The sequence below is a fragment of the Spermophilus citellus genome (assembly GCF_964194105.1).
Source record: "Spermophilus citellus genome assembly, chromosome: 10".
Classification (NCBI taxonomy): domain Eukaryota; kingdom Metazoa; phylum Chordata; class Mammalia; order Rodentia; family Sciuridae; genus Spermophilus; species Spermophilus citellus.
The window spans coordinates 30240201-30312289 of NC_138197.1; positions in this window are offsets into that span (position 1 = coordinate 30240201).

Below are 72089 nucleotides of genomic sequence, written 5' to 3' on the forward strand. Positions count from 1 at the left end.
ACTGTAGCAAAATACTAGCTAGCTTCATGGCTTTGTATTCTGTGGAAACCTCAGGTATGCTTCCTTGACAGGTTAAGGCTAGCTTTCTGCTTTATGCACTTGGACTTGCTGGGAGGTCCCCATTCATGGAAATAAATTACATCTCACTGACATAATCTCAGATGACTGAGATGCCTGAAGTTCAGCCACTAGCATTCATTCCTTTGTATCACCCGTGGCCCCTTCTGAGTGGTTCTTTCTAAAAATGCTATTGCCCATTGGCAGGCAAAAATTTAAATGTGTGTGTAGGAAAGGGGAATGTTTAAGTAGGAAATTGACAGTGGAAAAAAAATCTTTATGGCTGTCAATCACATAGCCCTCTTTGTGTTGGTTGCTAACATAAGAGAAGCACAAGGTAGCCCCTCAGTGGTCCTTATTCTCCTCACCCGATGACTTTCAAACACAGTCATCTACCAGATCACTATGTGATGGAGAGCTGAGGGTAAGACACAGCCAAGAGAGCCAGCTGGCTGTTCACTTGGCCAGACCTCTCTCTCCTTACCTAGAGCAGCTCTGGGCCCTGAAACCCCACAAATAATCTTTTGCCTCTCGGTGTTTGGCCAGTTGGCCAGGCCAGTTCTATTCGATCCTTTGTGCACAGGTCATCTGAGGAGAAAGGAGACTCAGGACAGGTAGTTTTCACTGGGAGGAAAGGAAGGATTAGACAGAGTGTGAAACAAGAGCCTTTCTGGAAGGTCAGGCATTGATGGAGATCTGAATGTCTTGCAATAACTGAAGGTCACCTGACAATTGGCAGAGGGTGAGAGTGGGAGGCTACCAGCAGAGTGAAAGAGGAGAAAGACAAGAAAATAAGACAATATGTGGTGCTTTGCCATTTTGCCATGAGTATTAACACACATAATAGGTTACAAACTTAGACAATGTTCATTCATATATTCTCATGGCACTTTTTCCTCCCTGTCATGATATTCCTGAGTCTCATTCCTTGGTATTAGAGAGGGATTTGGTTTCATTCTTAGCCTCTCAAGATAATATGAAGTGTTTCAATATAATGATTTCTTATTAGGCTGACAGCTACCCTTAGCAAAGAAATAGACAATACATTCCGGAGAAAAGTGAATGAAGCTTGCCTAGAGAAAGGGGAAGGGAAGGGAAGACTGGGCTCAGAGAAGGACCCTGCATCCCAAACAGGAAGACACTGAGGGCATCCAGGATCTGGGATGACCATTCTCTCTAACAATGTACCTTCAGGATCACTGCACAGATCTGGATGTGACATCAAAGAGACAAGTAAATGCACAGGACTCCATGAGCTTGGTTCTAAAATTTGACTCACTGAGGAAGGATCATTCTGGCAAAGATCATTGTAGTCAAGAAGCCTTGCAGAACATTCTGCCTTATAATTTTCTAGGTTTGTGATTAAACTTCTTGTTACCCCAGACTATGAACACCATGATAGATAAAAAGGAGGGCATATTTAATTATTTTGTTCCCAGTGCTTAGCTAAATATCTTGAACATGGTAGATGTGTTTCTTATCAAACATTTGTTTTTAGCTCCCCACATTTCCCAGCCTCCTTCTGGTTAGGTGGTGCAACATGAACAGTCTGGTCAGTGGGCTGGGGAGCAGAAGTGATGTGTGTCACATTTATATAGAAACATGGAAAGCTAGTATAAGACCTTCCAGCTAGCTCTGCTCTTGCAACCAAGAAGGCCATGCGCTCCAGATGGTGACACTGTGAGATGGTGAATCCCCCTCAAACAACGTGGAGAATTGCCACCCACTAGCCCATGCTGGAGATGTAGCCTAAGCAATAAATAAGCTTTTGTTGTTTGAAACTTTTAAAATTTTAGAGTGATATTTGTTACTGCAGTATAACTTCGCTTATTCTGACTGCTAGAGTATTTATTAAATTTTGTTTTCAAATGAAGAATGAAAGAATGAAGGAATGAAGTGGCTAAGCTAAATGATAATAGAGCTACTACTAATGGCATTTCCTACTTGAATTAACCTCTTCATTTCCCACAGCTTTTTTGTTTTCCTATCAAGTTCATAGTTATTTAGTCTGTACCTACTGACAATTAAAACCATTTTGTCTTTACTAAATGTACTGTGAGGTTTTCAGGGAATGGTAAACTACTGGGCACAATGAAGTATAAAAAAACTGTATTGAGCATGTGCCTTGTTTCAGGCATTGTGAAATTGGGACTATGCAACTGGATAAAATACACCCCTTGCCCTTAGATGACAATCCTTCTAGAAAGGAGGTAGATCAGCAGGCAATTACATTATAATAAGTACCATGATAGCTGTCAAGACCAGATAGCTGACATCACCAACAGCAGAGAGAAGCTATCACAATACTTATTATAATGTAATTATCTGCTGATCCACTTGCCCTATTTCAGTCTGAGAACTCAAGTCGAGGGGAATCATATATGACAAAACAATGAGTTAAGAGAGAGCAGGACTTGTTTGAGAAACTGAGAATGGCGTAGTAGAATTAGAAAACATTTCTGCTTCTCCTGTAGAGGAGAGGATATTTTCTTGTAGTAAAAGATGATTCTGGAAGAGTGAGCAGAGGCCAGATCATGAAGCCCTGTGTGCCTCACTAAGGAGTTTGACCTGCATCAGGGAGATGAGGGTTGAAAAGTCCCCACTAGTCAGAGACATATAATAACATTTGACATCTGGTGTAGGTGATAGAAGACTAGTAAACCCTGATTAAGAGTATGATAGGGTCTGGGGTTGGAGCTCAGTTGGTAGAGCATTTGCTTAGCATATGTGAGGCACTGGGTTCAAGCCTCAGCACCACATAAAAATAAATAAATAAAATAAAGTTATTGTGTCTGTTTACAACTAAAAAACTTTGTTTAAAAAAGAGTGTGATAGGATTTCCACCTCCAAATACACAAAGTGGCAGTAGTGTGGGGGATGGGATGAGAAGAGAGCCTGGTCAAGCAGGCTGTCACATGGCCCAGGCAGGTGATGAAGGACTACTCTCTTGGCCCAGAAACTGGGTTCAGAGCCCATCTACTCCTATCATCGAGTCTTCCTGGAGCCTATCTCTGATCACACTTAGCATTATCAGAATCAGAACCGTATCTGTTTCCTGTTGCCTGATTCTCACATTTTGAGGGGCATCTTAGCACTTCTCTGTGAGGCTGACAGAGGTCTTCAGTGGGCCCTTGGATGGGCCCAAAATCTCTAGGCTGTCTGTGTTCCTATTTTTCAAACTCCTTTTCCAGTTCTATCCTCTACGTTCAAGATAAAACATACAGCTATCTTAACAGCAAGATTTCACCAATGATATAATAGTGAATTTTCCAAATGTATTTTATGAGAGTTTTTAAACCTCTAGTGAAACTGGTACTATATATGTTTATATGACATTTTCTTGTTTGTTTTATATCAGGGTACAATCTATGACAAATCGGGGAGCTTTCTCTCTTGTTTCTATTTTTGCTTCATAGTGAATACAAAAATAAATTCCAAATGGATTAAATAATTATGACATTACGTTCCTCAGATAGACTCATTGAACTGGGTTTTTCTTTTGACCTGCTCCATTTCCAAATTAGAGCCATGAGAGAACTTGCTGGTTCTGATGTATCTGGGGGGTGGGGGTGGTGCATTTAGCAGGGGTAGAAAGAAAAGCTATTGAAATAGAAGATAATGCCCTGGACTTTTGCAGACCTTCCAAGTATATTTCATCTCAAATAACATCCGAGGCCACAACAACAACAAAAAAGAAAATCTCTCTCTGTAGATGCTTGTTCAGTATGGTCCAGGGATACTGGGGATAGCCTTAGCCTATTTCACAAATTTCCATTCAGAAAATAAGCCACAGGGGAGACCCCTGTTCTCCATCTCTCTGCCCAGCCCTGGGGCTAGGTCTCAAAAATGTTTCCCTTCTCCTTTCCCAAAGATGGCAACTGTGACTGGTTCCAGAGTTGAATTTGGCAAATTCCCTCCTTCCCAGCATCACGCCCTGGCAGCCCACTCTGTTCTTCAGCCATTGCCATGGAGAGACATAGATCAGGCCCTTTGTATAGGCAAGGCTCAGAGCCAAGGCATTTATGCCCCCTGGGGCTGCCTTCTGCCATCCCTCCTGTTCTGCACAGCAACAACACTGCTCGGCGCCTGCTGCCCCTAATTTGACATTGGGGGCTCCACTCGTTGCTTTTCATGGGGGGTTGAGGCTGTAGCAGGTCTTGTCCAGGGGGATGCTGATGCTGGAAGGTTGGCGAGATGCAGGAGGTGGAGTATTATCTGCAGTCTCTCTGCAGGTCAGTAGCTCAGCCAATAGCAGCTCCGTGAAAGAACTAGCAGAGAGCCAGGAGAGGGGGTTGGCAGAGAGCAAGGGGACAGCTTACAGTAAGCAAGCGCAGACCTCGGTGAGCCTTTTACACTTGACAGTGCTCTTGCATACTTCTCCCAGAATCATGTCATGGTAACAGCCCAGGGAGGTAGGCAAGTGAGGTAGGCATCATTAATCTCACCAAATAGATGATGAAATTGAGTTTCCAAAAAAACCCTAGCTAAATAAGAGATCCAGCTGGGGGCAGCATCCTGATCTTTCAACTCAAATTTTTGTGCTCCATTTTGTACAAGTTCTGACCTACTCTTTCAATTCTTTCCCTAAGCATCTTCTTTTTTCTTTAAATTTTTCCCTCACTTAAATGAAGGTCTAAGACCGTCCCCCTCTCTTCCTCTCCTTTTTCTGTAAATACTTGCTCCCTGATCCATCAGAAACCCATTCATACTACAATGTGCATGGTTTAGCAGTGCTATCTTGCTCAGAAGGATTTGCATTATAGTTGGAAGACAGAAAGAAAGATGTAACACTCGTAACAGAACTTGAAGCATTAGAAAATTTGCTTTTGAGGGAATGGGGCCTTCTGACTCCTCCCACACAATAATCAGGTTGACTGTTTCTCTGCCAGGCCTAAGGATAACTCAGAGGTAGTTACAATGACATAGAACAGAGGGAGTGGCTACCTTCTATCTTCATCAGGGATCAAACAAGTGGCAGAACCACTCGAGTAGAAAAAGTTCCACTGCTGCACAATCAATCCTGCTGTTATCTTACAAGAGACTGTGGATTCTTCCTGGGGTACTTCTGGTGGGCCTGAATACAGAAGTGCATTCAGGGAACATTCTGCTCTATTCCCACCCCCTTATCTCAAAAGCCAGGTTTCAGTCTAAGAGACTTGGAATACTACTCAGCCATAAAGAAGATGAAATTATGGCATTTTCCAGTAAATGGATGGAACTGGAGACAGTCATGCTAATTGAAATAAGCCAATCCCCAAAACACAAAGGCTGAATGTTCTGTAAGATATATGGGTACTAACACACAATGGGGAGGGGAGAATAGAAGTTCATTGAATTAGACAAAGAGGAATGAAGGGAAGGGAGAGGGATGGGAATAGGAAAGACAGTGGAATGAATCAGACATAACCTTCCTATGTTCATATATGAATACAGACCAGTGGAGCTCCACATCATGTACAACCACAAGAATGGGATCCTATTTAGGATACGTTATAATCCATACATGTATAATATGTCAAAATACATGTATATGTGTATGTCATGTATGTCTAAAAGGAACAAATAAAAAGTTTAAAAAAATTAAAAAGACTCTTGTGGACCTGACAAGTGTGGCTCATTACTGGAGCGGAACTCAGCTCTGCACAGGTGTCCATTTTTTCCTTCAGCTCAGTCCCTCATGTGCCAGTCAGTCCCTCATCCCCTGCCCAGTCACCCATTATCAGAGGTTGAGGAGTCTGAGCCAGTGGAATTCTGGAGAGCTTGCTGGCTTTGGAAGTGCTTCCCTACCCTGGGTGATGATGGTGAGGGACCTACTGGAAGGACTTGGTTGCTTGAAAAACAACTGCATCCTGCTTGTTTAAAGGAATCCTCTATTTCTGTGCCATGGTTTTTCAAATCAGCACTTCATCCAAAGGTACCAAATATGCAAAGAAAGAATGAATAGTCATTGGCCTTCCAGAGCAGTCAGTCTGTGGGTGAGGGGCTCCCTGTAGTTCCTACCAGGCTGTGGGCTGTCCCGACTAGACTGTACCCTGGACTTCAGAAGAAGGGGAGGGAGCAGCAAGATACCAAATATATTCTGGGTAGCAACTTGCAAATGCTTTCATGTTTTCCAAAGGCAGGGCTGCTGTGGAGGGCTTGCATTTTATGACATGAGGCTATTTATTATGGGCTTGTGTTATGGGTCAATAATTTCCTGCTCCAAAATAACAGAGTGGGCTTGACCCAGGCATCTAGAACTAAAGCCAGAAAAGAGAATCAGCAGCCAGCAGAGGGGTTGGGATAGATATTTCAGGGTCCTTGAGGGTCATTTCAAATTGCCAATGTTTACTCTTCTGAAAAAAAGCAGAAAATCGTCTTCTTCTATCACCCTAACATCAAATCTGCACAGGTGAGTGTGGATAGAGTAATAGCATCTAGAGCTGAACCGAGCTGTCCTGACTTACATACCACAATGGTGGCATTTCCTGGTTCCTGCCAAGAATTCCACTATTTTGGTGAAACTCGCCTGGGGCTGGTTTAGATGGTTTGACACTAATATGGCATATGGGTGTAAGAATATTTTTTCTTGTTTATTCATTAACAAAAATAACGTATACGGTTAAAATAGAAGAGCATAATAGAATCATAAGTCAGGAAGCCTAGGTTCAGGTGTGGGCTTTGCCAAAAGCCTACCCTGTGGCCTTGAGTACATCACCAAGGGACCAGGTTCCATGGCCTGGGGTCAGGAGGTCAGAAATGACCTGAAAAGAGCTGCCCTCTGACAGTCTGAGGGTCTCTGTGCTATAGGTTGAGGGAAGAGGCTTGGGGGCAGGAAAAGCAGCCACTGGGGCTCCCTACTTGCTTTGATGCTCAAGTCCCGGGCTTGGAGGAGACAACCGGAGAGCTGTAAATAGCCCCGTGGGTCTCGAGGGATCAGCGGGGACTCCTCCGCAGGATCTCTAAATCGAGCAACTGTGGGAGGCACAGACTTGGGCCCTGCTGGCAGGATGAGGGGTGACGGCTGGGAAAGGCCCTGTGTCAATGCTTGGGAGGACCTTAATCTCCTGCATTTGTCTACTGCCTTCTTATCACCTCTCTCCTTTGATCTTTTCATCACCATCCCTAGAGGGCAGGAGGCTGGCCAGTCTATCATTCTGCTGGGAAATGATGCAGGGGAAACCTTATGGACAGGAGGAGATGGGGTGATGGCCCACTGCCCTGTCCAGGACGTCTCCCCTCCTTTTTCTTACACAACTGCGCACACATGACATGCTGGGAGAGACTGATAAAATATAAAGAGAGGGATCTCACAGTTGTTCCTCTTGAAATTTTTATTGGTTCTCAGATGGGACTATCTGGATGGGTATTGAGGCTAATATTCAATATTCGCCTTCCTCTTTTACAACCCAGTTGGGAAGGAAAGGTCGACTTGGCCAAAGCCTTGGGAACAATTGCAGAGATGACAGACTCTTCTGCTTCCCTAGTTCTGGGCAGTAAGAAAAATGCCAAGTGGGGTTTTCGTCACCTGTCGGACTTTCAGAATGTGCCCCCTCTTCCTCACTGGGGGACTTGCAACTTGGCAACTCCTGGATGTCATTCTATAAAAGGTGATAAATGTATCCTGAAAGTGTCATCGGAAAAAAATCATGTTTATGATAACCCCTTTCCCAGTAAGTACTGAATGCTGCCATGGTTACTTTTCTAATCTCTTGGGGGATTGGCAGACACCCAAGGAGTCGCAATCTAGCAGCAATCATCTTCTAGGGAGGGTTCTTCCACTTCCTAATGTTTACTCTGTCCTTCCTCAGTCTTGCTCATCCTCATAAAACCTCCCAACAAGCATCCAAGACAGCCAAGACCAAAAATCTCAGGAAAACCTATACTTTGCTCATCCAAGGGATCCTGTCAATCCAATAATTTGGGAGCAATTAATCTCAACCAAATAAGCAGTGAGAGCTGGATTAGACCTGTCAGAAGGCTCCAATCTCTCTTGCAAGGCTTTTTTTTCTGTGACAGGTAGCAAGTTTAGGGGCTGGGGGCCCTAAAGAAGGGGTAGGCCTGCCATCAGCTCTTCTTTTCTCCTCTCACTTGCATGGCATGCAGACAGCCATCAGATTAAAGGTACAAAGATTAAGAAGAACCATGTTGACGCCATTAGTCATTAGCCTGTCCAGAGACATGGATCCATGTCTAGGTAGCCTTGGGTGGGGTGAAAGATAAGCACAGAAAATGAAAGGGATGGGATTGCCCAAGTTCTCAGTGACTCTAGAGAAGCCACACAGCAAAAAAACGTCCCTTCTGAGTCATTGGTCTCCCTGTTAGATCTGAGCCCCCTCCACCAAAGTTATTTCTCAGTTAAAACACCATTAAATTCTTTGTTCTCATGGGCTTCCCAACCAGGTAGGGGTTGTAGATGGAGTGATACAGCCAAATTTCCTAGAGCCTTGTGATAGTGAGCCCTACATATCCCTTACTGGAAGTCAGACACCTGGTTGTGCTGTTTTTAGAACCTATATCCAGATAAACACATCAAACCAGGTGTTAACAGAGGGTGCAGGAACTCAGAGATGAAGAAACATAAATGTCAGACTTCTGGAACAAGGACCAGGAGTTTCTATATTTTATATTTCTCTAAGAGAGCATCAACTCAGGAAAAATTCTTAGAAGAGTGGATCTTTGGTCTTGATTTAAATGATGAGCAAGACAATACGTGATCAGTGCAAGGTGGTTGTAGTTTCCAACAGAGGGGAGATGTGAAGGAGAAGTGTTATGGTTTGGATGTTGAGGTGTCTTTCTCACACGTGAGACAATGCAAAAAGGTTCAGAGGAGAAATGACTGGGCTAAACCCTTAACCTAATCAGATAATTAATCCCTGATGGGACTAACTGGAGGCAGGTGGGGTGTGGCTGGAGGAAGTGGTTCATGGAGGCAGGACTATGGGGTCTATATTTTGTATCTGAAGAGTGGAGTCTCTCTCTCTGCTTCCTGTTCATCATGTGAGCTGATTTCCTTCCACCATGATGTTCTGCCTCACCTGGAGCCCCAAGGAATGGAGCCAGTCTTCTATGGACTAAGATCTCTGAAACCAAGAGCCCTACAATAAACTTTTATTTATAAACTAAAATTGTTCTGGTCAGATCTTTTCATCATTGCAGAAAAAAAAAAACCTAACTAAAACAAGAAGTCAGTGATAGAACAGAGAGAAGCTAGCAAGGAGGGGAAAGTGAGGACCATATGGGAGAGGGTTGTTCTCAGGGTTGCTGGCCCACAGTGGGTTCTCTGAACAGAGATACGGGAGATATGTTCTGTGACAAGAGAAAGTGCATCAGGGAATCTCTGTTGGAAAGTAGGGTCCTGAGAGAATGGATAAGACTCTAACTCTGGGTGGCTGTGCAAAGTCGAATTCATCCCACCAGCTGCAAAGTCTACAGCCCTCCACAGATCACACCTGTGGTCTTAATTGGACTGTCCAGTTGGATTTCATTTGTTCCCACCTCAGTGAAATAGAGGGAACATTTCCCATCTCAAAACTCCTCCTAAACATGAAGATTGTTCTCTTCTTCAAGTGAATCTAAGCAGAAATCTCAAAGCATCCTTATCCAAAATCAGGTACCGTCTACCCTCAACATCATCTTCTAGTTCTTCACACAAGGATGGGGGTTGACCAGCTGGCTTCATATCAGCAATGAATGCTGATCACTGAGAGGTGAGGAACCTCCTGCTGGCTACCTCCACACCTGACAGCTGGGCAGAGCCCAGTAGCACAGTCAGGCCCTCCTCCCACATATGGCCTCCTGGAGAGACCCCATCTTTCCATTCTGGTCCCCTAGACTGCTGATTGCATCCCTTGAGGCTCTGAGATCTGCTAGGACATTTGGGTTTTTGTCTTTAATTATAAACTCAAAGATATGTTGTGAGGTGGGCTATTAGGGGACTGCTCTATACGAATTTGAATAATCTTACTCAGATCTCTATAAACACTTTACAAGGACATTTCTAATTTGCCTCTTGGAAAGTGTACTTCTGTTACTGGGGAGGGCAGTTCCTTATGGTCAGAAGTAAGACTGGGCATTTGAGTAACTCAGCTGGCTTTTTGATGCCACAAACCATTCAGACACAGGATCCCGGCCGGCTCTGTGTCCTAGACTCCATCTACTGGCACTCAGCTCTCCACTGAGAGAGCAGAACCAAACTGAGAATGATCTCACAGGCTCTGGGAGAATTCTCAGGGCTGCAAATCAAGAGATTAATATCTCAGTGGTGGGGCTCCCTCTGGAAATTCTTAAGCATGAAATTCACAGATTCCCTGTCTGTATTGGAACAGGCAAATCTCTCACTTTTTATTTTAAGGGAAGTGAAAGAGATATGTCCAGACAGCCAGACAAAAGAGGGAGAGAGCATGCTTCTCCATGTTTATTCAACTCTTTCTCAGCCTTTTTTTTTCTCATGCTCCCTAACCATGTCAATGTGAAGCCAAGGAAAATAACCACAACTATAGGGAAAAGGACATCTTTGTTCATGGAGGGTCTCCTGCTAGACACCAGGACAGTTAGTACTAACCAACAAACAACAAGGGCTGGACTGGACTCGCCAACAGGCAAACTGTCCTGTACCTTGCTCCTTGTCTGTATTGATCAAGGAGCATTGCCCCAGCCTTATGAATGTCTTTGCCAACTGCCCAGCATGAACAATCTGAGCTCCACCCTCCCTTGCTCCTCACACCCCTCAGCAACCACTGGCCCTGTCAGGCGTGCTGCGCAGAGATTCAAGAGCTGCCAAATGGTCTTGGCTCCCAGCCACCAATGCTTCCTGATGCAGTGGAGAGGAGATTCTCAAAAGTACCGCACTCAGGAGAGTGAGAAGGCTGGCTCTCCCTCCCTACAGGTTCTCAGAGTTCTAACTTCACAAGATGTTAGCCAAATAAATTCTATGTTTAAATCACTCCAAGGATTCTCTCCATGAATGATTAATTCAGTGAGAGAGGCAAACCTACCTTGGTAGGGCTCCTCAGGAAGGATTTCCTGATCCTTAAATAGCATCACTGGTAGGCACTGGAGTTGGTCAGATGTGAGCAAACCTAAATGAATTACCTGCCTTGCAATGGCTGGACCTAAGATAGTTTCTCCAAACTGATGCTAATCGATATCTGCAGGAGTGAGATGTAAGAAAAGAGAGGCAAAGCTACATAAGTTGGGTTTTTGTTTTGCTTTGTTTTTGATACCAGGGATTGAACCCAGAGGGGCTTAACCACTGAGCTTCATCCCCAGTCCTTTTTATATTTTATTTAGAGACAGGGCCTCACAAAGTTTCTTAGGGTCTTACTAAGTTGCTGAGGCTGGTTTTGAACTAGTGATTCTCCTGCTTTAGCCTCTCAAGCCACTGGGATTATAGGCATACGCCACGGTGCCCAGATGGATTTTGATCTTTAAGTGCACTAGCTGTTGACGACCATAATCCTGTAGGCCTTTTCGTGAACACATTCCTGCTGAAATCCACTTGGAAAGCTGGAGAGGGGCTTCTCTTCTTACCCTGTCTCTCCTCCTCAACTTTAGTGATCTTAGGTGAGCTCATTTAAGAGGATGAGAATCAAATACCACTCAAAAATTTTTTAAAATGTTCAGTTATGAAATAACATTAATTAATCACAAAAAAACACATTATATTAAGGAGAAGGAGCCAGACAAAAAAAGTACAATTGAAGTTCAAGAACAGACAAAACTAATCCATGGTGACAGAAAGGAGGATAGTGGTTGCCTTTGAGGGCGTGGTTGTCTGGAAGGTGGCACTGGTTCAGTTCTTATCAGTGAGCAGCATACTTGAGAGCTGGGAGGGGGGATTCACTAATGACACAGATTTGTTCTTTTGAAAAAGGGATTTATTCCCATTGTCCTGTCAGTCCTCATACTTGTCCCCCAAGGATTCTCAATGTTATATTTAAAAATCTTTTAGAATAACAAGAAACCACCACAGACATGGTTATCATTCAGATCAGGTTAGAATTTCCCTGACAAATAGGATTCCTTGGTTGAATCAAGGGAATTCATCAGGACATGTATTAATTGGAGACACCCTGTAATTTCTTAAGTCCATGTGAATCCCGAGGCTTTCACTGGACCTGCCCTTGTGGTTTGTCTGTTCCTACACAATGTCAAGCCTCAAGGAGATGCCTTAGCTATTTTAAGCCCTCTTGAGACAGAACTATGTGCTGTGCAGGACAAATAGTCTTGCTATCAGTTGCTTTCCCAGCAGTCGACTCCTTTCTTTCTTTACTCTCTACATTGCATTGTTTTAGTTTCTGGATGCAGATGCATTGACATCTGGGACCTGGATAACCCCAGAGAGACTGCCCCTCTCAGGGTTAGTCAATTTCTAAAGATAGAAAGCAATTTGCCTTTGAGTGTGATTTTCAAATACAAAACAAACAATTCAGAGCCTGCATCCCCAACTTCCTCCTTATTGATCTTTTAAACTCCAGGCTGCTATCTGCCTGCTCTAATCATCCCAGGGGCAGGTATGGATAAACTAGGGACAGTCCCTATACCTCAGAGCGGCTGAAATTGTTCAAATGAGCCAATACTAAGTTTGCCTGCCCTGCCTCTCCCATTCCTTCCCACAGAAACCAGAATAGACTCCCTCTGCCTCCTGAAGGACCCTGGTGCTTCCCCTGTAGCCCAGGCATGGTATTCTTCTTCCTCTTAAAAACGGTAAGTAAATAACTACTGCTGTAAGTAAAAACAACAAAACAAAAGTCTCTAAGTCAAAAACTGCTATTTCAATGGCAACTTATCTGTTGGCCAGAACACATACCTGGAGTGCCCTTAGTTCTTTTCTCCAGGCTCTCTGTTTCTCTTAAGATTTAGTCAAAATGTGCATGATGTTAACAGCTGCAACCTCCTTGGAATTTATTCATTCATATGCAAGTGCAGGCTCTTGTACTCACAGAATCCTGTAATTACTCTTCTTAGTATCCTGGGGAGATTGTTCTCAGGACCCCAAAAAGTATCCAAATCTTTAGAGGCTCAAATCCCTTGCATAGAATGGCACAGTATTTGCAATATAAACTGCACACATCCTCTGGTACACTTTAAATCATCCTTAGATTAATTACAACTACCTAATACAATGTAAATGCTACATAGTTCTTATACTGTATCACCTAGGGAGTAATAAGAAAAAAAAAGTCAGTGCATATTCGGTACAGATGAAATTTTAAGATACATATATATTTTCTTTTTTTTAATTGTCTTGAGATTTCTTTTTTTATTGTTGGTTGTTTAAAACATTACATAGTTCTTGATATATCATATTTCACACTTTGATTCAAGTGGGTTATGAACTCCCATTTTTACCCCGTATACAGATTGCAGAATCACATCAGTTACACTTCCATTGATTTACATATTGCCATACTAGTGTCTGTTGTATTCTGCTGCCTTTCCTATCCTCTACTATCCCCCCTCCCCTCCCCTCCCCTCTTTTCTCTCTACCCCATCTACTGTAATTCATTTCTCCCCCTTGTATTATTTTTCCCTTTCCCTTCACTTCCTCTTGTATGTAATTTTGTATAACCCTGAGGGTCTCCTTCCATTTCCATGCAATTTCCCTTCTCTCTCCCTTTCCCTCCCACCTCTCATCCCTGTTTAATGTTAATCTTCTTCTCATGCTCTTCATCCCTACTCTGTTCTTAGTTACTCTCCTTATATCAAAGAAGACATTTGGCATTTGTTTTTTAGGGATTGGCTAGCTTCACTTAGCATAATCTGCTCTAATGCCATCCATTTCCCTCCAAATTCTATGATTTTGTCATTTTTTAATGCAGAGTAATACTCCATTGTGTATAAATGCCACATTTTTTTTATCCATTCGTCTATTGAAGGGCATCTAGGTTGCTTCCACAGTCTTGCTATTGTGAATTGTGTTGCTATGAACATCGATGTAGCAGTGTCCCTGTAGCATGCTCTTTTTAGGTCTTTAGGGAATAGACCAAGATCAAATTACTAGCATACGGGATGAAAAAGGCAATATCACAACAGACACTTCAGAAATACAGAAGATAATCAGAAATTATTTTGAATCCTTATACTCCAATAAAATAGAAGATAGTGAAGGCATCGAGAAATTTCTTAAGTCATATGATCTGCCCAGATTGAGTCAGGAGGATATAGACAACCTAAACAGACCAATATCAATTGAGGAAATAGAAGAAACCATCAAAAGACTACCAAGAAAAGCCCAGGACTGGATGGGTATACAGCAGAGTTTTACAAAACCTTTAAAGAGGAACTAATACCAATACTTTTCAAGCTATTTCAGGAAATAGAAAAAGAGGGAGAACTTCCAAATTCATTCTATGAGGCCAACATCACCCTGATTCCTAAACCAGACAAAGACACTTCAAAGAAAGAAAACTACAGACCAATATCTCTAATGAACCTAGATGCAAAAATCCTCAATAAAATTCTGGCGAATCAGATTAAAAAACATATCAAAAAAAATTGTGCACCATGATCAAGTAGGATTCATCCCTGGGATGCAAGGCTGGTTCAATATACGGAAATCAATAAATGTTATTCACCACATCAATAGACTTAAAAATAAGAACCATATGATCATCTCGATAGATGCGGAAAAAGCATTCGACAAAGTACAGCATCCCTTTATGTTCAAAACATTAGAAAAACTAGGGATAACAGGAACATACCTCAACATTGTAAAAGCAATGTATGCTAAGTCTCAGGCTAGCATCATTCTGAATAGAGAAAAATTGAAGGCATTCCCTCTAAAATCTGAAACAAGACAGGGATGCCCTCTCTCACCACTTCTGTTCAACATAGTTCTCGAAACACTGGCCAGAGCAATTAGACAGACGAAAGAAATTAAAGGCATAAAAATAGGAAAAGAAGAACTTAAATTATCACTATTTGCAGATGACATGATTCTATACCTAGCAGACCCAAAAGGGTCTACAAAGAAACTATTAGAGCTAATAAATGAATTCAGCAAAGTGGCAGGATATAAAATCAACACACATAAATCAAAGGCATTCCTATATATCAGCGACAAATCCTCTGAAATGGAAATGAGGACAACCACTCCATTCACAATATCCTCAAAAAAAATAAATAAAATACTTGGAAATCAACCTAACAAAAGAGGTGAAAGACTTATACAATGAAAACTACAGAACCCTAAAGAGAGAAATAGAAGAAGATCTTAGAAGATGGAAAAATATACCCTGTTCATGGATAGGCAGAACTAACATCATCAAAATGGCAATATTACCAAAAGTTCTCTATAGGTTTAATGCAATGCCAATCAAAATCCCAACGGCATTTCTTGTAGAAATAGAGAAAGCAATCATGAAATTCATATGGAAAAATAAAAGACCCAGAATAGCAAAAACAATGCTAAGCAGGAAGTGTGAATCAGGTGGTATAGCGATACCAGACTTCAAACTATACTACAGAGCAATAGTAACAAAAACAGCATGGTACTGGTACCAAAACAGGCAGGTGGACAAATGGTACAGAATAGAGGACACAGAAAACAATCCACAAAATTACAACTATCTTATATTTGATAAAAGGGCTAAAAGCATGCAATGGAGGAAGGATAGCATCTTCAACAAATGGTGCTGGGAAAACTGGAAATCCATATGCATCAAAATGAAACTGAATCCCTTTCTCTTGCCATGCACAAAAGTTAACTCAAAATGGATCAAGGAGCTTGATATCAAATCAGAGACACAGCATTTGATAGAAGAAAAAGTTGGCTACGATCTACATACTGTGGGGTCGGGCTCCAAATTCCTCAATAGGACACCCATAGCACAAGAGTTAATAACTAGAATCAACAAATGGGACTTACTCAAACTAAAAAGTTTTTTTCTCAGCAAAAGAAACAACAAGAGAGGTAAATAGGGAGCCTACATCCTGGGAACAAATCTTTACTCCTCACACTTCAGATAGAGCCCTAATATCCAGAGTATACAAAGAACTCAAAAAATTAGACAATAAGATAACAAATAACCCAATCAACAAATGGGCCAAGGACCTGAACAGACACTTCTCAGAGGAGGACATACAATCAATCAACAAGTACATGAAAAAATGCTCACCATCTCTAGCAGTCAGAGAAATGCAAATCAAAACCACCCTAAGATACCATCTCACTCCAGTAAGATTGGCAGCCATTATGAAGTCAAACAACAACAAGTGCTGGCGAGGATGTGGGGAAAAGGGTACACTTGTTCATTGCTGGTGGGACTGCAAATTGGTGCAGCCAATTTGGAAAGCAGTATGGAGACTTCTTGGAAAGCTGGGAATGGAACCACCATTTGACCCAGCTATTCCCCTTCTGGGTCTATTCCCTAAAGAACATATATATTTTCAATCCACAGTTTGTTAAATCTGTAATTTGGAATTCACATATATGGGAGACTAACTGTACTTTGTTGTACTCAGGAGCCCGTATTGTCCCACTAGGTCTCATTCATCAACAGGCTACAGAGAGGTCAGGGGACTGAGTAGAGAACACTAATAAAAAACAAACAACACCAATAACAATAAAATTATCACTTTATTTTTGGTCAGATTTTGGCTCAGGACCAGATCTTTGGATGCACCTTGTTGAGGCAGAAACCACCTCTAGATTGGCTGTTGTGGGTAATAGACGTAAGTTAACCCACATGGGAAGTGTGAGGAGAGGAAAAGCTCCTTCTGACTGGTGGCTACTGAGCATGTGGCCTGGCAGCAGCACAGGATGCTGGAGGAGAAGGCCAGGAAGGAAGGAAGAAAGTGGGGAAGCCTTTGACCTCCCAGGGCCAGCAGGCGAACAGGTTGGTCTTTGAACAGAGACCCTCAGAACACGCATATGGGGATCTTTCTACTCCATCACCTGTCCCAAGAGGGAGGATAAACCAGAAGAGGCACTTTGAGGAAAAAAAAAGCACTGGGAGCTGATGACTAGTTAGGGAGGAATGGGTGTGTGTGTGTGTGTGTGTGGAGAGGGGATGAATATCAAAACTGACTCAGAACGGATGTGTTTGGGGAAAAAAATGGGGGAAGTGGAGGCTAAAGTTCCAACTTTGGCAGAATCTGAGATGTGCCTGAGTTCTGGGAGTTTCCCAGTTCTCATCCTAGAGGAAGAAATCAATTGATTTGGGCTAAGGATGCCAGGAAAAAGGGATGCAGTCACTGTCCCGCAGCCAGGCCCCTGCTGGGAAGCAAAGCTGTTAGGCAAAGGGGGCAGCTTGGCTCCCAATCAGTTCGGAGGGTTTGTAATCCCCCACTGCCCCAGAAAGCAGACCTGCCTTCACCAACCTCCTCTGCGCTCCCGACAAGGAGACCCCCTCCTCTCCAACCCCTGTCCATCTACTCCTGATTCTCCAGAGCCACCTCCCTTCCCTTGCTCCCAGCTCCTGAGATTTTGGAAGCCAATCTCAAGGAGGTTGTCTGAGGATACAGACTTCTCCTTGTCTCCACAGGCTGCCTATCCTTGTCACAATGAGAACAATAAGATCCGCAGATGGGAAAGAAAAAAAAAAAAAATGCCTGAAAGCCTGCTTCTCTTCTGAATGAGGGAAGAACTCTTTCTTGGGCTGGAGACTCAGCTTTGGCAGGCCAACCATGGATTTCCAAAGGGTCTTGAGGCCTTTGAATACTGATATAATCGTTGAGTCATCAAATACTAATTGCATTGATTGCTACAATCAAAAGATCTTCCTCCTCCCTCAGCTGGTCCTCCTCTCTACCTCCTCTCAAGTTAATAGAGCATTTCTCCTCCTTTCCATCAACAGGTTATTTAGGGCATTGATGTGAAGAACTCAACCATGCCCAGACTCAAATAAACCACAGCATACAGTGTGGTCCCCTGCCACATAGCACTTACACCTGCATTGTGTACCAATCACTGCTGTGGCAATGAGCTTCCAAGTATTAACTGGTCGTCTCTTATTCACCTGCACCGGGGCTAGGGTTCCTACCCCAGAGCTCACTCACCCCTTGGCATGGGTGTCCTTCAAGGGAGAGCCCAGTGGAGAAGGCAAATGTTTTTCTGTCTGTTCTCCAGGTGGGCGATCCCACTGTGAAGGCTTTGCAGTCACTCAGAAGGTCCTAGCAGGAGGGTCCTCTAATTGCCATGGCCATGACCACCAGCTGGATAGTATTCCCTGGTGCATGTTTTCCCTCCTTCCCTGTTTCTCTATCCCCAACATCCCAATCCTTGAAGAAATGACTTGTGTGCAGGTAGTTTATTTTTAGGAAATAATCTCTGTCTCTGAGGGAATGGGGCGTGGGAATAGAAATTATTCCCTAACAAACTACCTGCATATAAGTCATTTCTTCTGGGGCTTATTCTTATGACCTGCATTTCAGAAAAGAGAAATCAGGATTTGGAGATAATTTCTGAACTCACACAGAGCTACGTTTTTGCACCTGAGTTTTCTCCAAGGTGTATGTGTTTTCTGTGCCACACTACTCTGAACTCCTGGCAATCTCCACAAGAGCATGAGGAATGCTTCTATCTGGATTGCTGGTTGAGGGAACTCAGTTCTTGAATGCCTTGATTGGCTATTATGACATCATGTGAAATAGAAATGTAAGATTTCTAAAACACCTACGGGTAGATAAATGAAGGAGATGGGGAAAGGGAATTAATTGAGAAATTCCTCTATATCGGAGGGGTAGCTTCAGAGAATAGGAACCACAGCTAGATTTATTCAGGCAAATTTTGTGCTGCTGGACTTGCAGCTGTCATTCCAGATTCAGAAGGTCCCGAACCACAATTATAGCAGATACTTCTTATCTGTGTACTCGTCATCCAACTTCCAAACTCTCTGTCCCTAATGACTTACACCTGCATCTTTCTTCATCCTTCTTCAGAGCAGTTTGCTTGGGCTATTAGAGTTGCTTTTGTGGTAAGAGTTGCAGAGTTTATATAACCCCCTCTCATATCCTCCCTTAGGGTGGCTTGTAGCTCCCTGGCCTTCAGGGGACACAAATTCTGTATTGTAATATACATTCCTGGGACTTCCATAGGGCCATATTGAAACTGGGGATTCACCTGAAATCATACTCTTGCTTGGCTTTTACTTCTCTTCTGTCTGCTAGCCTTGTTTTCTTATTAGTATCTCTTGGGAAAATACTCCTTTAAATCAGAGGGATCCTCCTCCCAGAGGAGGAGGATCAGAGCCAGACTTAAGAGAGCAATCACCTTGCTCAGTGTCAAGGATGCAGTGACTTTAGAATGCTCCTTGTCTGGCAGGGAAGGGAGACAAGCAATGAGTAATTACAGCATGGTCTAATGCATGCTAGGATGAAGGTTCACATGGGGGTACAAAAATACTCAGAGCTTTTAACCTAACTCCATCTTCCCCAAAAACTGAGGCAAGAGATGGGCTTTGGAGTCACAGAAGCCTGTGTTTAAATTCCAGCTTTGCCTCTTGTATGCTGGTGTACTTAGGCCAACTTGACATCTCTGATCCTCTGTTTCTTCCTTTGTAAAATGGGTATAATACATAACTTGTGGAATTGTCATATGGATGATCTCATTCATGGATAATAAATGTAAATGTTTTGGCCTACTACCAAGCTCATAATGAGCATTCAATGAGAAAAACTCACTTTTGTGGGTATTGTATGCCTTCCACATGATCTGGGTGTCTTGGTGTAATGTCACATCAGTCACTGATGTGTTCCTGAAGGCTTTCTACATATAAGCGGCAAGCATGATGTCATTCCATCTGTTCCCAAAACAACGGAATTACCAGGGCTGACCAAAGGAGAGGGTTCTTCCCATTCTTCTGTTCACCCTTTACATCAAAAGTTTGAGAGTCCACACCCCATCCCCCCAATTATCCTGTGAGCATTGCTCTTTCATTCGCCAATCCTGAGTTTTCTTCTTTGTTGGGAATGTTTCTCTGTGAAAGAAAAACATTCCTAGCTGCCCCATATCTTTGCTGCCCCAGGCTCACGAAAAGCTAAATCCGGTCTTGGCTCTCCAAAAAAGAATAAATCTCAGCCTGCCCCCAAAGAAGTTGCTGTCATAATTACATCTCCTTTTGGAAGTAATTTTGACTTAATCGCATTACAGCTAGATTGCACCATTTCCTTGGCCAAAGTTGGTTCCAAATTGGCTTGCTGTTTCCCTCCTGGTCCATAGATACATCCATCTCTTTTTTTGGGGGTTGCTTGCTAGGAAACTATCTGGTGGTTTCAAAGGCAGATCGAATGGAATGCCACAGGGTGGCACTGATTCTTTCTGCTGAGAAAACAGGGTAAGAATTTTCACTTGCTGTTCCCCATTGGGGCCATGTTCCCTGTACCACAAGGGCCTCTAGAAGGGGCAGAGCTGGCCTCAGCCATTGCTTCCCAAGTGATGGGGCAAGAACACCAAGGCTAATATTTCAGGCTTCATTTCTGTGTGTTCCCTCTAGTTTCTCTCCTCCCCTCTCTGGCAGGCCACCAGTGGGGAATCTGTGACATTTTCAGTGTGCTAGGCCCTTAGTGAGGTACCTGAGCAGAGCCGAGTTGTTCCACAGTGCCAATCATCACAATAAGGTAACAGGTGGGATGTTAAGGCAGGTGACCCCGGCCAATGCAAGGCAACATGTGATCCGTGCACCGGGAACTTTTTAAAAGGAAGAATGTGAACTGGGATGATGGAGTAAGACTCCCCAGAGAAGATGGACTGCATTCTAGTTGGCTTTAAGACAAGTGAGAGCAGAGGAAGCTGATCCCAGCATTGGAAACTCCTGAGAGCAAACACGGAGACTTCCTATTACAGTCACCTTCCCATGTGAGAGAAGTTAGAAACAAGATTAGCCAGGTAGGCTGTGATTAGATGGCAGATGTCACTGAACACCAAGGTGAGGTCCGAATCTGATTGTGTTTTGAAAGTTCATCTGGGAAGAAATCCAGGATTTAATTAGCCAAGAACAATTGTGTTTATTGATTCCTTTTTTCTGGATTTCCATACTTCACCACTAGTGGAATGGGAAAACTAGTGGGAACCTGGTTGGTAAGAAACATATCAGGGAGAGATTATGGCTTCCTTCTCAACATTGGGAGATTCTGGAGTGGGGAGTAACCAGATTAAAAAACAGTGTTTAAATTGGCAAGAGCAGACAGAATGGGAAAAGTTTCATTATTACTGGCTGACATTCTGTGAAATGTCCCAACAGGCCTTTCATGCCTGGAATCCTCGATGTGTAGGCAGATTAAGCCCCCTTCTGGGACCCTTACTTCATGTCATTACACACACGTTACCACTCTTGCTAAGCATAGGCATCAAGAAGGGAGGACTAGCTGCATCTCCATCCTTTTCCCCTTCCTCAGCCTGGTCCAGAGAGCTAACATCTCCTTCATCATCAACAGACAACCTCCACTACAGGCAAATCTTCTTTCACATCTGTCTTTTAATAATCCAATCATTAATAGAGATCTATGGAAGATCCACAATGCATAGGGCTGTTTCCTCTTGTCTTGTGCTTTATATACCACAGAGTAGCAGCTCATCTTGCAGGACAGAGAATGTCCCCATCATCCCCACAGACTCCAGCTCTGACCCCATGAGGATGGCATGAGAGGGAACTGTCCAAGCAGTTCTAGAAGCGTTTGAAATCAGAAAGGATTGAAAGTGGTTATTAATGGAGGACAGAGCAGTGTTCACATGGAAGAGGAACTAAATGTGCTGAGGCTGCCAAAATGGAAAATGCCTGTTAATAGCACAAGTGACACATCATCGATCACTCACCGACAGGCTGAGCCATGAGCCTTCTTAAGGAAACGTAGCCTGCATGCTAATGATGCCCAGGAGGCGCAATGGGAGCCTGGCGTAGCCACCTGTCTTGGTTACATGCTTATGCAATACTGTAGAGATAACAACCCTAAAATTTTCACCCATCCCCAAACATTAGTAGAGGACATGGAGTTTGGAGAAAAATTAACCTGTATTTATACCCCTTTCTTCTATTGTATATCAGGGAGACCTGCAATTGTAAATCAAACGAGAAGGCATGTGTCATGAATCTCTGAAATAGGGAATGGAGTAGAATTGCTAGAAAATCTCTGCCTGCTTTAGACCACAAAGAAATCAATTTTAGACACAGTGAGAAAGTTAAGATATGGATTCAGCAGCAAATGGAGTTTCCCTGGCTTTCCTTCTTTGAGACCTCTTGGTTTCCTTTTTTAAGAAATGTGTCTGAGGAAAAGAAGTAGGCTTTTGAGTGCATTTCAGCTTTCTGGGAAAATAATCTTTGGAAGACACTTTGAGGCCAAAGGAAAGCGAGGGCATTGCAGAAAGGTGGTTTTCCCCCTTCATGGCCTTCCTCCTTTGATTCTTCTTACTGGTTCCCAAAGGCTGCTCCCCATGTTCTGGTGTGAGTCTCTACCTGGAAGGAAGACCTCATCACTTTATAAAGGGTTGAGGAGTGTCAATGTATGCTCTACCAGGGAGGCCAGAGTGTGCACTTGAACATTGAAGCTGAGGAACAGATTTCAATCACATGTTAAAGGAAATTATCAAAGAAGTGCTGGAGCCTTGCCAGCTGTACCCCTCCCCCCCCAAAAAAAAAAAAACTTGTCGATAGAAAACCTCCAGTCTGTCTGTGTAATACCACTTTCTGAGCCTACTGATTTTTGGAGACAATAACACACAATGATGATAGTTACCTATCATGATATTGGACATTTTCTACATGTTTCAATTGACTTATTAAAATGAGAAAATCAAGGAGGTTTGAGATGATTTTTCTCAAGGCTACCCAGAGCTGAGCAAGTGGCAATTCTGAGGTCAAGCCAGACCCAGACCAATCTCCTTCCTTTTTCCACACTTTCTGCCCTGGTCTTTCTCTTTGTCATGGGTTTGGGAGGGTATTGGGCCACCTGCTTTCCAAGGCTAAAGTGTGGGCAGATACAGTGCCTGGCCCCCCAGGGCGCTTAGCAGGGATTTTATTTGAAAGAAGCTAACAAGAGCTTCCTCAGCTGCCCAGAGACAAGACCCAAATGAGATTAAGTTGGTTCAGACTCCCTCCTTGCACTACCCCACGCTTTTCTGGAAAGTACTACCTCTGGTGGATGTGATTTCTGGGTTCCTAAAGAGATGAATGTGAAGTGCTGACTCTAGGCAATGTTTTGTGCATGCAAAGACTTAGTTTCAAGGGAGGCTGACAGGTGGATGAGGCAGATCCCTCACTGGGGTATTTTGTGAGCAATTAAGTAAAGGAATGAGCCCACAGATTCATTCCAAGCTTACTGATTGCCACACATGGCTATCTTCTTGTCTTGGTCACTTTGAGCTGCTATAACGGAGGATTTTATAAACAATGGGAGTCTATTTCTTACAGTTCCAGAGGCTGGGAGGTTCATCAGGGAGGTGCCAGCTGATTTGGTGCCTGGGAAGAGCCTGCTTCTTAGTTCATAGATGGCTGTTCTCCTGCTGTGTCCTCACATGGTGGAAGGGACAAAGGAGTTCCCTGGGCTCTGTTTTCTGAGGATGTGAAGCTTCTGCCTCTTGACCTCCTAAAGGCACCACCTCCAAATGCCATCACTCGGAGAAGGATTTAACCTGAGTATTGGGAGGTGGAGCAGACATACAGATTTCATCTGTAGCAGGCTTAACCCACTTTACCAATTTTCATTCTGAAATGAGTACATATTGCTAAGTTGGGTCGATCATGCTATTTCACAAAGGAAGAAAATTTTGATTTGTCCAGGGTCAGGCATCCAGTTAGCCAAAGAGTTTTTCTGGCACCCAAGTCTCCCACCTCCCACAGAATCCAAGTCTCTGTGTTCTTTTCACTCTATCATGATTTGGAAGGGATCTTCTTCACCCATTTTCCCAAAGATATCACCCAACACCAGTGTATTCTATGTGGATTTTATTCCCTATCCTGGAGTAAATAGTCCCCCACAGGCAGGGGCTACCACAAAGTTGTAGCTTACTATAAATGAACTAATACAATGGTTCCAGTGGGGAGTTTGGGGAGAAGCAGAGAGAGAGAGAGAGCATAGAGCCTCTAAGGGATCCATAATCTGCATTTTACCAAGGATGGAAAGTTTCCAGAAAAGATACCACAGGCCACAGTTGGTGACCCTCAGTCCAGTGCTTCTGTGCTCTGCTTCCCTGAAGTGATGAGGAGGAACATTTTATCCCTCATCTCAGGATACTGCTCCTACTTGGATCGTGTTTGCCCAGGGTTCAACAGGCTGCTATTTTTCCAGGGGTCAGAAACTCTTTAGGGGCAGGGCAGTGTGGTCATGAACTCCCCAAACTGGTGGCCCTGAAAACCTGATTGTTTCCCTAATCTCTGGTCCCCACAGTGTTCCCAAGCCCTGCCTTATTGGCATGTGTGGATGACACAAGCCAAATCCACAAGCAGCTCTGGGCAAGCATCTCAAGCGGTTCTGAGCAGCTTGCCTAACTGCTCAGGGGCTGAGGACTTTTTGGACCCCATAAGGACAATGTCTGCTGGACCATGCAAAGAGACCAATATACAGTCACCTCTACCTCCTCTTTCAAGATGCAGTTGAGCCAAAGAGGAGGGAGGCAGTACCATGGGTCAGGATTGAAGCTGACACCCTGGAACAGATTAAGAATTTTCTGTCTGCACCCAGGCGTTAGGGGCAAGCAGCAGCTTGCCTCTGGGAAGAGCTGCCCTTCCCAGGCTGGGCAGGTCCTTTGTTGTAACTCTTAATCATTTCTTTAAAAAAAAAAAAAAACCTTCCCTCCAGAAGAGGGTCATGTTCTTCTTCTCTGAGGGTTTGGCTAAGACTGATGAGTGTTCCTTTTTAATGTGACAGGCTCTTGTCCAAGCAAGAATCAAGTGAAAGGATGGGAAAGCCATTTCACTGATGCAAGATTTCAAGACCTCAGTGTCAGGATAAGACTGTCCCCACTATATGGAGCTCATGGTTTAACATTTGGGGAATGCAAACATACCCTATGCCTTCCTAGGCTGTGACTCCTGCTAACATCTAGAATGAGGAGAACCATGGACTTATACCTTAGTCTTCTTCCTGACCCTGCCTCTAATGCCCTGGGTGGAACTGGACAGGTTCTTTCTTTGAACCTGTTTTCTCCTTTGTACTATAGGAGCAGGGGGTTGTGTTCAGCTCTTTCCTAGGCTGTTTGGAGAAATTTCTAGGAGGTAGAATATATGGCTATAGGAGAAAACAGAAGACTGATGTCACCCTAAAGCCTTTCCTGAGCACCTGGTTTTTGAGGTCTACTGACCTCTGTGCCTCTTCCCCATAGAAAATGAAGAAAATCTTAACCTGCCTCTGCTGTTTTGGATGGAGGTCAATTTGTTCCCAGGCCCAATGCCAATGCTATGGTTTAGTTTTTCATTTATATCTCACCAGACTGATCCAGGCTTCTGTCCTGTCCTATATTTTCTTGACTTGTCAGGCCAAGCCACAGGCTCCTCATGCTAGCCCTGCCCAGTGCCTTCAGAGGCCTCCTGGTCTAGAGACATGAGTGCAAACACCTGGCATGGCCATACTCAGACCTTTGGCCTGTCCATCTACATCCCTCATTGTTTTCACTCAGGTCAAAAGATACTGCCCCCTCCTCTCCTCCACTCCAGACTTTGGGGGCACCTCTGCCTGTAGTGACTTCTCCCCACCCCACCCATAGACCCACAACTTCCCTATTATCTAGCCACCATTCATGTCCCATCTCAAATACAATCTCCACCCTTCTAAGACCTTCTAAGCTTGTCCTTCTAAGACCCCAGAAGGATGAGATCCTCTCTTTGCTCTGACCCCACTTTATTTTGACTGCTTTTGTGGACTAGTATTATAACACTGGTGAATTTGTCTCTTTTTCAGACCATCCTATCAGCTCAGTGAAGTTCAGTCATGTCCAGAATGTCCACATTTGGCCCCAGGGCTTTGGGCAGTGCCTGGCCCTGGTCAGGAGCTAGTTAGTGCTCAGGGAATGATGAATAGCTGAGGTGAGGAAGGGACAGATGTAGATGCTCTGGTGCTTAAACCTTACATAAATTGTGGTGCTATCAGTAAAAAAAAAGAATATAAAACTATAAATGCTAAGTTGGATGCAGGGTTTTATAGAAGCCCTGCATAATGAGGGGTCAAAGCGTAAGCTGTCCCAGCTCCAGGGTCATTTTTATAAGTAAGGTCAGGGAGCTCCCCACCAGGGGGCTTCCCAAGCCCAGGCCTTCCCAACCCAACCCACCCCACAGCACAAAGGGAACATCCAGGGATTCTTGGAGACTAGTAATTAGGGATGGAGGGAGAGTCGGGGGGGGGGGGGGGGAAATAGCAAGGTGAAAAAGAAATAGAACACAGAGGCAGAAATTCTGAGAAAAGATCCCCTTGTCCTTTCTGCTTAGGGCTTTATCTCTGCACCCCCAGAGTGTTTTGACTAAGTGTCTTTATCAAAGCTTATAAATTCCACCCTCCATTTGGCAACTCTTCCCACCCCCACCCCCTGCCCTGGAGCCCCTTCCCCTGCCCACCCTCCTCCTTCCCTCGCTGCCTCCAAAATCAATTTTCAGCAAGAGCAGCAGGTTCTGAGCCATCTGGGGCTGCTGGCAGCCTCAGCAGGCTGTAAGCAGCTCAGTCTGTTTCCCTTAAACCAGCCCCTGAATTCTCTGCCATCCCCAGCCTGGTCTTCCCCCTCTTCCCTCCTGGAAGGAGGAGGAAGGGTTGGTTCCGGACCTAAGTGGTCTTCTCCTGAGGGGTCCCCCTTCCCTGCAGCACGTCCCTGGGTGGTGTGTCAGGGTCGGGCTGTGCTGGCCCCAGGCAGCCAGACAGCAGTCACAGGCCACTTCCCCACCTGTGGGGAAGGACGGATGGGTTAATTGGCAGGCAGAGCAGCGAGTAGAGGAAGCTGGAGCAGAGCCATATTCACAGAGACGCACTTTTCCTCACCTCAGCCGTGTGGCTCCATCTTGGTGAAAGCAGAGTTCCACACACAATGTCATTTTCTCTCTGTTAGAGGGCAAGGAGGGGAAAGTAGAGCTCTCTATGCCTTCTCTATGCTTCGTGGAAGACCTCGCCAGTCCAGAGCTCCTGGGAAGGAATATTCTGCAGAGGAGGCAGAAGTGCTATGATATTTTGGGTGTCTGTTTGCTTGGGATAGGGGCACCAGCCCAGGATACTTCCTGAGGTTGAGGATCCAATCCACACCTTACCTGACCCCCAATACCCGCACGGATACGTTTTCAATTTTCACCAGCTTCTTTACCTGTTTCCCCAAGTATTTCTTAGTCTTCTGCTCAGCAAAGACCATTTTTAGATGCTATCACATGAAGATTCACCAGAAATACCTCTCCATCTTCCCCCTCACCTGGGGTCCCCCTCTCCTTCCCAGGCCTTGCTTGTTCACCGTGTCCTTGTCCTTAGTCAATCTGTAGGCACCTCCTCTTTCCTTCAGACCACCAGTGGACACAGAAAACATCCACATATTTTCCCTAGGAATGCAGAGGGAAAAGGACATAAGGTTCATGGTATTTCCTTCCAGAACGTTCCCCAGTGACGAGAAAAGCCAAGACCTGAACCCATATCACTGACTATTAGACAGACACTCTTCCCATTCTGTAACAGTGGTTCCAAGAGAACTTGGATGAAACACTGAATATCCAGAACAAACACTAGAAGGCAGGACCCAAGGGCTCTGTCACCTTTTTTGTAACTTTGGGCAATTCACGCCCATGTTGAGCCATGGTGGCCTCCCCTGGAAAAGAAGGTTGGTTCTGGCAATCAAATTATCTTTACTCCATCACCATCCTACAGCAGAGGGCCAAACCCAACACAGAATCTTAAGAGATGTTTGTGGAAAAAGATTCTCCTTAATCAAGACTCTAGGATAGTCATGATTTCCACCACAGTACCCACTACCAAGTAGGTGTTCTGTGAAAATGACTTTCTGCAATTCTCACAAGGCTACAGAAAAACAGTGGGATATGTTTGAAATTATGTTGTGTTTTACAAGTCACATCAGGTGCTTTGGAGGTTACAGGGAGGCAGGTTCCAGATACAGAGTCCAAAGATGGCCCTACGGTAACATGACAGCTTGCTCCAGTCCTCTGCCCTCTACCCACATGTAAATCTCTATAATATTCACTGAGCAGAGGATACAGAGAACCCACGTGGGCCTGGACACAAGGACTTCACGATCTAGCGGGATGGGAATTATCTTTTATGGCAATAGTTATCCCTCTCAGAGCAGTGCTGAAGAGGGATAGCTGGTGACCTCAGGGTGCCCCCTCCCTCAGATTTTCTAGGACAGCCCTGACATTCTCATAGTCTGAGGTGGGCTAGCAAACCAGCTACTGCCAAATTCCTACAGTGACTGAAAGAACATTCTTCAGACCAGGGAAAACCAATAGCCTTTTTTTTCTTTTTTTTTTTCTTTTTTTTAAGAGAGAGTGAGAGAGAGAGAGAGAAAGAATTTTAATATTTATTTTTTACTTTTCGGCGGACACAACATCTTTGTATGTGGTGCTGAGGATCAAACCCAGGCCGCACGCATGCCAGGCGAGCACGCTACCACTTGAGCCACATCCTCAGCCCAACCAATAGCCTTTTGAGAAAGTCTTTGGAGGAGGTAGCACCTGACAAGAGAAGGGAAGCACAATGGGTTGGGTGACATGGGCCAGATGGGTGGGGCTCAGCCTCAGGGAGAGAGGATGGATGGACTGACTCCTCCTATCAACCCCACCCCAGCCCCATGAGGACCAGAGTGCAATTCTTCCCTGCAACTTTTAAGAGATCATCGATCAAATTTCTACTCGCACCCTCTCCAGATCATTGCTCCATTTGTTTCTTTACACATGTTTTAAAAATTGTTTTCTTTTGTTTGTGGCTGACAAAATCTAAGTGAGATGCTACTTTTGTTCTAACATATTAAGTTATTTCATCTTCCAGAGTTTTATTTAGGTTCAAATATTAACTATCCCTTATAATTGGACTAACATTTTATTTTCAGAGCCCTTTGAAATATGGAGTGGTGTTTGCCCTTTGAAAATTTTCTCTGTGCAATAGGAAATTTTTCTTTATTTAACAGAGGAGGGGAACTGAGAAAGACAGAGGTTGCATTATCAGCCCAAGATTATAGACAGTGGAGAAGCAAGGGCTGGGCTAGACCCTGGTCTTTTTGCTTTTACAACTTCATGATTTTTGGCAAGTAATGTTGCCCTTTAAACTATTGTTTGTATATGTATATGTATATATATATACATATATATATGTGTGTGTGTGTGTACATATATACATACATTATATGATCAAATATATATTTAATATTGTGTATTTATATATTTTATTGCTTCACCTTAAGAAATTTTCCTAGGCCCTAGGCCAGGAATGATCTTTTCAAGTCTTTATTTTATTTGGATCATGTTTATCTCTAGACATGGAAAAGAATAAACATGATGACAGCTAGCCAGAATTTTTGAGTGCCTACATGCATTATAACTCTTCTCATGAGAGCCCACATGGATGCTCACTGAAGCTAAACAACCAGCCCAAGGTCATAGAGAGACTACATGGAAGGACAGGAGCTCATGGCAGACTTTTTCTGATTCCAAGGTCACACTGAATAGCAACTAGAACTTAACTGGCTTAGTACTCCCATAGCACCCTCTGCTACTGGGGTTTGCAAGCCTCAGCCTCATAAGGCTGTGCAATCCCCACACATCCCATTCTATTTCCCAGACCTGGTCACAACTTGGAATATGGTCTCAGCGTCTCCCTTTACTTTGATTTCATCCTACCCTGAGGACCAGGCAGCTTTGGTAATGGTATCCAGAGACTATGGAGGCACGACAACTCAGCTCTCTGCCTTAGCAGGCTGACTGCTAGGACAGGGAGGGGTTCCTTGTCACTGCTAACTTACTTAGCCAGCATGGAGCTGGTGCATGTCCATAGCCTCCGTTGCCAGCTCAAGATCCCTTATACAGAAGGTGTAACATGGTGCCTCTGACAGAAGTGTGGACAGCACATCAATACCAGGGTGCAAAGACTGCCTTGCTTTAGACAGGTAGATTTTTTAGGATGCCAGGACATGAGGTCTTCAAAAATTGGGGACATGATAGCTACTCTACCTTCCCAGGTGAAGTTGGGGAGAAGGCACAGTTTGGAGGCATTAACAATTAGGTTCAACAGCTTATTAACTTTTAAAAGAAGGGTCCTCTAAGTAAAAAGTAAATCTCTCTGGTTAAATTAGAAAAGAACACAAAGCTATTCCAAGAAGCTATTTTCTATGGAGAAGATACAAAGCCTAGGAAAAAGTGCTACTAAAGACAATGATCTTTTCCTAGTCTCTTCTTATCCCACTTATCTCTCTGCTACAGTTTGTATTTCAGGTGTCCCCCAAAGATCCATGTGGGTCTTGGCTCCCTAGGGTGAAACTATTGGGAGGTAGTGAAAGCTTTAAGAGGTAGAGCCCAGTAGGAGGTCTTCAGGTTCTTGAAGGGCATATGGGGACCCTGGCCCATTCCTCTTTCTCTGTTTTGTTTCCCAGCTATGAGATTAGAAATTTTGTTCCCACCCATTTTAACCATGAGGTGCTGCCTTGCAACAGGCCTGAAAGCAACATGGCCGACCTATCATGAACTAGAACCTCTAAAACAATGAGCCAAAATAAATCTTTTCTCTTTATAAATTGATTACTTGAGGCATTTGTTATAGTACTGGAACACTAACACCCTCCTACTCCTACCAAAAATCAAACAAAAATAGCACAATAAAAACAAGGAAAGCCACCTTCACATGCACTGTGAAGCAGAGGATCAAAGGGTCTGGGAGGCACCAGCAGACTGGTGGTCATGAGAGAAATTTAGAACATGATCCATTAGAAAGGGCTCAAACCTAAATCCACCAATGGATTATACTTCTGGCCCTTGAACAACAAAACCAGGCTTCCTTTTAAAGATTAAGAAATTTCAGTCTGGGAGATTCAATCTTTTAGTGTCTTATATGCTACCCTTATCTCCCTGGTCTTTTTATGAATTCCTTAGGATCAGAGACAATTTCTCAAATTTCTTTTGTGTCTCCCATCTTATTAGCACAATGCCTGCCAGGTATACAGAGGCAGCACTACATAGAGGCCTCTGAGTATTTGGACAGAATAATGGCCCTTAGGGGAATGATTTTGCAAAAGTCCCTTCAATTCATCTATACTCTCTGGATCTTTATAATCTCACCGTGAGATGGACATATCTTTTTAAGAAAAGACAATATGACACACACACACACAAAAAAAAAGGAAAAAAAGGAATTCTCGGCTGGGAGACTGATGAGCTGCTTGGATTCTTGCTGTCACCTGTGGGTAGACCTCTCTGTGCCTCAGATTCTTCACCTGCAAAAGTAACAATGATTCCCACCTTCCTGACTTCAGAGGGTTTTTGTGAAACATAATTCAGACCAAAAAGATGGGGGGGATGCTTTGTAAATCATAGAGCTAAATTCATAGAGAAGTAGCTGTTCGAAGTAGGAGGAAAGAGTCGAATGAAGTTTATATGCGGAGGATCCCACAAAGTTAAAGAACTGCACTGAACAGATAAAAAAGGTAACAATTTCAGATGGTATGACGTGGGAACGGGCAAGAGAAGAGCAAGAAACATTTTCCATGTAAACAATGCAAGCTTTAGACTTCTTGGCTGTTAATTACACGAAGAGACCAAGACACTTGTAAATCCATCTGCTGCATTGTAGATAATTCCATACGGTGGAAATCTGATTCTAGCTCTTGGAGAGTGGGTTAAGTAGATGCAGTCAGACGGAGCACTGTGAATAAAACAATAGAAAGGCACATTTGGGTTGCTCTTTACCTTTTCCAAAGCACTTGTACCTACATTATCCCACTTAATCCTTCTACCTGTGTGCAGTAGGTATCACGTTCTTATTTTTCAAATGAGGAAACAAACTCTGGGAGTATAAGTAATTTGTTCAAAATCACACAATTATAAAACAAATGCACCCACCCAAAGTCAGGTGTTCTGATCCTCACTCTTTTGCTTCTTCCGAGACTGAAGGAAATCTTAAGTTATATATTTCACTGAATTTATTGAAAAGAAAAATCAAGTCCTTTTAACTAACTGCTACAGATGTAGTTTGGCTTTCTTACTGCACTATGGGTCAGCTTTATTGTCTGCATGTAAAACTTTGAAAGTCTTTTAACTGTTAATAGTCATCATTCAAATAGATTGCAACAGCAATTGTAAAGATGCTGAGAATTAGTGCATGAATTTAAGATCACAGAAGTGTTATGGCCTTTGATCCTAGGGTGGGATCCCTGGGGTCAGCCAGATAAGGGATACATATGCATTCAGTTTGACCTGAATTCTAGTCTTTCTAGAGAATTCTTGGGCCTTCTGGGTAAATGAAATAATTGCTCGTAAGTATAGACATTGGTCTGCCTCAGATCCTGACCCGTTGTTTAAGAGGTCTAAACTGGGGCATTGCCTGCTGGTATGAGACCATGCCTCTCCACCTTGAGTATATTTGAAAATAGGCATTTCCCAAACCACAGGAGGATTCTGTGTTCTGGGTGACATAAGGAAGAATGGGTTGGAATGTCAGAAGTAGGTCACAAGGACAAGCCATCCTCTGCTCCCCCTGCCTCAGCCCACATCCATACCCTCAGTGGCTGATTCTGTGGAAGGTGACTATATTTGTGGTGTATCCCTTTGAAAAGGAGGAATGACCTAAGATCCTCCAGTGTTATATTCTCTTATATCTGTTTTTCCTTAGGCATAGGAAACTCAGCTGGGATCAAGATGGGTTTAGGCAAAGTTTCTCTTTCTAACCATATTTATCAATTGACTTTGTTCAGTGGATCACCTAAAACAGGGCTGGCCTCTGCTGTGTTCATTCCACTAGCTAAGGGTTTTCTATCCGTGGACCATGGGATGATATCTGGAGAATCACTTATACTCTCTGGCCTGGATCCCAAATTCTTTTGATCCTAAAATATCTGGAGAGTGACAGCATGCTTACTTCTCCACTGGGCTTTTTGTGATGAGTCATAGAGTATTGAGCAAATATTTTGAATCGGCTGTTTTAATTAATGGAAGGCACAGGTTAGGTGTAGAATCCAAGAAGATGTCTCATCCATAAACAACTGAAAGAACAACAAATCCACAAGACCTACTGATTATGGTGTTTTCAATTCAGGGCTAGACCTTGAGGCCCAAAATTAATGCACAGTTAGGTACAGAGGCCTGATTCAAAGTTAAAGGTGATAAAGGAGACATATGCATAGCTTGTATACAAAGGAATCTATAATGAGGCTGTGAAGATAATTACTCATGGTGAGGTCTACAAGATAATATTGCTAATTGTATTTCCTTTTTTTTAATCAAAATCTTGCACATTTATAGGGCTAGGAATATGGCTCAGTGGCTGAGTACCCCTGAGTTTAGTCCCTGGTACCTTCCCCCCCAACAACAACAACAACAAAAATTGCACATCTAAATGAGATGTTATCTTGAAATAATTGTCTTTCAAAGACATTTACTTATTCTGTTACAGCATCCTAGATCAGAGTTCTGCCTCTGAGGGTTCCAACAAACTAGGCCTGGCCACTTGCCCCAAAAACTGAACAGAAAAGGTAATGATGATAAGTAGAAAAGGAACTTAAATCAATGACATATGGAGCCAAAGTAAGATCCAGAACCCCAGTTCTGTCTTTGCAGTTCTAAGTGCTGGCTATTTAGTTTTAGTTTTAAGTAGAAGAACTGAGGCAGGCATGAGAGGTATCCATCATTAAGGAGTCTTGGTCAAACTGTAGTCTGGTGGATCATTATTTCAGTTCTGGTTCTGTAAAGTGGCTCCAGAGAAGATCCTGTCACTTGAGAGACTTTGTGGGATGCAGAATGTCTATCTGTCAGACTTGAGATTGGGGAAGGGACAATTTAGTTCCCCTTTAGATAATTGCCCCTGCTGTTCCTGGAAGGTGCAGGCCAACTGAACATTTCCAGGTGGCTCCAGGGGTCTGAAAGAATATCCAGCTTCTCCTGCCTCAGTCTTAAAGGGGGACAAGATATGTTAGGTGAATTTAGGGCTAATAAACTTTATAGTACCAGTTTTTGGATGAACACTCCTTAAATGATTATCATGCCTAGGTGCAGGGGCCTGATTCAAAGTTGAAGGTGATAAAGGAGACATATGCAAAATGAAGGTAGAGAGGCCAAGCTTTTTCCGGCTTCTATTTACCCATTGACATCTGCAGGCCCAAGTCAAGTCACCGTTTTTAGCAAAAGCATCTCCTTTAAGTCCTGGTTGTTATAATTCCAGGGGTGCTTCCATCGCTCCTAACATTGCTGGCATTCTCTTTAGCTTGCTAATGAATTAGTTTGAAAGGGAGTATTGGCACCCATCCGTCAGTGGGAGGAATCTCCTCCCTAAGTCCTGCAAGAACGTGGGCTGGGGGTTAGATCAGAAAGCCCAGGTTATCTGCTCCTGGCTTCTGAAAGGAACACCTGGTTGCTTGGAGGTATCAGGTGATCTAGGAGGAAAAATACAAAATGGAAAGTATTGGTTTCAGGAGACAATAGAAGCAGAGGATCAAAGGGTCTGGGAGGCACCAGCAGGCCTGAGAGCAGGCGAACCTCAGTGACACACACCTGGTGTCATTTTCTAGTGGAGATTCCTGATTAGCAGAAGGAGTCAGAAAACAGTTGGTAAATGGAGAGTCCTATCTCTTCCTGGGCCACCTCTGACCCACAGCCCTGTAGCTTGTCATTCTGGCAGTGTAGTGCCAGACCCTTTCTTTTAGATGGACAAATGCTTGGCTAAGCTGTGAAATGAGATGGCTACTATTTATTTTTCTGATGGCTTGAGTGGCTTTCCCGTCTTCTCCATTTTTCTGAGAAAGGCTACTCTTTAAAGATTTCCCTGATCAAGTTTCAGAAAAGCCCAGTCAACTCTTGATTCCCACCTTGGATAATTGCCTTGTTAAACTTTAATGTTAGGCTGTCCTATATCCAATTCAACAGCCCATTATTTTATAGGGTGACTACCCTGTAAAGGGATATGCATATACCATGAAAGATATAACCATGAATAACGCATGGTACCCACTCTCAAGGACCTGATCCCCAAATAGTGGAGCTCAAACCAACAACTTTGAAATAATGAATGCAAAGTAGAATGTGCCAAACGCAGACAGGAGGTTCTAAGTGTTATGGCTGGTTTAAACCGGGACCACATATACATGGTGTTGGGTTGAGCTAGGAAGCCATCAGGTAGGGATAACACTGTACTAGGTCCTGTCCTAAGGGATTTGTAGAATTTCTCCAGTTAGAGATATCATGGTGGCCTTTTAGGAGATGGTGTGTAGGCGTAGATATCACTGATATGGGGAGTTGGACTGAAATATGGGAAAAGAAACAGAGAGGGACAGAGTTGAAAATATAGAATGGGTACAGATTTTTTGAGGCATTGGATGCTAGGTTAATATTCTGCCATAAAGTTGTGGGAAGTCAGAGAGGCTTCTTGGCACAGGGATGGTCAATATTGGGTTTTGGGGAAATAACCCTGGCAGCAATGAATAGAGTAAACTGAAGGGAAAGAACTATAGAAGGTCCTTGTGGTACCCTAGAAAGGATGTAAGAATGCCTGTATCAGAGAGATGTCCATCTAATTAGGAAGGAGCTGGTACTGATAAAGGGAGATGGCAGAGAAGCCTCCTCCATGAATAATGTCCAGTGCAATTCTTGGGTATAATGACCCCTGGCTCAATGCTTTGAAGAGCCAAATAGAATAGGCTCAAAGCTCTCTTCTGTTTCTGATTTTCTGCCTCAGTGACTGAGATGATAAAAACCATCAAGTGCCTGACTTGAGGAAGGCCCTAAGTGCTGGGATCCTCTCAGATCAGAGTCATCTGGTGGCTGAAACTGGGGATCTTGCCAGTCTGCAATCATGGATGTTTTGTTTCTAAAATATTGAAAGTGCCCTCTTCCGAAAGAGCAAAGAACTAGAAGACTGGAAGGCAGTCGGAGAACTGAGTTCAGAGATGAGAGCCTGAGGTAGAGACAAAAGAAAAGAAGTGTAGACAAATAAAAACAGAAAAGAATTTCTTTTTTTTTTAATTGGTTGTTCACAACATTACAAAGCTCTTGACATATCATATTTCATACATTAGATGAATTTCTAGAGGAAAACAAAATACTTTCTCTTGTTTAAATAACCTGGGTGCTGGGCCATCCAAAAATATGGACACAATCCTTAACAGTCACTGGGAATCCCAACTGGTTTTCTCCATCAGAAAATTTCCCAGATGGTCCTGCAGGACAAGGCTGCTATGTGGGAAAAAGTGTTGTGTTGTGTTTGTGTATGTGAACGCACACATTTGGAATTATTTCCAAAATTTAATGTGATTTAGTTCATCATTTCTGATTACACAGAGCTCCAAGGTCCCTGCTGTAGACCCTGTGTAGGTTCCCTGCCCTCTCTGCTGCTGGGGGAATTGGATCATTCCAGCTCGGAGACAGTGGCACAGGTACCTGCCCATCACTACCAACTTATTTCCTATAACATTCCCTCCAGCTTTCAGGCCAAGTGTAGTCCTGAAAACATGAATAACTGGATCAAGAAAAGGGGGACGATTCATTTCAGGTAGTGGATTTTTTTCTTTGTGCCAAATGAACTTCTTGGTGCTTGGTGCCTGTGCCATAAGGGGCTTAATTCATAGAAGATCAATGCTCAGTGTCACCTCTTGACAAACCTTGCTTGGAACTGGCTTAATATGATTAGAAACATTTATTTCTTGCTTTTATCCAAGTCAGATAACTGGTGGGTCAAGAGACTCTTATTGTAGGTATATGATCAGATACATGCAGCATCTGAGGCTACTATGGCAGAGGAAGGAAGAACTGGAGGGTTTTGCAGGAATGTTTAAGGAGCAAGCCTGGAATGGCTTGAATCACTGCCCACATTCCATCAGCCAGAAGATAGTAAGTTGAGGCTTCACCTAAATCAATACAAGGGAGGCTGGGAATTACAAAGGAGCACATGGATCCTTGGGGATACAGAGCTTTTGTTCAAGGGCTTCCCTGTGGCCAGGCAACTCCCAGGGGATCCGAGTGATTGACATGCCCCACTCACTGACATCATCCCCTTGTTACCCCTGGACTCCCAGCATTCATTTCCCACTGTGCTCAGTTGGAAGAACAAAAGTGTTTGACGGAAAGATGGTATCTGCTAGTGCCAGTCATGAAGTGAACCTTAGAATTCTTACCTTGACTTTGGTCGTGGGGGAGGGGTGTGAAGAGAGACAGAAGACAATAGGAGGTGAAGAATGCAGGGGCAGCTGAAACATGGCCTGGTAGTGTTCCAGATTCCAATACTGCATCATTAGCTTCCAGAACGCCTGTGTGACCTCACTGGATTCCAGTGTCTATATTTGTTCCCCATCAGTGTCTATTACTGTAAATAATTGAAAGGAATATAATAGGGTGAGAATTATCGTTGCCTCCCCCCACCCTTTGTCTTTCATAAAATCTTTTTATATCAGAGGGGTCTGGCCCCAGCCACTCCTAGCTCTATAATTAGTTCTGGGAGCTGTGAGGACTGAGATTTAGCTAATGACATTTCATGGTCCAGGTCTGGGGTACCTCAAGCTTTTTCATCTTTGTTGGAGCAAAGGGTTGGGATTCCAGGTGACTGGGTAATTTGCACTAGTAATATAGGGTTCTGTCAGTAGGTGCCTAAATTTTACAAATAAGCAGGTAAGCCTCCAAGGCTGGCGTGCCAATTAGAGGGCCCTCCTCCGCCTTCTAGCACCTCAAGAAGGTTAAAATGGTTTGGATTCATTAGTCACAACTGGCAGGTGATCAGATTGTCTTGATTCTATGGTTTCTGTCTTGTCCATCTTTCTGTCATTCATATATTTTAAAGCACCCTGAGATACCACCATCACTTTTTAAGTGCCCTAGATATCTAGAAAGTTCCAGGGCTCTCACAGAACCTTTTAAGCACCTATCTATGAGACAAAAGCACACAGCAGGAAGACTCATGGTAGGCAATGTTGCCTGGTGAAAAAATACTTGGAAGGACTAATGAGAATCACCTTTGGAAACTGAAGTTTCAAAACATTAAGTTCCCACAAGTCTGATCCTTCTCGTTCATCTCTTCCATAGTCCACCATAAAGTTTCCTCCCTCTCTGGGACAAATTGGGATCCTCTTTCTTGGCTTCCAGCCTACCCCCTGCTTTTGAACTTGCCCTTCCCTCTGATACTGTGCCTTTCCCTGCTAAACTTGTCCTGCTAAACCTCTATTCTTCCTTAAATCCTAGGGCAATTATTTCTCCTTCTTGAATCCTCCTTGAGTTGGTCTCTTGAGGACTGAGCAGATCACTCCTTTCTCTGTGTAGTTAGAGCACTTAGCTTTGTGACAGCAGTAATCGGGCTGTGATATACTGACGTCTTAACTGTCTTTCTCTATCCAGCCGTGACCTTGAAGGAATGAATTCGACCATTCTCATCCTAATACCATCAGATCGCAGAATGGTTTAGGCACATGGCAGCACTTAAAACAAGTTTTGTGAGTAAATAAATGCATTAAAACTGTTTATCCTTTCTCTAGGCACAAAGATAACTATAAGACAGAGAAAGACAACAAATGCAGAATGTTTGGGATACTTTAGGGGAAAGGGGGGCACTAATCAAACATTATTTCAAGACACCAAGCCCCCACTTGTCTTTATTTCCCAGTAAACATGGTGAGAACAGGCCAGTGCTGTTTCACGCAGGACTTTTCTTTTTTCTATTGTCTAACTGGATCAGAAGATGGGGCAAGAGTCTCATTGCTGGGGTAATAACAGGACTGCAAGAAAATAATACAATCTCCACACAAGTCCTGTGGCCAGGGTAAGCCACACTCCGTCTCATCATTAAGCTATTGTGCTTGGATATTAATAGCTCAGGCAGTGTTGTCTGTGTAGGCAAGTGCTGCTTTTTCCAAGCTGTGTAAGCCCCCATCTCCCAGAAACAAAGTGCTCCACAAATAACTGCTGCGTGTTCTGAATTCCTCTGGGCAGGGAGCCTTGGGGATAATTAAGAGGGCAAGGAGGAACGGGGCTCTGGACAGAGCACCTGGCCCCTGCATCTCAGGGCATCCCAGAACTCAGGGTGAGGAGATGGTTGGGATCAAAGTAGAAGGACCTGCAAAGGTGGAGAAGGTCAGCCCTCTTGGATTTCAGCCTTGGCACTAAAAGTAGCCATTTGGGAACATTTAAAAATAAATAAATAAATTTTTTCTCAGGCTCAGTTTTTTTTCCATTTTGATTTAAAGTTCTGATTTTAGGAGGAAAATTAGTGGAGTAGAAGAAGGGGATTAAGCGGTAAGGAGGAGGGACAGGATAAGGGAAGAACAGTGGAATGAATCTGACCTAACTTTCCTGTGTATATAGATAAGTATACCACAGTGGATCTCACCATCATGTACAGCCACAAGACACTAATTTAAAAATTTCTATAAGTAAATAGCAGAAAAATCAGTAGAGGTAAGGGAACATGGGGAGGGAGGAGAGGAGGGAAGGGGGAAAATGGGGACTGAATTAGAGTAAATTATATTATATGCTTTTATAATTAAGTCAAATGAATCCTAATGTTCTGTATAACTACAAAGAACTAATAAAAAAGTTATGATTTTCATGAACCTTGTGAGAGGCATTTATTAATTGTAAAATACCATATCAATGCAAGGGGAAGTCATGGCATTGGTGATGGTGGTGGTGATTATAATAGCTTGTTAATAGAGCATCTCCCCCAAAGGATACTGGGTCACCTTCATGGTGGTCACCCCTGGAAATTAGTTTGAAGTAAGGGACCAGGGATAAGTTTGGACTTGACTTCCTCTTTCCCTCTCTCCAGGCCAAATACCAGACTTCCCTGAACACAAGAAATCCACCCACCTGTGGCAGAAACCACCTTCTTGGAGAGTCTTTCTTTCACCCCTCCACACAATCATTTGACTTCCAAACCTTGTTCTTTTCCCCAAGCACTACTGCAAAAACAATTTTTTTAGAAGATATTTTGATTCAATGGACCACTTTGTGCTACATACCATCCTTCTCTCTGCACTACCAGACCAGCCTGACATTTGCTTGTTTTCTAGATATGTAACTGTGGGTATGCAATTTCATCTCTCTGTGCCTCAGTTTCCTTATCTGTGAAATATCTAGATAATAATGATATCTACAGAGAGATATGAGAAAAGCTCATTGGTAAGAGCTCAATTAATGTTAGCTGATAGTACAGACCTTCGCCCATCACCTGATGTACTGTATTCCACTGCCTTTTAAGAGATCTGATGTTGCTTTTTGCAGTGGGGTAGCTCAGAGTGACACAGATCCTCTGAGTACTCCACTCAGAAGGAACAAAAGGAATGGAAAAAAACAGGCTCTCAGCCAACTCCCAAAGACTAGTCATCACACGGACCCATGTGAGGCAGCAGGGACTCATTGCCAGTGACATTTCCTTTGGTGGCAGTCTTTGTTGATTGCATTTGACTCCCTGCAGCCCAACTCTATATTGCAGGAAGGAAAATCCACCAAATTCACATGCCACAAGAGATTGCATTGTATTGGTTTTCTAGGTCTGTGGTAACAAAGGAGCATAAACCAGGGGGCTTCCACAACAGAAATTCATTGACTCACAGTTCTGGAGAACAGAAATTCCAGTTCAAGGTGGCAGTTGGGCTGAGCATACTTTGAGCATGCCAGGGAAGGACTTGGTTCAGGGCTCTCTTTAGGTCTCTGGAGTTCTTGGCTTTGGGCTCTATAATTTCAATCTTCACATGTTTCTCTGGGTCTAAATTTTCCCTTTTATAACAAGGACATCAGTCCTATTAGATTAAGGCCCAATCATGACCTCATTTTAGCTTGATAACCTCCATAAACTATTAATAATGTCCCATTCTGTAGTATTGTGGGTTAGGACGTCAACAAATTGTTTTGTGGAACACGGTTATAGGCATGTCATCCCCGCACCCTCATTCTGGCATCAAAGAACATAACAGAAGGAAGAAACAGAATTCTCAGAAGAGAGCATGAACGATTCAAGTCTCCAAATTTGATTTCCCAGAGAACCTCCCAACCTTGCTTCATCCCTGGCCTCAGTGTGCCCTCCACACCTGTATCTGGTCACCTGAGGAGAATCTTAATTCTCCATTCTCCCTCTCTCCTGGTGATGCAGGAACCCTGAGATTTAAATGCATATTAATCAGACTTACCCATCCAACTTCCTGTTCATTGAAATTTGTGAATCATTCCAGGATACACAGGTAGTGGGTCAGGGAGTATCTGCAGCACAGATTTGCAATCAGAGTAGAACTAGGAAGATTAGAGGCAGCTGGGGCTCCCTGGGCTCCCAGCATCTGGTTGCATGAGAAGCTGAGTTAAAACCTGGATACAAAGCCCTGGATATTTTCCACTGCTGCATTTTGCTGATGGCTTAGGAATGACAACTGTGTGTAGTGACTGTGACCACAGGCTTGATCTGAGGTTGGAAGAGTGTGGGATTTTTAAGACTGGACTCACTGCATCTGAATCCTCTTAACCACATATATATATATTTTTTTTTTGGATGGGGGAGCGGGGTGGGCATCTCCAGAGCTCAAGATAGATCACGGGGACTCTGGGGTGTATTGGAGTAGATTATTATTCAAGGTCCTGATTTTTATTTTGAAAATTCTCCTTTGGGTTCATATTAGCACCTATAAAATGGGTATAAAAATGATTTGTCATGTCTTTAAAAAAAACCAATCCAAATTAACCATTCAAAAAAAAAAAGATAAGTATATTCAAACTCAAATGTCATCAGTGAAAGAAAGCAATGAGAATGGCTATTTGTATCTAAGAAAAACAAGACTAAGTCTTTCTGTTATGGTTTGGATGTGAGGTGTCCCCCAGAAGCTCACGTGTGAGAAAATGCAGGAAGGTTCAGAGGAGAAACAATTGAATTGTGATCGTCTTAACCCAATCAGTAAATTAATCCCTGATGGGATTAACTGAGTGGTAACTGGAGGCAGGTCGGGTGTGACTGAAGGAAGTGGCTAGTTAGGGGCGTAGTGATGGGATATATATTTTGTATCTGGAGCTGGAGTCTCCATCTCTGCTTCTCAACCACCATGATGTGAGTTGCTTCACTCTCCACCATGATGTTCTGCCTCACCTCAACCCTGAGGAACAGAGCTGGCCTTCTATGAACTAAGATCTCCGATACTGTGAGCCCTCAAATAAACTTTTCCTCTGACAGTTGTGCTGGTCAGATCCTTTAGTTACAGCAGCGAAAAAGCTGACAAAAACACTATCTTGAGTCTCCAGAGCATTGCAAGTGGCTCTGGCAGATTATACTGTCTGGTGGCTCTGATGATGATCCACATTTCAGGATCAAAGCAGGATCACAGGAAAGAGATTATTTACATTTAAATCATTTACATTTAACAATGCTATCATTCTCTTTTGTCATTGTAGAAGCTTCCAATTCCAGGCAGGGAGAGGGAGATTTGATCCATGCCACAGAAAAACAATCTGCTAGGCATACAGGGCAAATAGGAAGGTGTTTCCCCCACTGATAGAATCAGATGGAATTCTACTGATTCAGTATAGCTAACCCAAGGCAAGTGATAGACCGAATAGAAAGTGCACTGGCAATTTGGAAATCTATATCCTTTTGCTTTTGTGTGTGTTTCTTTCATTAGGGGGAGAATGATAAAAACATGGAATTTATTGATGATGTTTGCAATATAGAAATTAGTAGGAGGAAATGAAGTTGGGGTCCAAAGCTTCTCTGGAGCAGCAGTGGAATGGATGCCCATACACGTTAGTAGCCAGGAGAAGATGACTGCATCTATGCAGGCGGGGCCCGGCTGGCACAGAGCAATGTCCGCATTTCTAAAGAAACCCCATCCCATGCTGCCTCTGGAGTTGATTGTTTCATGACATGAGACATGTGCATGTTTTCTTTTTTCTGTTGTCAATGGGACGTATTAACAACAATGGCTGCACAGGATTATTTTCATTAAAGTTTAAAGGGTCCGTTAGTTTCCTGGCATCAACAGTCATCGTGATATTCTTTAGAAATCCCAGGAGAAATCCCAGAATAATCTCTGGTTTACATATACACAACAGTTTTCTGAAAGACACACTGTGGGTTTCTCATCAACTTTCCACTGTCACAGAACAATAGGGAAGGAGACAATAGTATTATTATCTCTAGCTCATTGGCCGGAAGATTAAGGTCCCATTTCTCACTGTTTAGGTCCATAGATATGGAAATAGGACTGTATTCTCCAATGTCTATCCTTCTAGGTTCTGGGCTCTGGTTACAGGATAAACTGCAGCAATGAAGTAGGTTGTTCACCAAAAAGCAGGTTTCCAAGTATAATCACTCTGGAACCCTAATTATGGGCTGCTGCTTTCACACACTGATTATCGCAAAAGGGGATATTCACGTATAGGGTAGGTGGAATAGAGTCCAGAGGTAGGTTGTGGATGAGGGAGGAAGTGGATGGATTTGTCACTCCACCATTCAGAATACAGAATCCTCCAAACATTATGGGAACAGCCCCCTGAACACTGACCACTAATGTGAGTGATCTGTAGTGAGGCCTGTAGTCTTGTTAAGAACAGGGCCTAGCAATGTGATTGTTATCATTATCAGTAGTACTGTCTGCAATTAGTAGTAACTGCATGCTCACCTTTGGAGATCTTTTGGAGGTAACAGAATCACTCCACTTAAGAATTCAGTCCCTTCAGTTCCTCTCCCTCTTTCCTTTTTTCCCCCATCCTCATCCTGTGCCTGGAAAGAAAAGAAAAGGCAATTAATATTAATCAGATCACTATGTTTCATTGAGATTTATGAAAAGCAGTATTCAAATACATGGTCATATGTTAGCTCTTTAGATCTTTGCTATTCAGTAGTAGGCATGTACTTAATTCTTAGGGTTCCATGGCAATTCTTGGGCATTAACTTCCTGCTTTTAAAAACACATTATTTTTGACCAGGAACCATTAGCTGAAAACACTTCAGCTAAATCTGTTCCCTTGGCGTGGTGCATGTGGTTTGGATAACTGCCTCTCTGGGTAGTGAGGCTTGGAAGGGGAATGTGAAGCTGACCCCATGTCAGTGATAGAAAATGAAAACCTAATAGCCCAATATTTAAACAGTTGCTATAAAATCAAAACTTGACCTAAGAATAAACCCATTAAAAATCACCAATCACTACTCATTCAAATCATTTAGTCCAAAAAGGTCAAATAGAATTTATATAGGGTTGTATGGTATCTGTATGGATGAACCAGACCTCAGATCCTAATTCTGAGCTCTTAGGCCAGTGCCTACTTTTGTAAGATAATTCTGGAAGTCATACACAACACATCAGATCACTCCTTCAGCCTGTTCTGTCCCTAGCATGTGAGACAGAGAACCTTACCTGTATCAACAGCTCAAGCACCTTTTCTATCAGACATAGTCTTTTTTGAGGATCAAACTCTTTATGAATAATTCATTCATAAGCAAGTGTTCATTGAACAGTGTCTGCTTCGGTCTGAAAACATGTTTGGCATACCTATGAAAACTTAGGCATTATGCTGAATCCTGGGGCTATGAAGTTGATAAGGTTTGGTTTCTGCTCATTTCAGGAATCCAAGATAACCAAGACAAGCACACAGGTATGAACAACAGCAATTTCGATATGCAGATGAGCTACTATTCTTTCATCTTTATTTTATTTATTCGTATGTGGTGCTGAGGATTGAACCCAGTGCCTCACACATGCCAGGCAAGCACTCTACCACTGAGCTATAAACCCAGCCCAATGAGGTACATTTTTTTAAATATTTTTTTTAGTAGTAGATGGGCACAATACTTATTTATTTATTTAATTATTTTTATGTGATGTTGAGGACCAAACCCAGTGCCCCACATATGCTAGGCAAGTGCTTCATAACTGAGCTACAACCCCAGCCCTGAGCTACTTTTAATCATTGGAAATAAATGAACGTTCAATAGTAGACAGTTTAATTTACTGGGGCCACAAACATTTACTAGTGCCAACTGTCCTAGCTATATGCTGATTACTGATATTGCAAAAAAGATAGTCTTTGTTCCTGCCTTCATGTGTGTTATATTCTAGTAAAGGAGCCAGATCATGTGGGAGAGGGATAGGAGATCCATTTACACAGCCAGCTATTTATTGAGTGCCTGTCATTGTCCCTGTTCCCCAGATGTGCATAGTCTGTAGGAGAGGTACATAAATACATAAGAAAATAACAGGTCAACATAATAATTACAATACTGAATGATTAGGAAGACACACAGAATGCTGTGGTAGATGACAGAGGAAGAAAGAGAACAGCATGCAAAGGGTAAAAGCACCAATACTGGAGCCAAACTGCCAGGGTTTAAACTGCAACCCCACCACTTGGGAGCCAGCTGTCGATCTTGAGCAAATTACTTGATTTCTCTGTTCCCTTGCTTCTGCTCTAAAAAGGAATCATACTTTCTCTGAGAACTAATGAGTTAATGTAGAGCAGTGCCTGGCCCAGAATAAGTACTGTATATCAGCAAAGTTAATAATGTAAGGATCTAGTGAGTAAATTCCCCTCTTGTCAAATTAAGTCCTCATCTGACATTTCCATGACAAGCAATGCATACTTTGAAGGACTACATTTTGCTGGAGACATCTTGTAAAAGGCCATGAGAACCGATTGTTTTCTCTTCCCCAAACTCGGCATTCAGTGACTTATGGTAAAACTCTTCTCCCCAACTCTGCATGCAATGGTAGCTTGAGATCGGCCATGGTAGCATTTATACCATGGAACTGGAAAATGCTACAAACTGGGGCTTTTTTGCTTCTTAAAGAGTTAATTGTTAAACGTGCAGAAGCACACCACTGGTATATGCATTTGTGGAGAGTAATGGAGAGTTGGAGTTTTTCCTGGAGGTTCCACTCTGATCTGCACCTAGAATGATATATTTGCAAAATACTTATTTGTTAAAAAATTTCAAAGTGCTTCATTTTAATGTGACCATTAGACCAGGCCCAAAGGAATTGGTGCTTATTTACCTACCAGCTTAAGATCCCATTAAAAAACAAGGGATTGCTGTTAATATTGTACCATGAGACTCTTCAGCTCTTGGCATGGTGCATGTGATTTGGATGACTGCCTCACTGAGAGGTGATGCTTGGGAGGGGACTATGAAGCTGAGCCCATGTCAGTGATGGAAAACCACACCTCAGGGCCCAATTACTTAAGCAATCACTATAAAAGCAAAACTTAACCTAAAGATAAACCCGTTTAAAAATCACTAGTGGTTAAGCATCCAAATGCTTTTCAAGATAAGTGAAACTGTACGACAGTATTTAAATAAATGTAACATCAGGTGCAAATTGTGTTTCTTCCCACTTAGTATCAATATTACCTTTTGACAACAATTATTATTTAGGTACATTTATTGAATATTTTCTAAGTGTCAATCAGTCTTTGGAGTGTTTTATATGTCTTAATTCATTTAATCTTGAAAACAATCCTTAGTGGAATTATTATTATTATTCCCAATTTATTGACAAGAAAATTGAGCCTCCACAAGATTAAGTAACTGGCTCAGGGCCTCCAGCTTGTGAATGTCAGATCCAGAACCCAAACCCAGTGCCACTTCTCAAATGCTTTTCTCCATTGCAGACAGAAAGTAAATACTATCTCTATTGTTGTGATACATACATGTGCTGAAGATACTGTATCTGCAGAGGGAGGGTGCTTCCTAACACTGACCCATGGGATAAGGAGCCAGTATCACCCAGAAACTAGCAGAATTGGGCAGGACCTGAACTACCTAGGAAGCTAGTGCAGAGCTGACCCTGAGCATGGTGTTCCTTAAGTTTTGTACCCTAATCCTGGTCCTGGTTCGGGCCACTGGGGACCTGCTATTCTCCTTGATTTCATAACCAGACATGCCCAAGAGAAGTGTACACAAGCCAAAGGAGGAAGAAGCAGTAGCCAATGGCTTGGAATATCCATGAGCAACAACCTTGAAAACCAGCTGCATTTCAAGACTCCAATGATAGACAGATATGGACACTGAGGCTCTCATTTCTGCTTTCAGATTCTTAGACAGCAATTCTTTTGTTTTGATTTATTCCAGTTTTATTGAAATAAAATTAACTGATAAGAATTATATATACCTTAGGTTCTCTCTCTCTCTGTGTGTGTATATATATATACACACACACATTCATATATTATAAATGAATAATCATCACAACCAAGCTAATTACATGTCCATTACTTTCACCTAGCAATCATGCAATCATTCCCTCTCTCCCTCTCCCTCTCCCTCTCTCCCACCCACTGTGTCCTTCCTTATTGTGGTGAGAACAGTACTCTCTGCAAGTTTCAATTATTCAGTGCAATATTGTTATCTATTCATCTTATAACTGCAAACTTGTATTTTTTGACCAACACCTCCCCATTTCCCCTTCCCCACCCTCTAGCACCACTGTTCTACTCTCTATTTCTACTGGCTTGACTATGCAAGATTCTACACGTGAGATTATGCATTATTGTCTATGTCTGGCTTATTTCACTCAGCAAAGTGTCTTCCAGGTTAATCCATGTTGTTGCAAATGGCAAGATGTCTTTCTTTCTATGTAAGGGCTGAATGACATACCAATCCAGATAGAGACAGACAGACAGACAGATGTGGTATTTTCTCTATTCTCTCATCTGTTGATGGACTCAGATTCTTTCCATATCTTGGCTATTGTGAAAAATGTTACAATGAACATGGAAGTACAGACAACTCTTTGAGATGACTTCATTTCCTTTAGACATATATGAGAGGTATTGCCAGATCACATGGTAGTTGTATTTTAAGTTTTTGAGAAACCACCATACTATTTTAGTAGTGGTTACTCTACATTTCCTCCAGCAGTGTGCAAGAGTTCCAGTTTCTCCGCATCCCTGCCAATGAATGTTATCTCTTGTCTTTTTGACAAGTGCCATTCTGACAGGTGTGAGGTGATGCTTCATTCTGGTTGGGGTTTGCATTTCCCTGACAATTAGTGATGTGGAGAATCTTTTTGTGTAGCTGTTGGCCAGTCTTACTGAACCCAGAGAAGGAGCTTCCTTGGTAGTTGGAGAGCCCCTCTCCTTTTACTGCAGGAGCACCACTCCTGGTGACACCCCAAGGCCCACTCCATGTTAACACCGAGCATTGCTCTGCAAACCTTGTTCCCCCAGATCAAAAGAAGGAATTATCTCTTGGCCTTTCTCCCCTTACGCCTTTGCAATGTTCACATATTTCTATATATTTTTCTCCTTAGTATTTATTTGCCATTTCTATGAAGGAATCCTCGTATGGTGATATTATAATAAATAAAATGAGGAAACCAAATGCCCATATAGCTTTAGAAGCAGGAGCCATAGAAGTACACAACACATCCTATAACTTCAACTTCCATGCTCATCATACCCTACCACTTAGGGAGACTGGCTTCTTTGAAACCAGAAACTTCCTCCTGCCATGTTCAATGGGTCAGAAAGGAATTCTTAGGGGCCACTGGGCCTTTGCTGCTCAGAGGGAGAGAGTGGCTATGGCATCTTTGCTGTGAACCCAGTATCTTCAAGGAAGCATCTTCCCTCCTGGCAAGGCCTAGCATTTAGGTGGCACTTAGAGACATAGGCACACAGATATGTGGAAGGCACCTGGAAAGACATTTTCCAAGGCACATGGAGAAGAAGCTGAGAGACCTGGGCAGATTTTGCAAGGCTGTGCCAGGGAAAAGAGGGGACTTGAACTTGGCCTAGTTCCAATGTTCCATGGTCTTATTCAAAGGTCAGAAAAGGATGAGAGTTTGCTGAAGAGGTCATATGAGGGGTGGAAAAGACCATGGTGCCATTTGTGGACAATTCTTCCTCTTACAGGTGATTTATTCAAGTGTTGGGGAAAATATCAATCATACAGATATCAAAATAACACAGGAGAAAGGGAGTCACAGCCACCAAAAGCAATCAACTGGGTGTTCATGTGTAAGCCACCTTCCTCCCTGGGCCTCATCTTCTTCTTCATAAATCACACAGACAGAGGTATACCATGAGCTAGATAACCACTAAGCTTCCTTGTTCTTCTAAAATTCTAAGATTCTTGAGCCTAAATATTTTCTAAAGCACCTTTCATCTTCAAATGCTGTCATTCAGTGATTATTTTTCTCAAGAGGACTTTAAATAAGTCTGAGGGTCTGGAGAGACAGCTATCTGGAGACCTGGATACTCCTGGGGAATATAAAAAATGTTATGCATATTTGTCTACCATCAGGTGTGTATTAAGGGTCCATAAAAGATGAAGGTGAAGCTCTGGGTAAGGCTGTGTCTCTCCTTCCTTGGCATCCATGCCAAGGTACCGTCCCACAACTACAACTTCCTCTCTCATTGTTCCCTTCTTCCTTTCCTTAGCAATTCTTTATTAAATGCCTACCATGTGCCAGACACTTGGAAACAAATGAGCCATGAAGCAAGGAGTCCGGACCATAGACAAAGAAGCAGATGCAGGGAAGAGCTGCCTCCCACTGCCCCTCTCCTGTTCCCTGTCCCCTAAACACAGATGCTCCTCGAAGAGCTGGGTCTGATTTTAGTCTTCCAGAAAACATTCATCAAGCATTTGCTACATGATGGGCATTTTGCTAGACACAGGGGACTCAGAGATGAATAAGACCCCATTTGCATCTTCCTATAAAGAAGTACTTACTGAGTGCCTATGAAGAAAGCAGGCAAAAGACAGGCCTGCAATCACAGTTGTTAGTGCATTAGGAGCCATAGCGGTGCACTGTGTGAAGAAAAAATGTGGCAGTGATGGGCTCTGCTCTGGGTGGATCAAGGAAGGCTTCTAAGACAAGCTGCTTGCTTTTCCTCATACACAAGGAAGGAAGGCAATTGTAGGCAGAGAATATGCAGAACGATGAAATAGTTTGATCCTTCCAGGAAAATGATAGACTGGGCTGCTTATTGAGCATTGTGGGTGATACTGTGACCCGTGAGATTGACTGAAGGAGTGTGCAGGGTACACCCATGGAGATGCCAGGGAATTTTCACTTATATCCGTGACAGTGTAGAGAGGTAAGTTTTGTAAGTTTTTGTAAGCTTTTGCATGTCCTTTCCTTTACAGTTTAATGACACTCTAATGTTGAATTAAGATGGAATTCCTATGGAAATGCACAATGTCTAAATCAATACTTTCTCAGCCTCAATATGCACGTCGGCGTTCTAGTGCCACCATAGCAAAGTGCCACAAATGGGGTGGATTAAAACCACAGAGATTTATTAATTCACACTGTGGAGGTTAGAAGTTTAAAATGAAGGCGTGTATAAATGCCCGCTTTTTGGAGACCTGTTCCCTGCCTCTCTACTAGCCTCTGGTTTCTGATGGCGATCCTTGGTGTTCTGAGCCTGAGAGAGAGTAGCTGATGGCAATGGAAGAGTGCTGACAATGAACTAGGGGTGAGCCAAAGATTTGAAGAGAGATAAGGGGCAACCAAAGCTAGATAAGCCTGTCTATTGATCTCTGATATGGTTAGTTTTATGTATCAACTGGATGAGCCACAAGGTGCCCAGATGTCTGACCAAACATTATTCTAGGTGTATTTATGAAGATATTTTTGGATGATATTGACAATTGAATTAATAGACAAAGTAAAGCAGATTTCCCTCCTTAATGTGGTGGACACAATCCATGAAAGGTTGGAAAAAACCCAAACATCTAACCCTTGGGCAGGTAAGATGGAATTCCTGCCTCACTGTCTGAGATGGAGCATCAGCCTTTCTCTGACTTTGGACTCAAATTGAAACACTGATGTTTAGAGACATAAGTTTTTGAAGGAACATAGGTCTAAACACCTTCTTGGGTTGAGACCTTGCTGAGTTCTGGAGCAACTATTGGTGCTCCTGGGTCTCCAGCTTGCCCACTATAGAACTTGGGACTTCTCAATTCCTTATAATAAATCTCCTTCTCTGTAAGCATATATCCTGTTGGTTCTGCTTCTCTGGAGAACCTTAATTTCCCAAAGTATCATAAGGAATACAAGAATTCCTAAGATATGCAGACATTTCCCTCTAGTCTCGGTCTCTGTCGCGGCAACTTCCTTTGTGTGTTTCCATTTCTCTTCTCATTTTTTCATAAGACCTTCAACCATGTTAGATCATCTCCTAATTGAGTATGACCTCGCTTAACTTGAGTACATTTAGGAAGATACTATTTCCAGGAAAGTTTACATCCATAGGTACTAGGACTTATCTCTAAGAAGATTGCAAGGTTCTAGACTGAGTATTACCAAAAGCTTAGTCCTTATCCTCAATGTCAATCCAACAATGAAGACATAATTTTGAGAAAAAGGAAAAAAGTTTTATTGCTTTGCTAGCAAAGGAGAAACACAAGGGAATCCTGTTTCAGAGGTTGTGATTCTGCCCATCATGGGGAACAGGAGATGTTTAAAGAGATGATTCAAAGGCTACATTCCAAGTATTCTCTGTTGGAGTTGTAATTCACTTGTTAATTTGAGAGCTAGTTATTTCTGAGATCTTCTAGTGCCATTCCCAAGTCTGAATTACTTTGTTCCTGTGGTGTATATGTGCTCAAGGACAGAAAACTGCTCCTAGGATGGGGAAGAAAGATAATTCTGTTTCCCCTGAGATTAGGAAGGGGGAGAGATTAGGTAGGAGCAGGGAGAGAGGAAGAGAAAGAAATGTGTACTTTTAAAAAAATAAGTCACAGTGGCAGAGCAGCAAGAGTTATATTCAAAACATAAAATGGACCACTGTTACATGAGCAACAAATAAATGGAGAATGTGATGGTTAAAATTTATAGGAAAAGGAGCAAATTTTGGAGATAGATAATAAGACAAGTTTGTCCATAATGAGTTTAAGGTGTGCATGGGACCTCCAAACAGAGATATAAGAAATAAGCAGATGCAATTATCAGCCTTAGGAAAGTAGAGAGGCTAAACTGATTCAATCTGAGGACTTGAAGGTTGTCAGTTTATAAATGGCCACACTATTTCCAGGAAAGTTTACATCCAGTCTCAGAAGGGGATGGACTCATCAAGGGGGAATAGATAATGACAAGGGACATGTCCTGATAATGGAATCTGGACAAGCCAAAGATGTAAGAAGATATAAGGGATGAACAAAGTGAGAGAAGCCTCCTGATGGTCCCATAAAAAAAGAATAAAAATATAACACAGGACTTCTTTGACTTAGTTGTACACTATGTGCCTACTAGAGATGTGGCTTTGTTGGAATAAGGGTATGGACTTTCTCACCAAGAGAAAGCTTTTGCACCCTGACACCATTGTTCTTCCACCTGTCCTTGTGAACTTGCTGAGTCCTTCTGCTCTCGTGACATTGTCCCCACTTCTCCCTTTCTTTGAGGGTGATGCAAGTAGATGCAGACCTCAGCAGAATCTTCAATGGGCAGAGATACAAGAAGGGGCCCCCACCTCAAATCACCATCCGTCCCCTTCATCACCACTCCTCAAACTCTGGCCAATAGGCTGTGTCCTAAAGCAGCAATTAGAACTTAGTGAATAAGGAAGGGAGCCTACTCCCTTATGCCTGGGTCTTTGTCTTACCCCGAGCAGAGCTGGCAGAATGACTAAAACCAGCAGATTTTCCTCAGACAGTAATGCTTTAAGGTGACTTTTGTATGCCCTTTCCTTTACATTTTAATGGCACTCTAATGTTGAATTAAGATGGAATTCCTATGGAAATGCACAATGTCTAAATCAATACTTGCTGATTAGTGTCATGAGGATGAATATCAAAAGATATAATAATAGCAATGGTGGGGCCCAAACCAGGATGAATGAAGCCACACATGTCCATTAACTTAAGCCTGACTAATGCTAAATTACAATAAAATATCTAGGAAATTCTGGCCAGAACCATTTTAAGGCCCCGAAAATGTAGCCTAATTAGCAGTATAATGACAAATGCAGAAGAATTCATTAAGCTCTAAGACCTCTCATAGGAGGAGTCTTTTTAGACTCTTCCTTTTCTATCAACAGAATCCTAAGAAGTTAGAGTAGTTTAAATACCACCATGCAACTGCTCACCCTGGTGCTGAGCCAAGTCAGGCTTCATGTGGGCATTAGGGGATGAGCTAAACTCCCCCTTGTCCTTCTGCTACTTGGGGGGATATCTGCCTCCCCTTCTCTCGTAGTCACATCTATCAATGTCTGTGCATCTCTTCATATGTCTGTATATGCTGTATAGTATAACTACTGTGAGTGCGCACTTGCATGCCGGCCATCCTGAGTGTCTGCATTCTGCCTTTGCCTTCTCCTACCCATGTAGCTTTTGGGACAGTTACTCTGTATCTCAGTTTTCCAATGTGAAAGATGGAAACAATAATAATACTCAATAATGTAGATATGAATATCAAATATGTTATTATATTTAAAAGACCTTTAATAGTGTCTGCACCAAGTGGAATGTAACAACTGTGAACTGTTACTTCTTTGATTATCTTTGTATGTGCTTTAAAGACAGGAGAATTAAAAACAAGCCATCTGGACAACTCTGTCCCACCAACAGCTCCCAGCTCAGAAGTACACAAAGCCCTGGCTGTTATGGGGGAAAGAAACTTTTAATAGAAAACATGTAATTCAATCCAGTTTATTTACAGATGAAGAAGCTGAGACCAAGGTAGGGGACAGTGGCTTCCTAAAGTCACTAGGTATTTCTGTTTCACTTAAACAATTATTAAGTACCTCCGGTGCCTAACTGTGTACTCATTACTAGACTACATCATGAACTCATTAGTCCTTGTTAAGGAGCTGATCATATTGAGAGGGAGACAAACATGTCCACAAACACATAGATATAAAGGGGTAGGGTAGGTGATGAGAGAGAGGAGAGAGAGAGAGATGTTAAGACTGAGAGGCTATAGAAAAGAATCTAACCTGCAAATTTGAAAGAGATTTTAAGAAGAGCTGAACCTTAAATTTGGTTCTGAAGGATAGAATGAGTTAGCCAGGCAGTGAAAAAGAGGAGACATTCATTCTGTGCATGAGCAAAACTGCAAGTGTGTAATAACCAGGTAATTGTGAGGGACTAGCGGTTTGACTATATTGGAACAAATAGCACCAGAAGAGGAAATGATAGGACATGAAACTATGGAGAACTCTGATGCTTTGGCCAAGAGATTTGAGTTGTCTCTGCAGATAACAGAGGGTTATGGAAGGATTAAGTAGAGGAGTATAACATTTTTACTTTTAGATGAAAATATTCTGGCTTTATCTGGAAAGTGGATTTTGAAAGAGTAATATGGCTAGAAGAATTTCAAAGGGGGATAATTTCAGTGACCTGAGTAAGAGCTTATGAACAAGGACAACAGAAGTAGAGATAGAGAAACAGATCGAGAGAACTGAAGAGGGAAAGTCAGGTAAATTTAATGATAAGATGGACATGAGTCTGGAAGAGACAAAGGAACAGAAGATGACTTCAGGTGTCTTATGAGTAACAAGATGTACCATGGAACCACAGGTTGAGAAAGTGAGACTGTAGAACAAAGAGAAGAAAGATGATTATTCGACTACGTCCAGTATTGGTTTGGCCAGTCGGTCCTCAACAGGTATGGAAGAAATCCCTAATGAGATATTAAAACCATTCAAAGAACATTTATAAAAAGTATAATAATGGATAAAGGCCTTATTCCTGAGGACAGTATATTTAAGGAAGAGGCCTAGGTAATTTCTCTGAAGATTTCAGAAAGATCACTAAACATGCAAAGTGAACCAAAAGGGACGAATCCCTGATGCCAATGAAGTAAGGAGCCCATGGTCATGAAGTCAAATGCAGAAAGGATATCTGATGACAAGGGTTGAAAACAGTCGGTGGTAGGTCAGAATGAGTGTGGCCACATGTTGACCTTGACTACAGCAGTCAAATTTGGCAGTGAGGGAAACCAGAGTGAAATCATTGAGGAGGCTTAGGTTGGGAAGTGGTGGAGAAAATTAGTGTAGACATCTATCCCAGGAACACAGATATTTTTTTTCCAAAGAATGAGAGAGAGATTGTTGGTTGGAAGAGGATTTAAGATCCAAGAGGAATTTCATAAGGAGGGTAGGGACTTAGTCATGTTTAGTGGCAGAGGGCAAAGAGCCAGGGGAGAATAAGAATTTAAGGACAAAGCAAAGAAAGAGGCAATAGTTGATACAGAGTCCTAGGGGAGCAGAAGGGCACCTGGGACCACAAGAATTGGGTAAATGGAAAATGGAGAGAAATACCTTGTCCTCTGACCCCCAAGGTAAGAAGCTGACTATGGAAAAAGAGCTGACAAGTTTGAAAGAGGGTGATGGTGAAGGACACAAAAGTTAAAGGTGCTTTATTTTTGATGGTCTCATTTTTTAAAGGAATTAGGACCAAGTTTGTGGTGCTCTGAATATAGAAGTGGTGTCCAGTGACAGATTTAGGAGAAATCCATGTATAAAAAAGAATCAAGAAATGCAGAGACTGTAGCTGAGAGTGAGCTGGAATTCAAACCCAGGTCTACAGCTTCTCAGAGGATGACAGCTGTGCTGGAACTTTTAGATAACTCAGACTTGGTGATATTTTTTTGTACCTTAGTTTCTAATTGCATTATTTCCCAATGGATTTCATTACAAGTCATTCTGTATCTGCATAGTTTAGCATTCAAGCTATAACAAATCTAAACTTTTTTCACATCAACATTTTTCTACCTCTCTTGCCACATAGCAGACAATATGAATAATCAGGAACCATTTTTTGCTCTCAGTGATCTAGAAGAAAAATGTACTTCAGGGCCAATCCCATGACATTTATTTCTTAGAATCAACTACAGATGATAAGAGAAACTCAAAATTCATCTATAAATAAAGAACCATAATTGGTGACCTTTCTCAAAGCCTGAAGAAAACTTGTGTCCTTCTTTCTTCCCCATGGACTAAGATTTGGGGACCTGACGGTGTCCATGATGGTTTCTGCAAGCAGAAACATGGTGGTGGTAAACTCAGAAAGCATTTAAGTTTGGGGGTGGGGAATGGTGGAATAAGGGTGAGTCTACACGGAAGCACTGTGATTTGACAAGGAAGACTGAGTAGGGACCCAAACTCTGGAGGTCTGTCATTCTAACTCCGTGCCTGTTGGAGCCTGTTGTCAGCTGTAGGTCTTTGTATTTGTCTATTCAGTTTCAGTCATTGCATTCGTAGGATTAGGAATGTTCCCGAGTGCCATGTGCTTCCCTAATACTTATGTCATTGTTTTAATAACAGAATAGCCACAATCCTGCTTTGAAGTTGAAAATTTGAAGTATTTCTTAAGAAACACACATGGAGAAAGTAAAAAAAAAATGTGAATATAAGAAAAAGTATATTGTGATGATGGAGGATGTTTCAGGTTTTTTTTTTTCCTTTTATGTAATGAACTGTCCCAGAATATCATGGTTTAAAATAACCATTTAATTTGTTCACAATTTTATGGATCTGCAGTTGGGGCAAGTCTCAGCAGGAATGGGCTTAAGTCTGACCCACTTAGTGTTGACAAGGTTTCACTGGGATTAGAGGACTCACAACATCCTTAATCACATAAATTGATGCTTGATGTTGGCAGGCTGCTGGGACAACTCAGGGCTCTTCCATTTGGTCTCTCTCTTTCCAGCTAATTAGCCTGGACTTTCTTATGCGGTGGTTCAGGACTCCAAAAGCACAAAATTAAACATTGCCACACCACAAAACCCTAGGAATAGAAGTCACTCAGTGTAATTCCCACCACCTCCTATTAGTCAAAGCAACAACCAGGCCAGCCAAGATTCAAGGAGAGAGGAAATAGACTTCACCTCCTGGTAAGTTCAGGCATATATGTGGAATTTCAAACTTTCAAAAATGCTGGTAAGCATAAAGCAATCACTGGTTTAGCACAATTCTAAATCTGGGTTTATGTCATCAATTTCCCTGACTCCAGGGAGAAGGAATGTTGCTTGATTACAATCCATTACTGCTTTGGGGAAATGGTTCCTAAATCTATTGTTTTCCTCAACAAGCTCTTAATTCTGCCCTTGGGAATTCATTCTTTAAAGCATCTTTCATTTTCCATTAAAAATTGTATTTTTCACATGTGAAGTTTCTACCCAAAGAAAGTTGGGAGTCCAGAGTCCTCTTTGTTTTCAGTGGCCTCTGTCCTAAAATCCAAGTGGGTAGTGCTTTCTTCAGTACACTTCTCTTTAAAAATGTGTAGGTTTTCTATAGATTGTATTGCAGTTTACTCTATGATGCTATAGTACATTGTTTCCAAGGGCCATAACCATGCCTCCAATCCCACAGGAACTTTTGAAATGTGACTTTGCCACCCTTTCCATCAAAATTTAGAGCCTATTCAGTTCTTCACTGAAACTGAATTAAACTTGTGACTTGCTTTGAACAATAGTATGCAATAGGAGTAACACTGTGTCACCTTCAGGATTAGACCTGAAAAGACCTGGAAGTTTCTACTGTAGTACTCTTAGAGCCCTGTACTGCTGTGGAAGAAGTCCAAATTATCCTGGTGGAGAAAAAGGCCAAGTGGAAGGGCACTGGGATACCCCAACTTCTTAGCAGGGATATTTTTCCAGTCATGAGTGTGATCCATGAGTAATGTCAGCAACATCATGTGTCCCCATTGAAACTGGCCAGAATTTTTGGTATATAAAGTTGTAAGCAATAAAATGGTCATGGATTTAAGCTACTAAGTTCTGGAGTGGTTTGATATATATAAGCAATAAATAACCAGAAGAAGAGGACTAGTTAGAAACTTCTCAGAGGATTCATACATATGTTTTAATCTTGTTAAATTCATTAAATTTTGGAGGCTCAAAAATTCAGTCTCATTTGAGATTCCCACATAGATCAGACTACTTAAACTGACTTATGCTAGCAAAGCTCACGCAGAATGAAGAATAAGCTTCTCATACACAAAAATGTTATCAGGTGAACAAGATGTTCATTCACATCTCTGGCCCATGAAGCCTTCTATAGAAACACGATTGATAATTAGAAGGTCGTTTGGTAAAATGGATCCAGAACAAGGGGAATAGGAAATTCGTTTGTCCAAAAGGTTTAGCTATGGTGATGCCTTTTAGAGGGACTGTACCTTCCTTCTACTATAAGGTATTTTTTTTCTTGGTAAGAGGGATTGAACCCAGAAGCACTTAACCACTGAGCCATATCTCCAGCCAGTTTTTATATTTTATTTTGAGACAGGGTCTCACTGAGTTGCTTAGCACCTGGCTAAGTTGCTGAGGCTGGCTTTGAACTTGAGATCCTCCAGCCTCAGGCTCCCAAATCTCTGGGATTACAGGTGTGCCCCACCAGGCCCAGCTTGGAAGGGATATTAAGGCATCCTCTAAAGTGCTTGGACACTCCTCAAGTTTACCCTCCCTCTCCCTTATGATTTTATAGATAGGTTTATGTGTTTCAAGTCAAGTCAAGACTTGGACATCCCCAAGTACTCCTCTCTCATTTGATGTTTCTCTGTTCTGATGATTCTCAGCTGTGGACAGTCTTTTCCCTCAGAGAATTTTTAGTGGGTTCTAGAGACATCTTTTTTTATCACCACTTGGGGGGGGGAAGTGATGAGGGCACTAATTTTTACTAGCGAGTACAGACCAGAGATGCTACTAAACATCCTACAAGGACAGGACAACCTTCACCACAAAAAAAAATCATCCAGCCCCAATGACCAGATTGAGAAAACCCTGGCTTATTCTAGTTCATTTTTTGTTGATTGATAGTTGAACTCCTAGGGTACAATCTTATTTTTCATTTCTTATTAAAAGGCATCATTGCACTCCGTGAACTAATGTTTTACTCATTACCGATCATTTGTAAGTGTTTCTTGAAGGACAGTGATTTCTGTATTACATTTATGTAAACCATTATCCCTGTGTTGAAATACTTTATCCCTTACTGCATAGGGATAAATTGCTTACCCTAAATTGGCATTTAAATATTTTTCTTGAGTAAAATCAAAAAATTATGTGTCATGTCTTTGTATATTCGAAACACATAGCATCAATTTTTGCCTAATTAGGGATACGATAGTTTCAATATTGACTTCAAGTTAGTTTGTGTGTGTGGTGGTGGTGGAGGGGTGTCTTTAAAACACGATATAATCTTCTATTTCTGTATGGAGTAGTGTCACAGCTAAAAGTTTTTCATGTTTTTGTGGAGAACATGCCTTACATTGCTAGATGAGGATGGTCAGTTTCCAAAAGGCCACAGTAAGATACTAACACAAATATTCTGTGTCTTAGGGAGGTGTCCTCAGAAGATCAGGCAGCCAGGGTTGATAGAGATGGAGACCATTAGAAGGTGATGGCTGATGGGTAGTTCCATAAAAATCTCTGAAGAAAGAGCCACCAGATGTAGTGGCAGAAACATGAATCCTATGAACTTGGGAGATTGAGGCAAGAGGATGGTAAGTTTGAGGTCAGCCTCAGCAATTTAGTGAGGTCCTAAGTAACTCAGTGAGACCCTATCTCAAAAAAAATTTGTTTGTTTAAAGACTGGGCATGTACCTCTGTGACTCAGTGGTAAAGCACCCTGGGTTCAACCCCCAATACCAAAAACAGAAAAAAGAAATCCTAAGAAAAGGCCAGCATGTTGTCTGAATTAAATGAGAACTTGAACCCTATCCTTTTGTTGTTGTTGTCGTTGTCGTTTTGCTAATATACAGAAGTGCAACTTAGTATTTTACTCTTTTGGACTTATAAAAACAAATGTTGGTGAGATTGTAGAAGAAAAGGTACACTCATCCATTGTTTATAGGACTGCAAATTGGTGTGACCACTCTGGGAAGAAGTATGGAGATTCCTCAGAAAATTCAGAATGGAACCACCATTTGGCCCAGCTATCCCACTCCTTGGTTTATACCCAAAGGACTTAAAATCAGGATACTATAGTGATTCAGCCACATCGATGTTTATAGAAGCTCAATTCACACTGGCTTAACTATGGAACTAACCTAGGTGTGCTTCAACAGATAAAGGGATTAAGGGAAAAAATATATATATCTTTATATATACATATAACTCACACTTATATATATGTACATATATATATATATATATGTATATATATATATATATGATTGTATATATACACACAATAGAATATTACTCAGCCTTAAAGAAGCCTTATGACATCATAAGGTAATTGGAGGTAACTGGATGAACTAGAAAATATCATGCAAAGAGAAATAAGCCAATCCCAAAACACCAAAGGCTGAATGTTTTCTCTGCTAAGCAGATACTGATCCATAATTGGGGGGCTTCTATTGAGAAGACTGAAGGAACTTTGGGTTGGGCAGAGGGGAGTGAGGGGAGGAAATGGGGTGTGAGAGTAGGAAGGATGGTGAAATGAGACAGACATTATTCCCCTATATGTACGTATCATTATAAAACTGGTGTGACTCCGCACCATGCACAGCCAGAGGAATGAGAAGTTGTGCTCCATTTGTGTACAATGTGTCAAAATCCATTCTACTGTCATGCATAACTAATTAGAACAAATTTTAAAAGGTAAAAAAAGAAAGATAAGGAATAGTCTTGTAGCTGAATGTAGTCTCTTTTGTGAACGTTACCTTGTCTGCTTCACAAGAATGTCCTAGATGTGCTATTGTTGAGTGCAGTATTTAAACCCATCCATCCAGTCATGTTCATTGGCAGTTTTGTTGAAATATTATTTTATTTCTACTTATTTGGGGATTATTTTTCTATCAATTTATATTCAATCTGTAACTGCAGTTTCTCATTTGTCTCTTTTGCCTTTTACTTTTGTTACTAGTTGCTTCCTGAAATTTGGAACAACTAATTTTTTAAAATTCTTTTCATGTTAATCTTCTTCTCAAGCTCTTCGTCCCTACCCTGTCCTTGGTTACTCCCCTTATATCAAAGAAGTCATTTGGCATTTGTTTTTTAAGGATTGGCTAGCTTCGCTTAGCATAATCTGCTCTAATGCCATCCATTTCCCTCCTGTGAAATATGATATATTAAGAACTATGTAATGTTTTGAACGACCAACAATAAAAAAAAAATTCTTTTCAGTTATGTAAACATCAGGATATATTTTGATATAATCACAAAAGCATGGGATATAATTTGCTCTAATTCTGTCCATAGCGCACTTCCTCCTCCCTTATCACCTCCATACTGATCTTCTGCAATTTATTTATATTTTTTTTAAATTAGTGTCTTGTAGATATACCTGATGTTGGGATTCACGGTGGTATATTCATGCATGTATATATAAAAGTCAAACCCCATCTTATCTCGCCCCTTGCATCTAGGCAAGCTACTCATATAGCCATCCAAGACACATTAATGGTGGACAGTATACAAACTTTCCAAAGTACAGGACAGTTCTGTTGGCAACTTCTCCACACATCAAAATTTCATTTGCTTTTCCCCTTCATCTCTTTCAAAACAGTGATCAGGCATTTCTATCAGTTCCCCATTTATGTGTGCTATTGAAAAACAGGACTAGTACATAAAACCCCTAAGAGCTAACAACCCCCAAATTGTTTCTATTTGGCTCAGGAATGCATCTGATGTAGAATAAAAAGGGTCTTTTTGAGTAGATGACTTAAGGCTAAGTCATGGTTAGTCACTGAGTGAGTATATAACCACTGGAAAATCATTTAAACTTTTCTGGACTTAGTTTCTTCTGTAAAATGAGAATAATGATGTTTTATGTCTGGGATTTCCATGGCTCAAATGAGATAATACATGAAAGTTCTTTGTAAGCTATAAAATGCTATACAAATATATGAGGCTATTTTACTGTTGTTAAAGTCATATTTGAGCACTGAACTATCTGGCATGTGCACAATTTGCTTTAAATCATTAGACTGTGAAAACCTGACCTAAAGAGCCCAGGAAAGTTGATGCTTAATCTTACTGATGAGTTCCTGGACCAGCCCCACTGGAAAGGGAAAAATTTTGCCCCCATCATAATTAACTCACTGTCTGAGGATCTCATGCCTTAAAACCATATCTTAGAGAAGATTGTAGTCCTCTAATGGACTGTTCTAGTGGAAAATGGAGGCTTGAGCCTTCTCTTGCTACCCTCTGGGCCACAAACTCCAGCTTGGGGGAAAAGTAAACAAGGTGAACCATTGGGTCTCCCAACACTTAAACTGAAAGTAAGGTTCATAGAAAAAAATTGCAATGTGAGTAATGAAAGACCCACGGTTTTTCCCTTCGAAATGATGAGATCCCTTTGTTTTGTGTGCTAGGTTGAAAGAGGCACAATCTTAGTCCTCTAGAGTTGCATTATGTAATAGTATTTTTTTTATTATAGGGTCCTATAGGATATTATGTTTCCTAGAAGCCCATCCAATTTACACAATTTGGCTTTTAGCAACTCACAGAAATCTAGCAATTCTAGGAAACCACTTCTGCTTCGTGAGACCCCACACAGCACAGCATGCCTGTAGGGGTACAGCTGTGTACCCGCTCCCTGCCAGCAGGTCTCACAACACAATGCCCTAGGTAGCTTCACCTAATTGGCTAGAAGCCACAAGGGAAGAGTCATTCAGTGCTTCCTCTGGCTCTAAGACAGCATTTATGACAGAGCCTCGTGAGTCTTTGGCTCTGGGATGTGAAGTATATGTGGCACAAGATGCCCAAACAGTACATGAGATAAAGGTAAAATGAGAAGATGGTGAAGTCAGGAACCAGGAATGGCCACAGAACGCATCAGGTCTGGGCCAAGAGATCAGAACCAGACCGGTGGACAGATTCGCCATCAAAGCTAACCAGAGAGTAGGTGCTGTGGCCAGGCAAGTTTTTCCATGGGTCTGTGCGCAGTTTAGATGGGTTCTCTGAATACCATCTTACAGTGCAGGCTGAGCCCCTGCACAGTTATCCACCACAGATACCCAGCAGCTGGCCTAAAAGGTGGGTTCTCTGAGCAGAATTGGGCAGAGGCCTCTCTCACTTATCTTTTTATCTTCTGGGTCCAGCTATAGCTTGACACAATGTTTGTGCCTAGTGAGTGTTGAATGAATAAATGAAAGGGAACCCAGGGTCTTGAATTCTGTTTTCTGAGTCTCCCTTTCCCTCTTCACAGTGGGTTCTCCATACTGCTTCTTCCCAACCCCTAATGCAGTGGTAAGCACATAAGAATCACTTCAAGAATATTTTCCCTCAATTGAGTGAACCCTATGCCACCATTACAGAATAATTCCTAATATGAATTATTTTTTTCCCTCCTGTCTTCTCAGTTACTTCATTTATGTGTATTCCAGTAAGGCATTCAGTACACTGAATTAAATTTCTTACAAAATGTGTTTGTCATCCCTGTTACATTCAAACTGTATAATGGTAGAAACTTATTCAGCTTGTCTCGTTTGTCTTGATGCCTCATACCCTAACATGACACCTTTCACACGGTTAATGGGAAGTAGATGTGTGCAGGATCAGAGTCCAGGGAGCAATCGCTAGAAACCTAGTCTCTTGCTGCTCCTCTCTCCTGCTCCGATGTCACATTGGAGCACAGACTAGTTGCTTTAGCAAGTCAGTTCTCTCTGGGACTCAGCAAAATAAGAACATAGAAGCAATTTCCTCCTTTTCTCTTGCATTCTATCCTCCTCTATGTGATCTCTTTTGCTTCATTATGGAACCCATAACTTATTAGAAGACCATCCAAGATATCATGTGCTTTGCTATAGCTCCTCTTTCAAATAGTTGGTTTGGGGATTTATTCACCCATCACAAAGTAAAATCTGTTTTGGTTCTTCTTTCTAGAAGGAAGGTGGTGTTAAAGGATTAAGGTGAGCCAGACCATCTGGAGTTTTCCCATGACCAATGGAAGAATCTACCTTCAGATTGCTTTTCTTTGAAGAAGCTGCCAGATGGACAAAAGAAGTAAAGAGTTGGGAGACCAAGGGCTGTTAATGGATTTTGTTATTTTAATTAATAACTAATACATCCAATTAGTTTGAGAAAATTGATTAAATATCTTATATCTGTCAATCAAATGATAGAAATGCAAAGTTCAACAATGAGAGAGTTCAGCTGGCAGTGACCTTGGAAGTTTCTTAATACAACCCTTTGTTTTACAGAGGACAAAATTTCAACTCAAATGAAGAGAAATGATTTGCCTGAGGGTACATGATTTAGTGGCATGGAATGAATTAGGACCCAGTGTCCAGTGCCACATCTGATAAATCACAGTATGAGCCTTTTAAGTGTGAATGAGAAGTTAAGTGGTGGGTAAGTGTTTGCCCTCCTTTCTAAATGTCCCTGGTGGCCCATGTTACACAAACAGCCATAGAGCTGAGTGGAGAGTTTGACAAGGAGCAACCACAACCTAGGACTCATGCTTGCACATTGATCTTCTTTAAGAATTAGGTGACAGAAAGCTATTGACTCTTCCTTCACAGACCAAGAACCTAAATGCAGAAAGACTGAAGGACATGTCCAAGGTCAAGGCAATCCCTTCCAGTGATTGCTACCTGACTATTTGCAAAACCCACCCACCATCCCCCTAACCACCCTGAGGGACAGATAAAATGATTCTGAATCTCTGAATGGGGAAATAGAAATTCAGAGGATTTAGTTCACATAAACAATTAGCCCTATCTTACACAGCTAGTAAGTAAGAGTTATTTGGGAGAAGAACCAAGTTCATGAGTGAAAAGAAATCTATCTGCAGAAACAGACATATTTAGCAAGAGCTCACCAGTGGTCTACGTCAACTACAGGGCCTGGTATAAGCTAGAAATTCAGTAGTTGAGGAACATATTGAACAAGCAGAGGGGCAGCTATGTTCAGCAGCCTCCTATAAGGGGCATGCCATGTACATCTGTCTGGATCACAGATTAATCAGGCCTCAAGACACATAGTTGGCAACTAGTGGAGTACTGTTTTATAATACATGTTGACTGCTGTTGCTGTAGAGTGTTCCTGGTACTGCAAATCTCAGCATCTCTCTGAAATTTCTTTTGTCTTTATAAAAATCCAATTTGACACATGGCCACATGTTTTCCATCCTTAGCCTGAACATATGCCATTTATAAACCATCAGCTCACACATACCCTGACTTCCTGGGAGCTACAGAGCCTGACTTCATAGCAATTGCACTTGATGAAGACAAGCCAGACAGGATAGACTTTGAATTGGGAAACTCAGTTCAAAAAACATAACTCAGTGTACAAAATCAGATATTTTTCATTCTGTTGAAAAAATTGCAAATTTCCCCTGAGATGATTATTTAACGTGTTTCAAGCAAGTTTCTATTTCCAAAAGAACAAAGCTTAATGTTTTGCTCCTGGATAGTAGCACAGAAAGAATGCCATCTCGGAGATGAGAATCAGGGGATTGGCTTGGGGTCCTCAAATTCTAGGCAAATATAATGAAACTATGTTGTATATTTAAAGTACCATAGCATCCCGAAGCACTTTTTTTTTTAATTTTGTGTTCAAGAGCTGATATTTTTAAGGACCTACTATGTGCTATGTTGTTTGGAACATTTTTATTTCACTTGATTCTCAAACTACCCTGTGAAATATACATTATTACATTTTCCATATTAAAGAGTAGAAAATGAGACGTATGGGTTTTAAGCAATTTGTACAAGGTGTCACAGCTAGAAAAGGACAAATTTGTACCCATGGTCCCAGGACATGATTCACAAATATAACAAGCCTCAAAATGCTCATACTATTTCCATTCAACTGAGGAGAAAAACAAGTCCCCCCAGGGAAGCTAACCTTACCAAGGCCACAGTCAATGAGCAGTAGGACTGGAACCCAGGACTGGGACCTCAAGGTCCATGTTCTTTCCATGAGCAGATCTTCTGGAACAGTCCATGGAAGAATGGGAGGAGGAACTGGGAGCTCTCTTCTCTTTGTGCAAGGGGGCTTTAAGTCTGCGGGCAGCAAGAAGTCCCCACTGGGATTGTCCCAGAAGTGTCAGGGAGTTGGCTTCAGGCCACTTGTTTGAGGTAGACAGGGAAGAAACAAAAAGCAAAAAACACGCAGTCTTTTGTCACCAGCAAGCAGCTGGCGAAGCGCTGACCTTTAAAGACTTCAAAGGAGGCATTTGCCCATCACACAGAGACTCCGCCTTTTGGAAACTGGAAAATGTCGATTGCCACTCTTCAGCTCTGCCTGGTCCTGCTAGGAATAATAGCCATGACCGCTATTTATTTAGTCCAGCTATGAGCCAGATGCTGTGCTAGTCTTCGTGTGATTTGGGGCCCCCAAATGCCTCTTTGATGGAGGTAGCACTGCTATTCTTTTGCAGATGAAAAGATGAGAACTCTGACAGGAAACGTGACTTGCCCAGGGTCACATCTAGCTAATAAGTGGCAGGACCAGGAATCATCTTCTGGTTCCATGATGCCTCTAAAATCTCAAGTGGGAAACGGAACTTCTGTTCTGCCTCCCTTCCACCGAGTCTTCCTTCTCTCAGGCATGGCGATTCCATCCTTCCAGTTCAGCTGCTCAGTGTGAAAACCCTGGATCACCTTGGTGTTTCTTTTCTTCATACACTCCACATCCAATTTGGCAGGAGGTTCCCAGATCCTGATATGCCTCACCTCTCACACAGCCATCTCCCTGGTCCAAGTCCCTGTCATCTTTTGCCAGGGGTATCCCTGCATCTGCCATTGCTTTCCATCATCCCATTCCCAATGCAGCCTCCAAAGTGGGACTGTCAAAACAGAAGTCAGATCAGGAGGCCATTTCCAAGAATTCCCTAGTTTCTCAGCCAAAGTCCTGACCATGACCCACATACCCAAGAAAGGCTGCCTTCCCAAGCCCTCTGACCACTCCTGCCTCATCTCGTTTCTCTTTCTCCCCTGTCCATCCACTCCACCATACCCACCATCTTACCATTGCTCACACATTCCAGGATGCTCCTAGCCTAGGAACTTGGCTCTGGCAGTCCCCTTTGCCTTCGATGTCCTCACCCCAGGTACTTGCAAGGTTCACTTCTCTACTTCCTTCAAGTTTTTAATTCAAATGTCATCCTTTTAGTTAAGGCCCATCCCAACTGCCTCTTCCACTTAAAATTGCAGTCCTCCTCCTGAAATGCCCAACCTTGGTTAGGATGCTCCATGTCTCAGGAAGGAAGCCAATGTCCTGATCATGGTCCACATGCCTGTCAGCACTCGGCATCACGCAACTTACCTAACATTTCGTTGCTTATCTCCCTTTGTATTCAGACACTGAGAACTCCATTTAAGATACACTCAATAGAATATAAGTTCCACAAAGGCAGGTTTTATGTTGTTTGATTCATTATTATATTCTATAACAAAATAAGTAGCATGAATGAATGATTGTAAATAAAATGAACAATTGAATAGAGAAGGTCCTTTACTGAAGGGGAAGGAGTGCCCATGTACAGGAAGGTATCCTTGGACCTAGGCCCCCCTAACAATGAGAACTCAGGCCCTGCTCCATCTCTGGCACACAAACTCTACTCTACCCCTGCCTTCATAATCTACTTCCAGGTCTAGGAGATGTGAGATGGAGGAAAGCATCCTGGAGGTTCTGTGGATGGTATGGAACCCTGAACAGGCAAAGGAAGCAAGATTAACTCAGACTGGGGTCAACTGAGGCCAGGTTCTGCACTGGCTATGAACGCTAATGTCCTCCCACGATCATCTGGTCATGAATCACAGGGTCCAGCGTACTACATAGCATAGCGCTCGTTCTAGAGAAGAAATCCTTTCCTAAGGATTAAGGTTTTCCTTGTTTATATTTGTTTACATTGTTATTTATCTTAGAATTCCCTACCAGGCCAATCTGCCTACCCTAGCATGAACAAAGCACTGCCCAAGTGTAAATCAGTATCTCAAAAATAATTTTGGAAATTATTTTAATATTGATTTTATTATTTTTTATTTTATTATTTTTATCAATGTATGCAAAGTAGGAATATTTACATTTCACCAAAAGTTTACAAAGGGTACCAGATTTAGCTCTATGATACAGCTTTCTGTAAAGCTGTGGGGAACCCTCTTTTATAAGTGACTCCCAGGATTTCAGGTATGGCTTGAGTGATGGCTATTTGGTTGCTCCAAACTACTCGGAGTATTACCAAGCCCCTTGTCAACTTCACCAAAGGTGTTGAAATTCCTGCCAAAAACTTACTAAAATCCCTTGTACGATGTTTGTAGATTGACATCAAAAGGATTGTTTCTCCCAGGAATGATCCAATTTTGGCCACTGTTCACCTGAGACGATAGGAGACTAATATGACTCAGAAGGTGGGCTGTGGTATGAAGGGCACATCTTAATGATATATTCCAAAACTCCTGCCAAAAGAGGCAGCTGTGGGGAAAACAGAGATCCCGGGCCCTAGAGCCAGGAGACCTGAATGTGGGTCCAAGTTTGGTCTCTCATTTGCTGTGTGTCCTTGGGCAGGTCACTTCTCCTCTTGGTTCACTGATCTAGAAGGAAAAGCCCATAACATATACCCTCCATTACTGCTTCATTAGGTCACCCTGAAGTTCTCTGTAAACTACAAAGTTCTGTTTAAATATTAGAGGCTTTATACTTCTCGTAAAAATAGATGCTGGTTCCTAGGTGGGGGAACATGATATGGGACAATTCAGAAGGGAAAGGAGGTGACATAAACAACATTCATGAAGGTTTAGCATGGGGCAGCTTGAAGTTACCTGTGGTTGGGGATACCTCCCTCCCTCAGGCCAGGGTGTTGCACAGGGTTAATTGTGGCTGATGGAGATTGGGCATGGTTGCCAGCTCCTTCTATGATAAAGGCCACAAAGGATTCACACCCCTTAACAATTCAGCTGGAATCACCCAGGCACAGCCCCAAGGCATTGCTTGGCTTTATTCAGGTGGCACCTCTCATTTATTTATCAGCTCCGCTAGGGGAGGAGAACCAATGTTGTTTGGCACTGACAAGGAGAACAATGCAGCAAATATTTATAGCCCTGCCCTTGCACCTGCGGGGCTGTTTGTTTGCACTGTCGGGGCTTAGCTTGGCATCGAGTGTTGCAGGAACAGGAGGATGGTGTTTTCCATCCTGAGACACAGCAAAGAGGAAGGAACATTCCCTTCTACTTAATTCAAAGAATGTATAGTAAGCCATGACCGGGGCTATATGGCTGGACCCCTTAGGAGGATAGACTGATGCTAGGGTGGGAGCAAGAAGGCCAAGCCCCACCCTCAAAGAGACTGCAGCAAAATTGAAGTGAGTTCTGCACATCTCGATCCAGATAGTGACTTTGTCCTATACTTGTTACGTGAACTTCAGCCAGTCTCCAAAACTCATTTTCTCCTCTGAAAAACAAGAATAAAACCTACCACATAGGACCTATTTGAGTTTTCAATATGAGAACCACACAAAAGTACCTGGCACACAGTAAGTAGATACACAGTTGATGTTTGTTGTTGTTGAATCTTGCTAGAGTAAAATGACAGCCATATGTGAAACAATTAAAGAACAATATGAGGCGGCCTATGATAAGGTGCTGAATTAACTATCACCAGGTGCCAACCTGTGTGGCACTGACAGCTACCCTCAGCCCCCAGCTCTGCTGAAGGGCACTGACAATAGGGTGTCTGTCTGACTTTAAAGGAGAGGGAGGGCCCGCCACCCACTGTGGAGCCATTCTGTCTCAGCAATGGAAAACTCCATCTCTCCAAGGGCCGCCCATGTCCACACCCTCTCAGCTGATTCGGGGGTTGGAGAATTATATATATATATATATATATATATATATATATATATATATACACACACACACACACACACACACACACACACACACTTATATATATACATACATACATATACACACATACATATATGTATATTATAAAAATATATAATATATATTTGCAATTCATGTTTATTAAGTCCTTAAGATATAGGTCAAGAACAGGCTTATAAGGATATGAAATAGGTAAAAATATAGGCCTGCCCACAAAGACATCATAGAATAATAAGAAGGTGGTGGTGGTGGTGGTGGTGGTGGTGGTAGTGGTGTGTGTATGTGTTATATGCATAAGGAACGAGAGATTCTATGCATATTCTATGAGATTCCTATTTGCCTGCTATAAACACAATGTTACAGGGTTTTATATTGGGAAACCAGGAGTTCTGTCATGGTATAGGGGACATTTACAATGGCCTTGGGGAAAGCTCTGGTTTGCACCCAGGACAAGTACAGGCTTACCTCTAGAGGCTAAAGAATGCAGGCTTTCAGCGTTTGTTACATTGTGTTCTAACACAAAAAGGAAATGCCAGTTTGAAAATGAAATGAATTATGTCTTTTAAAAGAAACCAGTTCTGGAAGATCAGTTTCCAGTTTAGGAAGAGATAAAAGGAAACATGAGGATTTTGAAAAGCAAACTAGAAGAGAGTGACTTGGGTTCAACCAGCAGCTGAAGCAGGGAGCTGGAAGTTTGTCTCAGGTGAGGGGCAGACAGGAAGGTGGGCAGGAGGGAGCAAGAGAGCCTCAGGTAGCAGAAGGCACAGTGGAATTCAAGTATAGGTCCGGTGTGTGGTGGGGGCTGTGGGAGAGAATCTGAAGGAGGTTGAGGCTCATGCATGGAGAGTCTCATGTAGTTGGGTGAGGCACTGGACTTAATTTCGTTTTTGCCCATGGGACAGACAGGAAGAGAAGAGTACATTGAGAAGGCTTTTCTTTCCAAGCATAGAGGAAGAAATAGAGTGGAGAGAAATGGGGGCCAAAAGGCCTGCAGTTTGCTCTCCAGTCATGGCAAGAGGCAATAGTCCCCGATCCAGAGAACAGCAGATTTTAAAAAGACGGAGCCTGAGCTGGACTCCACCTGACTCGGTGGTGGTTTGCATGTAGACCAAGAGGACAGAAAACATTCCCCGCAAACACATCTCAGCCCATTCCAGCCCTGGCGCCCCCTTCCTCCTTACACTGCCAAATTCCCTGGAAAAAGGGCAGCACCTGCCACCTCCGCTTCCCCCCACCCACTCTCTCCTTCACATCCGCAGTGTCCCCACCCCCTCATCTGCTCAGCAATGTCTCTCTTGAAGGTCACCTAGGTCCTCCCGTGGCCAAATCCCGATCCTCTTCCTCAGTTCCATCTTCAACACTGAATTTGATACTGTTGACCTTCAACTCTGGAATTCGTCCTTTGCAGTTTCTACCGCAAGACTATCCTGGTTCACGCCTACCTTCTGGTCCGTTCTCCTTCTCTATGTTCTTATTTTCTTCCTTTTGCTCCCCAACAGAGCAGTTCCGCAGAGAATTTTTTCTTTCTTTGTGCTCTCTCCCACAGTAATATCTGCTGTTTCTTATGACATCTTAGATTTCCAGTCTGTTAAATCCACGTACCCAGCACAGGGTCCCGATTCCCACAGGCCTGTGGAACTTTGCAGTTGTGTGTCCTGAATGAATTCAAACCCAATATGGCTCTCCCTCAAGGTCACCTCCTCCTTATTTCCCTGTTTCTCTTAATAGCCCATCATTCCCCCAGGCACCTACACTCCAAATTCCAGAGCCATTTTAAATGTTTCTCTTCTGTCACTTCTAGTCACAGTCATCTTCAGTCATTCTATCCTGAGATCTCACATCCAGGGTGCCTATCTTGAATCTTGATTAGATTATTGCAATTGCCTCTGGGTACTTTCTATTCTGTCTCCCGTGAGCTGTCCTGCAGGTGACCACCAAATGAATCTTCCTAAATATCGTTCATGTTATACAAACTCTTTTCAGCACATGTTAAGTCCCTGCCACCAAATTGACTTCAGGGAAAAGAAAAATTTAGGTATACATATGCTAGTTTGAACAGACAGACTTGAAAACCAGTACCAGCCAAAAAAGCAACATAAGACAATAATGCGAGTGTAAATACCCTGCTGCTAGAACACAAAAGAAGGAATTACTGACTGCCCAGGTAAAGTGGGGGAAGCTCTAAAGAGCTGACACTTAAATGGGTTCTTCAAGGATAAACAGGGCTTAAAAGATAAAGAAAGAGGAAGAAAGTTGCATTTAATGGAAAAGCAGTAGCAAGTACCAAGACAAAGAAGCATTGAGAGTGTGTGGCTTCTAAAAGGAATGGCAGC